The following is a 60948-nucleotide window of genomic DNA, read 5'->3' on the forward strand; positions in this document are numbered from 1 at the left end:
GAGCCAGTGAAGTGACTTAAGGTTACAGGTTCAGTATCCCTGTGTCCATCCCCTGAACCCTCTAGTCCTAGAGGTGACAGGCTCTGTTTCCCTGTGTCCATCCCCTGAACCCTCTAGTCCTAGAAATGACATGTATCTGATGATCTTAAGTGGCCAAACAGGTAGAAAAGGCGACAGGCAAAGCCAGAAGGATGCTTGGGTGCATAAAGAGAGGGATGACCAGCAGGAAAAAGGAGGTGATAGTGCCATTGTATAAGTCTCTGGTGAGGCCCCGTTTGGAGTACTGCATGCACTTCTGGAGACCGCACCTACGGAAAGATATAAACAGGATGGAGTCGGTCCAGAGGGCGACTACAAAATTGGTAAATGGTCCCGGTCATAAAACGCATAAGGACAGACTTGCTCACCACCACCTCTGAATACATAGGGCCCTGTTTACTAACTGTGCTGTAGGAACACTACTGTTTTTAGTGTGTGCTAAAAATTTGTGCACACTAACACTGGAGACATCCACATATTCCTATGGGTGTCTCCACCGTTACCGCACGCTAAAAACACTAGAACACCTTAGTAAACAGGGTCTATAACTTTAATTTCAAAACCAGGGATTCAGAGCCATCGGGGGGGGGGGGGGGGGGCAGGCTGAACCAGTGCTGATTGTTTGTTCCCTCTTCTCTCCTCCACCCCAGTTTCTCACGAAACACAGAGCTCTCTGTACACACCGAAACATATATATAGTCCATTCTTCAGTTGCACAAAAACATTTCTGCTATTGATATTCCATCTATATACTGTAAATTCAAAAAAATGGGAGCAAAAGGCTGAAAAAGATCCATGTCCAATTCAAGGAGCCCAAAATATAAAACCATTAAAAAAAACCTCCATTCAAAACCTTTACTGTCCTCAAATATAATATATAGAAAAAGAAAAATCTATATTTTAAAATTTGAATCTTACCTTAAACTGCTTGAGATTTCAGGCCAGCTTTAACATACCTTTTCCGTGTCTGACGACAGCCAGCGTTTTGCTCGGTTGCTTCAGGATATCATGAACTAGCAAGCCAAGCAAACCTCGTCCAATCACTGGAAGCAACCAAGATCAGAGGTCAAAACTGGAACCTTAACAGATATCCAGGCTTCGAAGTAAGACAGGGTCACTGAGCTGCAGCCAGACCCAGAGGCCTAATTCTTCTGTAGGTACAGAAGGAGTAGAAACCATTTGATAAACCAGCAAACAAGTTTTGTCTGCTCCTGCCGACCTCGGCATCAACACCAAGAAGCCCTTTTCATTTCCATTTCATTATCCACCAGCAGTAATTAGTCCAGTCCTGCCAAGGCCACCACTGCAAGAGCACAATAAGAATCATGGGTGGTCAGAAGCCCATGAAATAAAAAAAAGGAATTTAAAAAAAAGTGCTACAGATGTTTTCCTCGTATTTCCATCCTATATAATAATTCTCACCTCCAACGTTCTGACTTGCTGCCTGGGACCGTGACTCATTCCAAGTTGGTCTGCTAGGCTCCGTAGATCAGGATGACATCACCGTAGCCATTGTGATGTCAGCTTCAGAACACGGAGGAAAAAAAAAACATGCCTCACAGCTGATCCATGTCCAGAGGAGGGTCGCTGGACATGGGTGGCTGGAGGGGGGGGCAGGGGAGAGAAGAGGGTCGCTGGACATGGGTGGCTGCAGTGGGCACAGGGGGAGCGGAGGGTCACTGGACATGGGTGGCTGCAGGGGGAGAGGAGGGTCGCTGGACATTGGTGGCTGCAGGGGGGACAGGGGAGAGAGGAGGGTCACTGGACATGGGTGGCTGCAGGGGAGCTGAGGAAAACCTTGCTAGCGCCCATTTCATTTGTGTCAGGAACGGGCCTTTTTTACTAGTCTCTCTATATAAAAGGCAACCCCAATGTTCTGAAGCCTCCACGGAAGTTGAGGAGCCCGAGATATCCGGTGTGCCCTGGAGTGTCTGCACCGCCCTCGCGTCAAAACGTCATGACATCGAGGGCGGAGCTATAACACTCGAGGGCTGAAACGCGAGGCGAACGCGAACCCCGAACAAGTAACGCAAGTAGCTCCGAGGGACGGAGGGAGGGGGCCCCTTGCTAGTGTCCGTTTCATTGCACTCAGAAACGGGCATTTTTTCCTAGTATCTAATAAAGCATTTGGGTCTAAGCATGATTCCCACTTTCTTCGGGGTGCTTTTACTACAGCTTAGCATGTGCTAAATGCTACCCATCCTATTTCATACTTATGGGCCACATGGCAGGAAGTAAAAGGACCCCTTAATGAAATGGATGCTTCAGGCAAGTTTCAGAGGGGCAGACTGGATGGGCCCCTTGACTCTTATCTGCTGTCATGTTTCTATGTTTCTGCAGGAAAACTGGGACTCCTCTGGTCCTTCAGCATCCAGTTTCTTCTCTGTGATGCTGAGCTAATAAAACCTCTTCACCACTGAGGTGAGAAGGAGACATTTTGAACCCATAAATTAAATTCTTTAACATCTAGGAGTGATATACATAAGTATTGCCACACTGGGACAGGCCAAAGGTCCATCAAGCCCAGTGTCCTGTTTCCAACAGTGGCCAATCCAGGTCACAAATACCCGGCAAGATCTCAAAAAAGTTCAATACATTTTATGCTGTTTATCCCAGAAATAAATAAAGATGAAAATAGACTATATCAGTCCACGCTCATCTCAAAATAACTTTAGTAAGAGGGGGAGAAAAAGCCTCATAATTTCACAAAAGGAGTCTTGCGACAATTGAAGTCGGCAATCAATGGCTAGATAACTGCCCTTTTGTCATGGTTATAATCACAGGCAAAAAAAAACCTCCTCCAATTAAATACTCTTTTTGATATTTTTATAGATATTTTAATCTTCTACAGAACATTTTGTAATGAATACTTCTATCAAGTTCAGAGGCGGTAAATGAACAGTGAAATGAAATCACTTAGCTTTGGCAATCTAACGGTTCCTCAGACCTCGACAGGTACCTCTTTCGCTGGGGCTTTGTCAAGAGATCTGAGCCTGTATAGACACGTCAATGGTTAACTGTCAGTGTATTCCGCCTCTGAACTTGATAGAAATATTCATTACAAAATATTGTGTAGAAGATTAAAATATCTATAAAAATATCAAAATATTCTAAAAAAAAGTACACTCAAGAGTATTTAATTTGGGGGATTTTTGCCTAAGATTACAACCATCGCAAAAGGGCAGTTATCTAGCCATTGATTGCTGACTTCAATTGTCGCACGACTCCTTTTGTGAAATTATGAGGCTTTTTCTCCCCCTCTTACTAAATTTATTTTGAGACGAGCGTGGACTGATATTGTCTATTTTTATCTTTATTTGTTTATTCAGCAGCAAATAGACTTAGGTTGTGTTACTATCTGTTTAAGGTATCCCAGAAATAAGCAGTGGATTTTCCCCAAGTCCATTTAATAATGGTCTATGGACTTTTCCTTTAGGAAACCATTCGACCCTTTTCTAAACCCTGCTAAGCAAACCGCCTTTACCACGTTCTCTGGTAATGAATTCCAGAGTTTAATTACACGTTGAATGAAGAAACATTTTCTCCGATTCGTATTAAATCTACTACTTTGTAGCTTCATCGCATGCCCCCTAGTCCTAGTATTTTTGGAAAGAGTAAGCAAATGATTCACGTCTACCCATTCCACTCCACTCATTATTTTATAGACTTCTATCATATGTCCCCTCAGCCATCTTTTCTCCAAGCTGTAGATGCTTCAGCCTTTCCTCATAGGGAAGTCATCCCATCCCCTTTATCATGTTCATCACCCTTCTCTGTATGTTTGAATGAAGATGATAAGTTGAGCATTCTCCTGTCCCGCTGTGATTTGATTATTTGTTTATTTATAACCCGTACTTACCACAGCTCAAGGCGAGGAACAAATTAACATACACAGTTGTTACAATAAAAACCATACGATACAAAATACATAAAAACAAATAAAAAGAGGCACAATTCATTACAATAAGTTTTTATTAGTGCCAATTCCATTTTTTTTTGAGATGTGGCTGTCTCTTGGGATAGTTCAGTGTTTGATGGGACAGTCTCCAACTCCAGCTGAAATGCCTGCATCTCGGAGGCATTACAGTAATCTAGGAAAGTCACAGGTACGTCTGCCCTGCGCCCTCGGTGCTCCTCTGCTTCTCTGTCAGTGCCTGAGCAGCACTGGGGTGCTTTCTCACCCTCTCGGTAGGGTTTCTTGAGCAGATTACAGTGAGGAGTAACAAGGCTGCCACAGCTGCACAAATTGTACCAGTCATTGAAAACCAGTAGGAATAGCCAAGCTCGTACGTCACCCCAGGAACACCCAGTCCCACCTGTGATGACAAAGGTTGGTAAACCAGCATTAATCACTCAACAATATAATCATCAAATACAATGAATTCCTCTGAGACAAGCTTAGGGACAATGAGGAAAACATGCACTCAGGATATGTCACAGTTGCACACACGTGTAGGAGACAACTTTACAATCCTCTGTTGTGTGCAACACATTGATTTACACAAGTAAAAAGCCTCCTGTAAGGTCACACCTAACGGCACACGTGCGTGCTGCAAGCAGGCATGTATCTGTAGATTAAGCATGTGCAGGAGCAGAATCTGGGGGAGTAGCAGTTAGCTTAGCAGGGTTTAAAAAAAAGGTTTGGCTAACTTCCTAGAAGAAGAGGCCATAAGCCATTATTAAGATGGACTTGGGGAAATCCACTGCTTATTTCTAGGATAAGCAGCATAAAATCTATTTTAATGTTTTGGGATCTTGCCAAGTACTTGTACCCACTGTTGGAAACAGAATACTGGGCTTGATGGATCTTCACACTTATGTTCTTAACTTACTTATATAAAGTTAAACACACTCAGGGCTGGATTTACCTATAAGCTAGACAGGCTACAGCTGAGGACCTCACATTACCTTGCTTCACTGAAAAGGCAGCATGAAACCTTGCTACTAATTGGGTTTCTGCCAGGTACTTGTGACCTTGATTGGCCACTGTTGGAAACAGGATGCTGGGCTTGATGGACCTTTGGTCTGTCCCAGTGTGGCAACACTTACATGCTTGGGATTCTGAATGGAATCTTGCTACTCTTTGGGGTTCTACGTGGAATCTTGCTACTCTTTGGGGTTCTACACGGAATGTTGCTACTCTTTGGGTTTCTGCCAGGTACTTGTGACCTGGATTGGCCACTGTTGGAAACAGGATGCTGGGCTTGATGGACCTTCAGTCTGTCCCAGTGTGGCAACACTTATGTACTTAAGATTCTGAATGGAATCTTGCTACTCTTTGGGGTTCTACACGGAATGTTGCTACTCTTTGGGTTTCTGCCAGGTACTTGTGACCTGGATTGACCACTGCAGGAAGCAGGATACTGGGCCAGATGGACCTTTAGTCTGACCCAGTAGCAACACTTATGTACATTCATAATTACAAAATGTGCATGTACAAGCCCACTGCATGTGCTAATATTTAGGTGTGATCAGGGGCGTAGCCAGACAGTAGATTTTGGGTGGGCCTAGGCAAGAAGTGGGTGGGCACCAAGTGTTCTCCCCTTCCCCCAAAAAATATCTAAGCTGGTGAGGAAAATGCTTCTTTCCACCTTGGCAGTCTGCAGCAGGCATGCGCTGAAAACAGAGCATTCGCAGGTGCCAGTATCGTGGAGCACACCATTTTCATTACCATCAGGGGGAAGTCTTCAGCTGGTACAGCTTGGAATCCCCATCAGCTACTGTTAAACAAGTGCTACTGTTGGGTGGGCCTGAGCCCTAAGTGGGTGGGCCCCGGCCCACCTGTGGCTACGCCACTGGGTGTGATGTCTGAGCCTTCAGTCTAGCCTTTAGTCTAGATCAGTGGTGTAGGCAGAAGTTTTTAACAGGGATGTGTCCCCCGCGCACTCCCCCCCCCCCCCCCCCCAGTACCTTAAAATCACCTGCTCTGCTCCAATGTTTGCCTGGGCAGTGACAGCAGAATTCATAGGTTGCCTGCGTCCTGCACCGGGGCTCTCTCTATGAACTGTCCCGCCTTTTACAAAACAGGAAGCTGCATCAGAAGGGGCGGGACAGTTCACAGAGAAAGACCCAGTGCAGCCTATAAATGCTGCTGCCACTGCTAGGCAAGACTAGAGAGAGATGATTTTAAGGCATGGGCAGGGGGGGGGGGGGGGGGGGGGAGGGCGGTCTGACAGGAGGTGTGTACGCAAGACACGCACCAGTTTCTGTATTTTATAAAGACATAATATGCCAATAATAGGCACCTTCCTGCCCTCTTAACCCCAGATTCTACATATGGCGTCTAGAGTTGTCCACGCAAACGGCCAAATTGCACACGCAACTTAATTAGTTAACAAGCCAATCGGTGTTGATAATTAGCCAACAACAAGCAATTATTGGCACTAATTAGAATTTACACAGGCAACTTTCTAAGCGTGTTCTGTAAAGCGGTGTGCGTAAATTCTGACACGCGGATATCAAAAGGGGCCATGGGAGGGACATGAGTGGGTTGGAGAGGTTTCTAAAACTTATGTGCACTGTTATAGAATACGCCCAATCTGCGCCTAAGTTAGGTGCAGGTACTTACACCAGGTTTTAATTGGGGTAAGTGGTCACGCCTAAACGTTAGGTGAGGTTTATAGAATAGCATTAAACGCAGTTTTTTTGCCGCCGATTTATTTTTTTCTTTGGCGCCGTATATAAAATTCACCCCTTAGGGCAGTGGTTCCCAAACCTGGTCTTGGAGACACCCCAGCCAGGTCAGGTTTTTGGGATATCCACAATGAATCCACTGCATGCAAATCTCTCTTACGATTATTCACTGTGGATATCTCAAAACCCTGACTGACTGTGGACCCTCCAGAATCAGGTATTAGGGGTTCACATTTACATTCCTATAGCAAGGACAATGGATAGACACATTAACTGTACATTGAGTCAAGAGGATGGGGGACCAGTAGCTATTCAACCATATCAGAATAAAGATTTAAACAGGGCAGTGAGGCACATCCATTACTAAAAGAATAATGCACTAGAGGGAAGTTAAAACAGCCTTATCTACTAAAGAGGCTGAGGTACTGCATATGTCTTAAAATTAACACTTGTTAACCTCCAATGGTGAATTCAAGAACATAATAATGTGGACCCTAAGTCTAGCCACTAGATGTCGCCACAGAGCAATAACAAATTCCTAGCAAAAATCCAAAATGGAAGAAAGACTCCCCCCCCCCCACCTTTTACAAAGCCGCACAGCAATGCCGACACATCCCATTCACTTTGAATGGCAATACTGCGCCTGCACCGCTAACATGGCTTTTTTAAAGGGGGAGGTGGAGTCTCTGGTGGGTTCCTGGGTCCTGCCCACTGGCCCTTCTGGCTTATCACAGACAGGTATGAAGAAAAGCACCTCCCAGTTAGAAAGCAGTGGATTATTGGCACATAATCAGAGCTGGGATTGGTTGGCATAAATAAGAAAGGCAACTGGTAGAATATGGTGCTGGTGTTTGAACAGTGAAGAATGATTATTTTTAGCACTACTGAATGTATATAGCACTGTATATTGATAAGTATTCAGGTACAACACATCGCAGCTCCTTGTGACTCTGTCCAAGTCACTTAACCCTCCATTGCCCCTGGTACAAAATAAGTACCTGAATATATGTAAACCGCTTTGAATGTAGTTGCAAAAAACCTCAGAAAGGCGGTATATCAAGTCCCATTTCCCTTTCCCCTTCCCTGAAGGGTACCTGAGGCGCTGTGTGATTGCCCGTGGTCTGTCAGTGGCAGAGGTGGGATTTCTACCCTAGGTCCCTGGTTCTCAGCTCAATGCTCAAACCACTAGGCCACTGCTTATCCCTCTCCTTCTGAGTGGTACTGCAGAATAAGCGTTCCTACTCACCTCTAAGTGATACTTCTGTACAGTGTCCACGGCATAGAAGAGCAGTGCCACCCCACCTGCCAACCCTGCAACAGCATAGGGAGAATAGACTGAGGATCATTCAAAGCAGTTCACAAAATCAAAACGCATCATAACGGCAAAAGATAAAATACACAGCCATAAATACCGATGAAATCAATAAAATTAATTATCAGCTTGGGAATTAGGCTCAGAATTCATTAGAAAGGGATGACGGTTGTGGAAACATCCTACACATCTCTATCAACCTCCCCTAAGTCCCTACTGGTTACCAGCTGCTTTCATTAGAACAGTTGTGACTGCAGCGGGGTAAAACCTGGACTGCCTGGGCCGGCCCTGGTGACAACGAGGTGTCTGGGAATCCGTCTATAGCACCTGTTTCTACAGTGAGTCTACCTACAGACTCGGAACACATTTTCCAGCTGTCTTATAATATTAGGGGTGGATAGCCTGGAAATGTTCATATCATGTCAGTTCCCATGTCGTTTATGTGATTTTTGCTTTATTTGCATTACTTATTTTATTTAGTTAGTTTACATTTTGTTGTTTCAGCAAATGTACACACTTTTGAAAGAGTGAAGTGACATCAAATACCCTTAGGGACTGGCTCACACTATCCGGATGGTGCCACCGAATATCCTTCTGGGCTGCCTCACGCTATCCGGATGGTGCCACTGAATATCCTTAGGGACTGGCTCACACTATCCGGATGGTGCCACCAAATATCCTTAGGGACTGGCTCACATTATCCGAATGGTGCTACTGAATATCCTTCTGGGCTGCCTCACGTTATCCGGATGGTGCCACTGAATATCCTTCAGGACTGGCTCACACTATCCGGATGGTGCCATTGAATATCCTTAGGGATTGGCTCACACTATCCGGATGGTGCCACCGAATATCCTTCTGGGCTGCCTCACGCTATCCGGATGGTGCCACTGAATATCCTTCAGGACTGGCTCACACTATCCGGATGGTGCCACCAAATATCCTTAGGGACTGGCTCACACTATCCGGATGTTGCCACTGAATATCCTTCAGGACTGGCTCACACTATCCGGATGGTGCTACTGAATATCCTTCTGGGCTGCCTCACGTTATCCGGATGGTGCCACTGAATATCTTTAGGGACTGGCTCACACTATCCGGATGGTGCCACCGAATATCCTTCTGGGCTGCCTCACGCTATCCGGATGGTGCCACTGAATATCCTTCAGGACTGGCTCACACTATCCGGATGGTGCCATTGAATATCCTTAGGGACTGGCTCACACTATCCGGATGGTGCCACCGAATATCCTTAGGGACTGGCTCACATTATCCGGATGGTGCTACTGAATATCCTTCTGGGCTGCCTCACGTTATCCGGATGGTGCCACTGAATATCCTTAGGGACTGGCTCACACTATCCGAATGGTGCCACCGAATATCCTTAGGGACTGGCTCACGCCATCCAGATGGTGCTACCGAATATCCTTAGGGACTGGCTCACACTATCCGGATGGTGCCACTGAATATCCTTCCGGACTGGCTCACACTATCCGGATGGTGCCACCAAATATCCTTAGGGCCTGGCTCACATTATCCAGATGGTGCCACTGAATATCCTTCCGGACTGGCTCACACTATCCGGATGGTGCCATTGAATATCAGTAGGGATTGGCTCACACTATCCGGATGGTGCCACCGAATATCCTTCTGGGCTGCCTCACGCTATCCGGATGGTGCCACTGAATATCCTTCAGGACTGGCTCACACTATCCGGATGGTGCCACCGAATATCCTTAGGGACTGGCTCACATTATCCGGATGGTGCTACTAAATATCCTTCTGGGCTGCCTCACGTTATCCGGATGGTGCCACTGAATATCCTTCAGGACTGGCTCACACTATCCGGATGGTGCCATTGAATATCCTTAGGGATTGGCTCACACTATCCGGATGGTGCCACCGAATATCCTTCTGGGCTGCCTCACGCTATCCGGATGGTGCCACTGAATATCCTTCAGGACTGGCTCACACTATCCGGATGGTGCCACCGAATATCCTTAGGGACTGGCTCACACTATCCGGATGTTGCCACCAAATATCCTTAGGGACTGGCTCACATTATCCGGATGGTGCTACTGAATATCCTTCTGGGCTGCCTCACGTTATCCGGATGGTGCCACTGAATATCCTTAGGGACTGGCTCACACTATCCGGATGGTGCCACCGAATATCCTTAGGGACTAGCTCACACTATCCGGATGGTGCCACTGAATATCCTTCAGGACTGGCTCACACTATCCGGATGGTGCCATTGAATATCCTTCTGGGCTGCCTCATGCTATCCGGATGGTGCGACTGAATATCCTTAGGGACTGGCTCACACTATCCGGATGGTGCCACCGAATATCCTTCTGGGCTGCCTCACGCTATCCGGATGGTGCCACTGAATATCCTTCAGGACTGGCTCACACTATCCGGATGGTGCCATTGAATATCCTTAGGGACTGGCTCACACTATCCGGATGGCGCCACCGAATATCCTTAGGGACTGGCTCACATTATCCGGATGGTGCTACTGAATATCCTTCTGGGCTGCCTCACGTTATCCGGATGGTGCCACTGAATATCCTTAGGGACTGGCTCACACTATCCGAATGGTGCCACCGAATATCCTTAGGGACTGGCTCACGCCATCCAGATGGTGCTACCGAATATCCTTAGGGACTGGCTCACACTATCCGGATGGTGCCACTGAATATCCTTCCGGACTGGCTCACACTATCCGGATGGTGCCACCAAATATCCTTAGGGCCTGGCTCACATTATCCAGATGGTGCCACTGAATATCCTTCCGGACTGGCTCACACTATCCGGATGGTGCCACTGAATATCCTTCTGGGCTGCCTCACGCTATCCGGATGGTGCCACTGAATATCCTTAGGGACTGGCTCACACTATCCGGATGGTGCCACCAAATATCCTTAGGGCCTGGCTTACATTATCCAGATGGTGCCACTGAATGTCACTGTGCACTTTCACACCTTTATCTGGTTTTATATAACTTGTCACTTATCTTTTATATACATCTTTGAATATATATTTATGTCAATCATTTATTTTGCTTTTATTATATCAGTTGTCTTACTGTTTCATTATTTTTATTGTTGAAAGGACCCCTGAGGAAGGCTTCCATGCCGAAACACAGCCCGTGTTGGGTCTTTCTTTGGACTGAGGTGTAACCTATGTTGAATGAATAAACCCTGTGGATTTTAACATCTGCTGCTTTTAGAAGATGTTTTTCGTCTTTGAAACATTTCTTCCGCTACTTGTTGGTTGTTTCAGAGCAATATTCCACCCACTGTCCGGATAACTATTCAAATAACTAAGACAGCATAAAAGTTGTAGCATTATCCAGACAATGGCCGCTGGCTGTTCTATCCAGACAGTCTGTACTGCTTATGATCCGGATAGTGGTTCTGAATACCTAAAATATTTGTAAACGCTGGTGCAGGCATTTTAAAAACACCAGCTGTGGAGCTTCAATACTGGGCGGATCATTTTCAATCATAATGTTATGGCACCACTGTTTGTTTATTTACTAGTAGAAAAGGCCCGTTTCAGACACAAATTAAACGGGCGCTAGCAAGGTTTTCCTTGGAGGGTGTATGTTTGAGTGTGTGTGAGAGTGACTGTGTGAGAGAGTGAATTTGCGAGTGTGTGTGACAAACTGAGTGAGACTGTGTGCGAGTGTGTGTCTATGAGAGAGAGTGTGTGTGGCTGGGGCCCCTCCCTCCCACCCACTTCCAGTGTCCCCCCCCAACCAGTTCCAGTGCCCCCCCCCTTCGTCCGTGTTCCAGGGTCGTCGTCGTCCCCCCTCCCTCTATTCCTCCGAGTTCCAGGGACGTCCCCCCATTTTTGTTGTTTTTTTTAGTTTTAGGCTAATAGGACAGGGCCAAAGCAGACCCCCACCGCTCCCACCCTGTCGGCTCCAGCAACAAAATACGTTTATATGGAAGGCTACTCCTAACCTCTCCTGCCCACTTAGCCCCTTTTAAATATTGAGCTCAATGTTGTTTCCGTAGGTTTGCCTGATTGCTGGATTTTTTGGGCTCTCCAGCAGTGGTACAAGATAGGGCATGAGCTGGATGAAGGAGAGACCAGACAGTTTATCTTGGTAAAATCAGCATTTTCCCAGGTGAATGCTTTGAAAACTGCCCTTCAGGTATGAATTTAAGATACTATCTTCCCACGTAATTCATCTCACTATGGATCAATGGCCTCAACCTTATGACTTCTATAAATCATCATCTTCTTGCCTGAGAAAGAACAACCCCCCCCCCCCCTCCCTTTTTTTAAATCAATGAATTAGCAGGTTGTGAAGGTAGTTCTTGCAGCCTGACTGACTCACTGTATGGCCACGGTTTTCTGCCACGCTTGTGAGCACTTGTGAAAGCCTGGTAGATTCATTGGGCCTGGTTCACTGAGGCTCTTCCCTCCTCCTGCTTCTACATGGAAAGAACATGGTGAAATGGGTCCGTTGAATGGATATGACCTTCTGCTGGCCTCACTATGCGAGTGATTAACAATCTAAAATATTTCCATTACCTCCCAGGAGAAAGAGGATCCCAGCAGTGATGGAACATCTGAATTTTTGGTGGCTTTCATTACTGATGAACCTCGTGCATTTCATTCCCAGGATGAGAACAGGGACCGCAGTTAGACAAAGCAAACCTTTCACAACCATCAAGGCACGAGTTACAACCAGTGAAGCTGCCAGGAAAACAAAAAAACTGTTCATTACAAGAACCAAATTACCAACCTTCTAAATTATGTTATGATCACTGTTTCCCAGCAGATCCAACACTGTTACCTCCCGTCCTATTTCCTGCATTCCACTAAGGACTAGATCCAAAATAGCTCCTCCACTCGTTGGTTCCTGGACCAGTTGCTCCAAAAAGCAGTCATTTATTAAATCTACAAATTTTACCTGCCTTGCACTCCCCGATGTAACATTTATCCAGTCAATATTAGAATAAATGAAATCACCCATTATTATAATGTTGCCCAATTTGCCAGCTTTCCTAATTTCTGTAAACATATTTTCATCTGTCTGTTCATTCTAAGTACATAAGTAATGCCATACTGAGAAAAGACCAAGGGTCCATTGAGCCCAGCATCCTGTCCCCGACAGCGGCCAATCCAGGTCAAGGGCACCTGGCAAGCTACCCAAACGTACAAACATTTTATACAAGTTACAGTGGTGGAAATAAGTATTTGATCCCTTGCTGATTTTGTAAGTTTGCCCACTGACAAAGACATGAGCAGCCCATAATTGAAGGGTAGGTTATTGGTAACAGTGAGAGATAGCACATCACAAATTAAATCCGGAAAATCACATTGTGGAAAGTATATGAATTTATTTGCATTCTGCAGAGGGAAATAAGTATTTGATCCCCCACCAACCAGTAAGAGATCTGGCCCCTACAGACCAGGTAGATGCTCCAAATCAACTCGTTACCTGCATGACAGACAGCTGTCGGCAATGGTCACCTGTATGAAAGACACCTGTCCACAGACTCAGTGAATCAGTCAGACTCTAACCTCTACAAAATGGCCAAGAGCAAGGAGCTGTCTAAGGATGTCAGGGACAAGATCATACACCTGCACAAGGCTGGAATGGGCTACAAAACCATCAGTAAGACGCTGGGCGAGAAGGAGACAACTGTTGGTGCCATAGTAAGAAATGGAAGAAGTACAAAATGACTGTCAATCGACAAAGATCTGGGGCTCCACGCAAAATCTCACCTCGTGGGGTATCCTTGATCATGAGGAAGGTTAGAAATCAGCCTACAACTACAAGGGGGGAACTTGTCAATGATCTCAAGGCAGCTGGGACCACTGTCACCACGAAAACCATTGGTAACACATTACGACATAACGGATTGCAATCCTGCAGTGCCCGCAAGGTCCCCCTGCTCCGGAAGGCACATGTGACGGCCCGTCTGAAGTTTGCCAGTGAACACCTGGATGATGCCGAGAGTGATTGGGAGAAGGTGCTGTGGTCAGATGAGACAAAAATTGAGCTCTTTGGCATGAACTCAACTCGCCGTGTTTGGAGGAAGAGAAATGCTGCCTATGACCCAAAGAACACCGTCCCCACTGTCAAGCATGGAGGTGGAAATGTTATGTTTTGGGGGTGTTTCTCTGCTAAGGGCACAGGACTACTTCACCGCATCAATGGGAGAATGGATGGGGCCATGTACCGTACAATTCTGAGTGACAACCTCCTTCCCTCCGCCAGGGCCTTAAAAATGGGTCGTGGCTGGGTCTTCCAGCACGACAATGACCCAAAACATACAGCCAAGGCAACAAAGGAGTGGCTCAGGAAGAAGCACATTAGGGTCATGGAGTGGCCTAGCCAGTCACCAGACCTTAATCCCATTGAAAACTTATGGAGGGAGCTGAAGCTGCGAGTTGCCAAGCGACAGCCCAGAACTCTTAATGATTTAGAGATGATCTGCAAAGAGGAGTGGACCAAAATTCCTCCTGACATGTGTGCAAACCTCATCATCAACTACAGAAGACGTCTGACCGCTGTGCTTGCCAACAAGGGTTTTGCCACCAAGTATTAGGTCTTGTTTGCCAGAGGGATTAAATACTTATTTCCCTCTGCAGAATGCAAATAAATTCATATACTTTCCACAATGTGATTTTCCGGATTTAATTTGTGATGTGCTATCTCTCACTGTTACCAATAACCTACCCTTCAATTATGGGCTGCTCATGTCTTTGTCAGTGGGCAAACTTACAAAATCAGCAAGGGATCAAATACTTATTTCCACCACTGTATTCCCGAAATTGTGGATTTTTCCCATGTCCATTTCTGTCCTGGTGGATGGTAGTACAGCCCTACCAGTATACTCCTTCCCTTCACATCTGAAATTTCTATCCATAAAGATTCCATGCTGTTTCGTGTAGAATGTTCATTTTGTTTGACTCAATTCCTTCTTCGACATATAGCACAACCCCTTCTGAGAGAATTACATGGGCTGCAGGGTGAAGAGCAGAGCTACTGGCAAGAGAAGCAGCTGAAGGTCTGGGCCCCAAAGGGAACAATGAGGGAGAGAAGTGCATGGGAACATCCAGGAAGGACTTGTCCAGGGCATGGGGACTAGAGGATGGGGGAATTCAGGAGGAACTCTTCTGGAGTATGGGGGCATTCAAGAGGGACACTTCCAAGGCATGGGAACTAGAGGATGGGGGCATCCAGGAGGGACTCTTCCAGGACATGGGGGCATCCAGGAGCAACTCTTCCGGGGCATGGGGACTAGAGGATGGGGGCATCTCAGAGGAACTCTTCCAGGGCATGGGGTCTAAAGCATAGGGGGCATTCAGGAGCGACTCTTCCGGGGCATGGGCACTAGAAGATGGGGGCATCCAAAAGGGACTCTTCCAGGACAAGTTGTAGTGAGCATGTACCATTAGCCAGGGGCCTCCTCCAGTCAGCTGTGACATTTTAGGAGCACCCCCTGATGGGTCTTTGAGCTATACATATAGTATAGTTGCACGTAAATGATGTCAGATAAAGAGCAAATTAGCCTATCCTGTCTGACCAGCTGAGATTCTTCCACTAGAGGTAAATGCATAAATTGCCCTTCTAAGTCTTTTTATTTCCACTGCCTTCCAATATGTCCCAGACATGCCCAGAATCTGTTCAAAAGTGATGGCCTTCACCAGAAGCTTCCCAAGCCGGACTCACACCCTGTGTGACATGCCCCATAGTGCCCGCACCCACTGCACCGAGGCCAGCACATGAGAGACAGTAGTCAGGGAGTAATTTTGCACCCCCATCTCCCATGCATTCTGAGCAGCTGTACCACCAGCATATCCTCAGGACAGCCCTGGCAGCATTTATAAGTCGTCTCTTTGAGAAAAAGCTGATTCAAAGCAGCTTGTATCATTACAATAACATTACAAAGATTTAAAAAAAAATAACAATTCTTCAAATATACAATAACAAAATCACCAAGATAACAACATCACATACATCTAAGCCATAGGACATCTCTAGAAGCCCCAAAAGGAAACCCTCCCCCAACCTAGTTAAACTAGGGACAGTAAACTAGAAACATAACTATCATTCTACACTCTCACCAGGGTGCTTGCTGAGGTAAGAGACGGGAATATCACAGGTCCAGAGGTTCGCCATGTTATCAAAGACACACTCACTCCACAGGCCTCGACATCGGTTACTCAGACCCACTGATGAAAAAGGATCCTTTGCATCTTCCTAGGATAGTTAAGAAAAGAAAAGAAGCGTTATGTAGAAATGGGCTTGGAAGATGAATAAATTCTCTAGGGGCCCTGTCAAAAGCGTAACTTTGAAATGAATCTGTATCATGCATCCTGGGTTAGGGTCTTCCTGCCTTCAACGGTTCTCATCGTGGCATTATTTCTCCTCGTCTGGATGGGATTTGCACCTGCTCCCTATCATAGTTTGCCTTGCAGACAGCTGAACCATCTCCGCATCTGGAATCTACTAAGGCCGGCCTATCTCTGAATGCCATCTTCAGACTTTCCTCATATTCCCTACAGTCCTTTCTAATGATATGTCCATTGCTCTTGTTTTTTTAACGCTCTCTTACCCTTTTCCTATTTCTTCTTCCTCTGTTCCTTCCAGGGGCGTAGCCAGACACCCAATTTTGGGTGGGCCTGGGCCCAAGATGGGTGAGCAGAAGAACTCCGCCTTGTCCCACAAATGATTTGGTTTCTCCCTCTCTCGCCTGCATGTCATAGGTTCTCTCAAACATCCCCCCTCCCCCGCATACCTTTTAAATAGCAGCTTTTCACCGGCAGCGAGCAGCGACTAATACACACTGCTCATGTTGGCCCCACAGCCTTTCCTCTGATGCAACTTCCTGTTTCCGCATAGGCGGGAATACATCAGAGGGAAGGCTGTGGGGCTGGTGCGAGCAGTATTTATCAGTCGCTGCTCACTGCAGATGAAGATCTGTTATTTACAAGGTATGCAAGAGGGACAGTTGTTGGGAATTTTTGGCTGGTGGGGCTTGGGGATCCCTGCCAGCCACATCATAGATGTGCTGCTACTGGGTGGGCTTGAGGCCAAAATGGGTGGGCCTGGGCCCACCCGAGCCCACCCTTGGCTACACCACTGGTTCCTTCTATCCTATTTAATGAAATTGTAATTGTTTAATAACTGGTCTGGCTATAGCCTTTTCAGTACATTGTAAGCCACTTTGAGTCCACATACCTGTGGAAAAAAAGTGGGATATAAATGTGCAAATAAATAAAATAAAAATCAATAATGGGGGAGTGTGTCCAAGAAGCCAATAATAATTCTAATTTCTCCCAGCACTAGGACCATGAGAGGATAGGGCTAAGCAGGCAGGATACACACAGAGATGTCTTCATGCCCCTACATAGTGGTGGTGAGGGGTGAGGGGTGAGGGGTAAGGGGTGGGTGGGAGGGAGGGAGGCTACCCAGCCTTAATCTTTCCTGCAACTCCAGGGGGTTCATAACATAGGGAATCAAAGACCACGGGATGTAATTTTTCATACAGTACACAAACTTCAGTTTTGTTCCTTAGGGACTTTTGTCATTTATGCTTAGGTTGCTGGAAAGAAAGCACTGTTTGAAAGAATGATGTACAATTGGGCATTTTTACAGGACTGTTCAGGGAGAGGTTGGCTGGAGTGATTATGGTCTTATGGGACAGTTTTTTTTTTATTTTGTTAATTTTGTACCCCGCGCTTTCCCACTCATGGCAGGCTCAATGCGGCTTACATGGGGCAATGGAGGGTTAAGTGACTTGCCCAGAGTCACAAGGAGCTGCCTGTGCCTGAAGTGGGAATTGAACTCAGTTCCTCAGGACCAAAGTCCACCACCCTAACCACTAGGCCACTCCTCCACTGTTGCTACTATTCCACTAGCAACATTCCATGTAGAAGTCGGCCCTTGCAGATCACCAATGTGTTCTGCTTCTGTGAGTCTGACGTGCAGGACGTCAGACTCACAGAAACAGAAGCCTGCGCAGCCTTCTACATGGAATGTTGCTAGTGGAATAGCAACATTCCATGTAGAATCTCCAATAGTATCTATTTTATTTTTGTTACATTTGTACCCCGCGCTTTCCCACTCATGGCAGGCTCAATGCGGCTTACATGGGGCAATGGAGGGTTAAGTGACTTGCCCAGAGTCACAAGGAGCTGCCTGTGCCTGAAGTGGGAATCAAACTCAGTTCCTCAGGACCAAAGTCCACCACCCTAACCACTAGGCCACTCCTGGTGTTGGTGCCTGGTGTTGCTGTAATTATAATTTTTACACGACTGTTCTGAGAGAGGTGGTGGAGTGATTATGATTTTTACAGGTCAGGAGGATTGTGACCTTACGAGACTGGGAGATTGGGCATCTAAATAGCAGATGACGTTTAATATGAGCAAGTGCAAAGTGATGAATGTGGGAAAGAGGAACCCGAATTATAGCTACATCATGCAAGGTTCCACGTTAGGAGTCACAGACCAAGAAAGGGATCTAGGTGTAGTCGTTGATGATATGTTGAAACCTTCTGCTCAGTGTGCTGCGGTGGCTAAGAAAGCAAATAGAATGTGAGGTATTATTAGGAAAGGAATAGAAACCAAAAATGAGGATGTTATAATGCCTTTGTATTGCTCCATGGTGCGACCGCACCTCTAATATTGTGTTCAATTCTGGTCACCGTATCTCAAAAAAGATATAGTGGAATTAGAAAAGGTGCAGAGAAGAGTGATGAAAATGATAAAGGGGATCGGACGACTTCCCTATGAGGAAAGGCTGAAGCAGCTAGGGCTCTTCAGCTTGGAGAAAAGGCAGCTGAGGGGAGATATGATAGAGATCTATAAAATAATGAGTGGAGTTGAATGGGTAGATGTGAAGCGTCTGTTCACGCTTTCCAAAAATACTAGGACTAGGGGGCATGCGATGAAACTACAATGTAGTAAATTTAAAACGAATCGTAGAAAACTTTTCTTCACTCAACGTGTAATTAAACTCTGGAATTTGTTGCCAGAGAATGTGGTAAAGGCGGTTAGCTTAGCGGAGTTTTAAAAAGGTTTGGACGGCTTCCTAAAGGAAAAGTCCATAGACCGTTATTAAATGGACTTGGGGAAAATCCACTATTTCTGGGATAAGCAGTATAAAATGTTTTGTACTTTTTTGGGATCTTGCCAGGTATTTGTGACCTGGATTGGCCATTGTTGGAAACAGGATGCTGGGCTTGATGGACCTTTGGTCTTTCCCAATATGGTAATACTTATGTAAAGCTAATTGGATTTGATTATTTGCCTATCCAAATCTGAGTTTAAGGTGAGCTACAAATTCAGGTATGGTTGCCTGGCCCAAAGAGCATACACTATCTGTTTTTGATAGATTGCCAAATGGCCACCAGGCTTCAGCTGTACTAGCCTTTCGTTTACTACTGAGTTACCTAACATTAGGTACAACTAATACAGAGTTCAAATCCCACTGCAGCTACTTGATAATTTCTAGGTTCAACCTCACTCCACCCCTGGACTGCCTGAATAGTGCTAATAAAAATCTAGGTATGGCCCAGTCAGAAGGACTAATCCAAGCAGCAGCCTCTCCTGCTCAGATAGGTCCCACTGAATATTGACTGCAGGGTCTTCCCAATCCTCGCAGACCCATAGGAGAAATTGGAAGCGTATGCTGTAATTAGCACTTAATAGCTCGGCCCACTCAAAATATGGGAGACGTGGAGGGGCATAATCTAACAGGACAGCTCTGTGAAGGGGCGGGGAAACCCGTATTATCGAAACAAGGTGGGCGTCCATCTTTCATTTCAATAATACGGTCATGGACGCCCAAATCATGAAATTTAGGTCGATCTTAGAGATGGTTGTCCTTAGAGATGGTCATCCCCAATTTTTGATGATAATGGAACCCGCGGACGCCCATCTCAGAAACGACCAAATCCAAGCCATTTGGTCATGGGAGGAGCCAGCATTCATAGTGCACTCGTCCCCCTAACATGCCAAGACACCAACCGGGCACCCTAGGGGGCACTGCAGTGGACTTCATAAATTGCTCCCAGGTGCATAGCTCCCTTACCTTGGGTGCTGAGCCCCCCAAACCGCCCCCAAAACCCACTCCCCACAACTGTACATCACTACCATAGCCCTAAGGGGTGAAGGAGGGCACCTACATGTGGGTACAGTGGGTTTCTGGTGGGTTTTGAAGAGCTCACATTTACCACCACAAGTGTAACAGGTAGGGGGGATGGGCCTGGGTCCGCCTGGCTGAAGTGCACTGCACCCACTAAAACTGCTCCAGGGACCTGCATACTGCTGTCATGGAGCTGGGTAAGACATTTGAGGCTGGCAAAAAAAATGTTTTAATTTTTTTTTAGGGTGGGAGGGGGTTAGTGACCACTGGGGGAGTAAGAGGTGGTCATCTCCAATTCCCTCCAGTGGTCATCTGGTCAGTTCGGGCACCTTTTTGAGGCTTGGTTGTAAGAAAAAATGGACCAAGTAAAGTCGGCCAAGTGCTCGTCAGGGACGCCCTTCTTTTTTTTCCATTATCGCTCGAGGACGCCCATCTGTTAAGCACGCCCCAGTCCCGCCTTTGCTACGCCTCCGACATGCCCCTGGAAACTTTGATCATCCCGGTGACAGGAAGCAGTTGGGGACGCCCAAAATCAGCTTTCGATTATGCCGATTTGGGCAACCCTGAGAGAAGGATGCCCGTCTACCGATTTGTGTCGGAAGATGGGCGCCCTTCTCTTTCGAAAATAAGCCTGACAGTCTACAGGGCTGAACTGTTCAGACAAATGGAGAAAACAATATTTAGCTTTGTTTGAGGGATTTGAATATGCCAGCTTTGAAAATCTGAATGTGCAGCATCTTTAATATCTTTTTGTATTTGGCACAGGCAGGAGGAGACGTATTTGTTTCCATTTCTCTGGAGAGCATTTAGGAGACAAACCCAAACACAGCAAAGGTGACTAAAAACAATAGCCAACGTGTAATTAAACTCTGGAATTTGTTGCCAGAGAATGTTGAAAAGGCACTTAGCTTAGCGGGGTTTAAAAAAGGTTTGGACAGCTTTCTAAAGGAAAAGTCCTTAAGCCATTATTAAAATGACTTGGGGGGAAATCCACCGCTTATTTCTGGGATAAGCAGCATAAAATGTTTTGTACTTTTTTGTGATCTTGCCAGGTATTGGTGACCTGGATTGGCCACTGTTGGAAACAGGATGCTGGGCTTGGCGGACCTTTGGTCTGTCCCAGTGTGGCAATACTTATTAAGTACTTATGATATGATATTCTAAAAACCTGAGTTTGCTGGGTGTGTCCTGCGGACTGAGGTGAGAAGCCCTGCTCTGAGGTGCCAAAGAATCTCACTGAGGGACAAGCTATCAAAAATACAAGAGTCTGTCTAATTCTGAAGCCAACAGAGCAAGTGAACCAGAGCCAATATGGGAAATGTTATTTTCCAGAACTCTGCTGTATGCACAGGTGAGATTTGTGGGCTCTGCCCGGCCTTTGTACCCCTGTGGGGAGTCTGTGACATTTCAAACTCCTTCAACTCACTTAACAACTGAAGAATAGCTCTGACTGACTTCTTTTCTTTTTCAATATATTTGAAAAGTGGTTGTTATGACAACATTGCCCCTACCAGTTGTCAAAGAAAACCAGTCTCTGTGGTCCAGCCTCCCTTCTTCCTGGCATGAAACACATTCCTCACTCAGCAATTAAACCTTTGAGGGGATTTTCATGGCTAGGTTAGGATGAGGAGGAAGAAAAAGGGTCTTGGGTTGGGAGGAAGTGGAAACCCAGGCTCTTCTCCCATGCTTTGTGCTCTGGGAAGCCTTTCCTCCAATCGTGATTAGACCGAACAGCATCTGAAGAAAGGGATTCGGTAAATTTCTCTCTAATTCTGTATGAATCAAAGATCTTTTAAAAAATCTTTCTAAATATTAAGATGGCAAACTGATACATTCTAGTCTGCCCAAATGAAATTTATCCAGTTTTGGTAGACGCACATACAAATTCTCATATGCAATGCGGAATCCATTCCCTCCTCCATGTCTGGTAACCAACACCTCAGCCCCCTTCTCATATCAGTCCTAAGCATGTCCAGGGCCTGCATAAGTAAGTCATTTCAGGCCTTGCCATCTTCAACTTTACGTCTCGCAAAACCAATACCCAGGTCCCCTTTTTTCTAATAATTCCCTCAGCCACCACAGCGAATAAGGCTGAGCTTGTCCATGCTCTTTGAAGCCTGGGCTCTAGACATGATCCGTCCATGCGCATCACCCCAGCCTTCGTGGATCCCTGATGTACTTGGATCTGTTGCTCCACCCAGGTTACTTCAAGTGTATTCTTGCATATTTGATTCCGTCACATCACTACTGTTCAGGGTAGTAAACTTTGCAGCATACAGGTTTAAAGGGCAACGGAATCAGCATCTGAAATTTGCCGTTTGGTTTCGGGGAGGGGGTGGCCCTGGAGAACTTGCTCTGATGGTTGGTGGGGGGGGGGGGGGAGTTTCTGTTTCAGCTGAAAATTCACTGGCATGAAGCTTGACCAAACCTGGATTAGGGGCTGGTATTGGTGCCGAAGCTGAAACCAAAACCGAAATTTGGTCGGCCTCTACCCGGGCTACCGAAATGCTTCTTGGAAACCCAAGGCAGTCATATATCACTTCTTTTTATGTTACTGATACATTGCCATTCCCTCCTCTCTGATCAAATTTCAGTCAAATGTCTTGGGAACCACTGGAAATGTCTTATCTATTCAATGGTCCTATGGAGGTAATTCTACATAGGGTGCTAAAAGATAGTATTCTGTAACAGCATCCGAAGTCCATTACAGAATACAGCAGTGGTTCCCAATCCTGTTCCTGGAGGCCCCCCAGCCAGTCAGGTTTTTGGGATAGCCACAAGGAATATTCATAAGAGAGATCTGCATGAAATGGAGACCGTGCTTGCAAATCTCTCTCATTAATATTCATTGTGGATATCCCAAAAACCTGACTGGCTGGGGGGCCTCCAGGATTGGGTTTGGGAACCATTGGAATACAGCTTAAGTTGGCATTTGCACAACAACATTTAGATGTCATCGTCAGTGGTGTAGCTACGTAGGGCCAGGGGGTCCTGGGCCCCCGTAAATTTGGCCCTGGACCCCTGCCGACAACCCTCTCTCGCCGCCAACCCTCCCCGCCGTCGCCGTGGGCTACCTTTGCTGGCGGGGGAACCCCAATCCCCGCCAGCCGAGGAGGTCCTCTTCTTCCCGCGAAGGCTTCGTTGTACGTGCAGGACGTCAGAAACAGAACGAAGCCTTCGCGGGAAGAAGAGAACCTCCTCGGCTGGCGAGGATTGGGGTCCCCCGCCAGCAAAGGTAGGCGATGGCGGGGGAGGGTTGGCGGCAGGAGGGGGGTCGAGAGGGTCGTCGGCAGGAGTCATTAAAGTTGGAGTTGGAGGCGGCGGCGGTGGGGGTCGGCAATGGCGGTGGGGGGTCGATAATGACTGGGGGGGGGGGGTCGGCGATGCCAGGGGGGGCTAAAATGTGCCCCTTCACCTTGGGCTCTGGACCCCCCTCCCGCCGAAGTTTGGCTACGCCCCTGGTCATCGCACACACAATGTACAAGGGCAGGTATAAATGTTAGCACCTAAATGATGTTGTAAATTAGTGCACATCTTAAAGTATTGTTTAAGTTTTGTGCACCAGTGTCCCTCCCATGTGCATGTGCCCCACTTGCAGTTATGCGCTAAAGTACTTTTCCTCCAGGAACTTGCCCAAACCTTTTTTTTAAACTCAGCTACGCTAACTACTTTTACCACATCCTCTGGCAAAGAGTTCCAGAGCTTAACTATGTGATTAATGAAAAATTATTTTCTCCTTTTTGTTTTAAATGTGTAACTATGTAACTTCATGGAGTGTTTGTTCCTTGGTCTTTGTACTTTTTGAAAAGGAAACAATTGATTCATCTTTACCTGTTCCACTCCACTGAGGATTTTGTTCACCTCTATCTTAACCCCTCTCAGCCATCTCTTCTCGAAGCTGAAGACCTCTAACCTCTTAAGCCTTTCCTCATATGAGAGTCATTCCATCCCTTTCATCATTTTGGCTGCCATAAGAACATAGGAATAGCTCTACTGGGTCAGACCAATGGTCCAGTATCCTGTTTCCAACTGTAGCCAATCCGGGTCACAAGTACCTGGCAGAAACCCAGTTAGTAGCAACATTCCATGCTACCAATCCTGGAGCAAGCAGTGCCTTCTCCCATGTCCATTTCAATAACAAGCTGTCCTCTAGGAACTTGTCCAAACCTTTTTAAACCCAGATACACTAACCACCGTTACCACTACTAACCCTACTGAATCTGTAAGAATAAATTGTAAGGAAATATATAGATACACGCTGAATACCTTTTCACACAAGACATTTCCAGAAACCAGGAGGTCACATCCAGGGCTGAATTTCTGCGTATTGTGTCTTCTATGCCGTAACATTTAAGAGTTCTCCCCCGCCACCGATTAAGTAGGAAGTAAATTTTCAGTTGAATAGTTTTCCATACTTGTGAGAGTAGGCATAAATGCTACATGCAAACATTTTAATAAATTCTTATGACAGTAAATCATGAGGCCCCCTCATAATCTGAGGCCCTGAGCTATAGTTTGTCTAGCTCATACACAAATGCAGCCCCCCCCCCCCCCCGCCCCGGGCACTGCAGATCACAGTACCATTGGCTGGTTTGTAGCTGGCGCTTACCCTCCAGCAGTCGGTGGTGCTAGCCAGAGCGAAGAATACAAGACAGATGCCTCCCAGGAGAAGTCCCAGCACTTCAGCTGTGGTGGTTGCCATTCTGAGGCTTGCATGCCTGCTAATCCTTATTACAAAGGCTGAAGAGGAGGCAGCTGTGAAAGAGGCAGCTCCCACTGTGTCTGGCAGCTTTCTGTGCCCAGTAACTGCAGAAAGCTGGTCTCTCCTCTGCACTAGGGACTACAGATAAAGTGTAGAGCAATTAAGAGACTTCCAAATAGGGAGAGCCCAGACCAATGGTTTCCATCTGGTTCTGGACTTTATATTAAAAATGTCAACGGTTTTCCCTTTTGCAGATCTTTAACTCTTTTAGTGACCCTGCAATTTGAGTGATGCTTTAGCAATTTTAAAGGACAAGTTGCACTGAGGGACTGATACAATAAAGTGCACCGTGCTTCGCACTACGATAACCCACAGTGCAAAAACAAGGACACTGCGCAAATTTGTGTAAGGCACACCAAACAGCACATTTAAATCCATGGTAATGAAGCAATTAGCTATTCAGCACAGAGGCAGCGGACAGCATAGAAGACCAAAAGTCTGAGCTCAGTGCTGAGGCTTTAACACAAGGTATAAAAGGTTAGCTCATTCTTTTGCGGTCAGCATTAGTGAGGATTTCATGCCTCTTTCTTCTTTGTACTGCGAGCATACTGATCTGCAGCTTTTTTTCTGACTTCCATAAGACCATGGGTTAAAAAAGAATTTAAAAAAAACACCAAAACCAAGGGGACGATTGAACCACTGAGATTTATATACACGCGCAGGTCTGCACTCAAAAAGTACTTCCATAAGCCCATATCTACATATGTACTAGACTGTTATTCTGTGTAAATATTGGTATCACACAAATTTTATTCCAGCACATGCAAGTCCAGGCACCTGTCTGTGCGCTAGGCACAGCTGCTCTTGCGCAAACCACTTGCACACACAGCCAATGCACTTTTCCATTAGCCATTGGACCTGGGACCACCTTATCAGTGACGTCCTTATTACTCCCTCACCCTCCCCTATCTTCTTTACCCATTTTTCCCTTAACATGTTTTACCCCCTCCAACCCATAAGTCAACAGCCCCAACACTACTTGCCATAATTCAACAATACACATTGTAAGAAAACAGCAGGCCACAGATTTATTCACAACACTTACATTGGAAACTTTAACAGTAACTCCCCCGAGCTACACTTAAAATGTTCTGAAATCCCTTCACTCCATGGCTGATCACCTTGTCAGCTAAGTAGCCAGTCAATCACCAATCTATCACTGCCAATGCTCCGCATTGACAGCAAGAGCCCTGATGTCGGCATAGGCCTCTCAATCCAATCTTGTCACTTGCTTATAGTTATGACTCATTCCCCATGAGCAATGTAACCCCTGTAGCTTGGGTGCCCGCCACAGGGACCTTTGACATGAGTCAGAACAGAAACCCCACCCCTCAAATGGTCACAAAGCTGGCAAAAGTGCTCAGTAAATTTCTGCACATCATTGAGAGATCCATTCCTACATCCAATAAATGAATTTTATCCTTCCAAACAGCCCTACACACCATGTTGTCAACCCAATCATGTCTGAGCTGGCCTCCCCCCCCCCCCCCCCCCCCCAAGCCAGCAGCAGCCAGACTCTCGCCTGTACATTTTTGTCAAACCCTGAGTCCACTTCTTCGCTGACAGGCGAGCAGGCCTGGGAATTACATCAGACCAAACCACCCTGGAAGACGAGTACCAACAGAAAATTGTTCTTAATTGTAACAGTGAGTCTCTTTCTGGTCCAATCATTCACATCATTTCCTTCCAGGTGAATAATCCTCAGATGCATGTGCCGAGGTTTGGATCATAGGCGATACAGAAGTGGGAACTAGGACCATCTTATGCTCCGCTCCCCAAGTCAAGAAATATGAATCCCCTGCCATGCCATGCCAAGTGGATGAGGCCCAGTTGATGTGCAGCTCTGTGGCCCAGGGGCGTAGCCAGACCTCGATGGGAGGGGGGGCAGAGCCAAAAGTGGGGAGGGGCACATTTTGTCCCACCTCCCCGCCACCACACAAGGGTAGCTTGGCTAGTGAGGGTTCTCAAACCCCGCCAGCTGAGTGTTTGTCCCATGCTGGTCTCACATTACCTGTCCTGTTCTCAGTTACGCCATGCATGCTCGTTTTAATGAAACTGAGCATGCACGGTGGAAAAACGTAGAAAATCTAGGCAAGCTAAGGAAGAATCAACACATCAACTCCTTCGGACCACAGATCCTTCAGACAACTGAAGAACTGAGGAATCTGCGCATTGATGGATGTCAACTGAGATCCATTTCCGGTTTACCCCATGTCCAAACTATGTGCTAAAAGCTGTCTTGCCCAGGGCCCATTCCCTGGGATCCACAGCGTGTCTGCTCAGAAAATCCGCTTGGACATTGTCACATGCCATAGAGAGGTACCAAAGATGAACCTCTGACCATTGCACCAGCAACACCACTTCTTCCGTTATGGGTAGACTCTTTGTGCCTCCCTGCTGATTGACATAAGCCACGGTTGTGGCATTGTCAGACAGCACCCTGATCGTTCTGCCTTCTAGGAGTGGCCAGGAGTGCTCCAGAGCCAGATAAGTACCCGTTTCCAGCCCATTGATCGACCAGCACCCCTGTGTCACTTGACCAAGGCAATGGCCTCCCCCAGCCCAGAAGGCTGGTAGCCATTGTGATCATCAACCACTCTGGAGAGTCCAGAGCCATTCCTTTCTCTAAACTGGTGCTGCAGAGCCACCACTGCAGACTTGGCTGCCCCGGAAGGGAAAGCTTCACCTTCAAGTCCTGCTGCTGTGGAAACCAGCGGGAGAGAAGCGAGTGCTGCAATGGTCCCATATGAACCCTTGCCCAGGGCACTATCTCCAAAGTAGCTGCCATTGACCTCAGTACCTGGCGATAGTCCCGCGCCTTGTGAGTTCTCACCGAAAGAAGCGTGCATTTGACCCTGTAGCTTATCAATTCTCGCTGTAGGCAAAAAAACTCGACCCACTTAAGTGTCAAACTAGACCCCCAAATATTCTAGGGACGGCGCAAGCAGATGACTCTTGACCAGGTTCACAACCCAGAGACTCCAGAAGCCGCACCATGTGAAAGGTTACTCGCTCATTCTCTCAGAGACTTTGCCCAATGAACTGGGATGCCTTCCTTGTGAAGCACTGCTGCCACTACCATCACTTTTGAAAAAGTCTGAGGCGCAGTTGCGTGCCCGAACGGAAATGCACAAAACTGAAAATGCTTCCCCATGACATAAAAATGAAGGAAGCACTGGTGAGAATGTTGAATGTTAAGGTACACATCTGTGAATCTAGAAAAGTGAGAAATTCTCTGCGCCAAACCACAACAATCACAAGTCTCCGTGTGAAAGGAACTTTGACGAACCTGTTTACTAGAATGGGCCAAAAGGTACTTCCCTTTTTAGGGACTACAAAGTAAATGGAATAACACCTTGTTCTCCTTTTCTCCCTGGGCACTGGCACCATGACCCTCAATCGAATAAAAAGCTGCAGTGTCCTGTATTGCCCCCACCTTAAGGAAGGAGACAGGGAAAATCCAAAACAGATCTGGAAGAGGCTGACTGAACTCCAGCGCATAACCGTCTCAAAGTATCATCTTATACAACGACCTCCCTAAAAGGATTTTTGCTGGAAAAAAAAACAACCGCTCTGGGTTCCACTAGACCTGCCTCTGCCTCCCGCCCTCTATTCTGTGGGGTTCCATTCTTTCTCCCTTGGTTTTTAATCTTTTCTTAAGTCCTCTTGCTACCCTTATTCAGTACTTTGGGATTTCGTGTTGTCTATATGTGGATGATATTCTGTTGATTTGGCCTACTAACTCCTTTTCTCCATCCATAACTCCTCTTCAGTATTGAATTGGCTCAGGGACCCAAACTTGTTCTCAGTAAACAACACTGTAGCCTGCTGGTTCACAGGGCAACACTGTCTGGCATCCCTAAGCCTCCTGCATGCAGACAAGCCATGACCACCTACTTTAGGCTTGTCCTTAGGCAGACAGGGAACCTTAGCATCATCGAAACCTCATACTAGTTTATCCAATTCTCCCCTGAACAGCATAAATCCACACAAAAGGGAAGAAAACACAACTTGGATTTGGAAGCCACATCCACAGCCCATTTCTTTAGCCATAACGCTGTGCGGGCTGCAACCACCAGAGATATGCTCTTTGCAGATACTCGCAACAGATCATAAAGAGCATCGGCAAACAAGGATGCCTCTTCCCCCCCCCCCCCCCCCAATCTTGTCCATCTCCTGGACCATCCAAAGGAGGGCTAACAACTTTTCCACTCACCAAAAGCATGCCCTGGTGATCAGGCTGCCACAAATGGACACCTGTAAAGTCAGAACTGAAAGGTCAAAACTACACTTCAGAAGGGTCTCCAAGCGCCATACCATCGTCCACCAGAATGGTAGTCTTTTTGGTAACTGCCATCACCACATCCACAGTGGAACCTATCTTCTGTTGGGATACTATAAAGCTTGCCCAATGCCCTAGCAACCTTGCAAGGGGAATCAAGGGATGCCTATTGCCTGTACCATGCTGTCCATTGATCTAGCAACCTTGCACGGGAAAGCAGGGGATGTCCACTTGCCTGTACCATGTCCCACAGGTCCTGGTTCATGGGAAAGGACTTGGGTAGTTGTCTAATACTCTTCACCAGAGGATCCACCAGCTTGGAACTACCCTCAGAGGCCACCCTTGTTTCAAATTGTAGTGTGAAAGGACATGGGAAATTATCTCAGCCAGCTCATCCCTATGGAAAATACACACAACCTGAGGGATCTTCCCTAGGACGAAGGGTCTCCCCCTCAAGATCCCAGGCCACCACGTTCTCTACTTTCTGGTCACTAAGGTCCTCATCAAAGAAATGGACAACGCTCTCCTCCATGTCTGCTGTTGTCTAGCTGAGGCCTTTTTGCAGCTACTGGGGAAGGAATAGCCACAACTGCTTTCCCCTGGATTGTTCCCTCTGCCTTCCAGGCTTGAAATAGAGCCCAAATAAACTCTGGGAACAAATGTGGTGGCATAGCATTGTGGGTCAAACCTAAAATGTTGGTAGTTCCCATAGAAACTGGAACTGCTGCTAAAGATTGTGCCGCCACAGGAGTCTCAGAACCTCCTCCCATACAGAGCCCAAGGATGACTTCAGCTCCCGAGTGCTGGCATTGTACACATAGCTATTCCAGCCCGATGCCCGCCCACACACACAGAACCACAGGAACTCACAAGCACTCACACCGCACCACTAACGGAGCCATGAGAGAAACAGTAGGCACTGATGGTCAGGAGAGCAGCCACAAATCAGACAGGCAGACCTTGAATAGCACTGTACCCACAAATACAACCCTCTGTCCTCCCACAGCTTTTTGCCTTCACACCTTAGTTGTTATAGGTCCAAACCATAACCTCAATTACAAAATGCCAAACGGAAGATTTTCACCAGCCGCATTTCTAAAGCATTAAACCCTTCCACCTTGTTTTATTCTATTTATCGGAATTTGGTCTCCTCACCTCGTGAATCCTCACAAGGTCAAATGCCCTCAGCAGAGATTCTTTCATTATCTTTCACGACCAAGAGTTCAGATTTTATTACATTCCTCTCCTCTCCCTGATAGTCAACCCTTCCTCTACCTCAGCTTCAATTGATCCACACCCCCAATTACCCTCTGCTTCTTCTCCAGACTAGTTTCCCTTTCCAAAACCTGTAGTCTTGACCCCATTCCAGCAGCCACAATTACTAACTCTTATTAACAAGCCTTTCATCTGATCAATTCCCTTTGGAAATCAGCAATAGTCTGTCCAATCCTGAAAAAAACCCACTTAGATCCTCAGGTGCCTGTTTCTAATCTGTTTTCTTTCTAACCACCACCTTTTCTAGAGCAATCCCCTTGTTCTTCAGCCTAGACAATCTGGTTTCTGTCCCCATTTTAGTACAGGCAGTTCTCACAAGTCTTCTCCCATTTAGACAAACACTGTATTGTTCTGGCAATCTCTCTTGATCTTTCAGCAGCTTAAGGCTTCTTGCCACCCTTGCTGGTTCACAGGAGGCATTACTCCTCCAAATTTCCCATTATGCTTACTTGGAATTCAAATCCACCCCACAGTACCTCAGCATCCTTCTGGATGCCCAGTTGTCCTTCACAGCCCACATTTCACAACTCAGTAAATCCATTTAGTTTTGGTTTTTTAAACTCTCAGACAGCTAAGAATTCTCTGGAGATATTTAGATCACGATTCCTTACATGCTTATTCTTTCCGTATTCACCACAAAGCTAGACTATTGCAACATAGTCTATCTGGGCTACAGTCACCTCCAATTAAGAAAGATCCAAACTTTACACAACACTGCTATGACTCCTAATGCCGACCATCTCTATCCTCTTCTCAATTCTCATCATTGGCTTCCTGCAGAACAGCATATTACTTTTAAAGTTCTTCTTCTTGCCTTCAAAGCCCCCCTGTATAGGCTTACCACTTTATCCTATCCCATATTGTCTCCTTTGTACACTCCATTCTCTCAATGGCCATCATCTGGTCCTCCCAAACCAAAAACAAGTTACCCTAGAATCAACTAGATACCAGGCCTTTTTCTTTGCAGCCCTAGAACTTTGCAACTCCTTACCCCCCCCCCCCCCCCCCCCATCACAGCTGAATCATCACTGAAAAACTTCATCTCACTCTTAAATCCTGGGTTTTCCAACATCTTCTTAATTGATACTACTCTCAGCTCTCTCACTGTAACTAAAGACTGAAGACCTAGTACGTGTTTGTCTCTATCGTTATCTTGTCTTTCATTTCATTTGAATGCATGGCTTTCTTTCATTCTGAAAATTGTAGTTTATTATTTTTATTGTAAACCACTGTGAACTACTTGCTGGAAATGGCAGTATAGCAAATCTCAATAAAAATAAAGCTAAAACATTGTTTATAGAGTATTCAAGGCTCCCATGATGCACAGCAACCAAGTCACACTGCAGACCATGCCAAACAGGAGGGCAGAGGAAAGGGAGGGATCTGGCCACCCAAAAAAAAAAAGCAGAGGATGTGGCCCCATTGGACAAACACCTCTGAAAGCAGAGGCTCAAAATGTTGACTTTTTTTTTTTTTTTTTTTTAAACCAAACTGACTCAGAAGCCCCTCCCTGGGCCAGAGCAGCTCACACTGCATAGCCCTCTGCTGGGAGACTGAGAAATACAGACTGACCGAGAGCAGCACAGCAGGCAGGTATTCTCAGGCTCCCGCTGCTGGTACAGATGCATAACCTAAGTGAAAATCTGTTTTACACTTTAGGGATCTTGCCAGGTACTTGTGACCTGGATTAGCCAATGCCGGAAACAGGATATTGGACTTGATGGACCTTCAGTGTGTTCCACTATGGCAAAGCTTATGTCTCCATCTGCTGTGAGCAGGCATAAGCCCAGTTGTCTAGACAAGGAAAGGCTTTAATGCATATATACCCCCCCCCCCTCCCCAATAAAAAAAACACCATCATATTACACTATTTACACAAATAGTAATGTCACAAAGTTCACAACTTCAATCACCTGTAAATATTCTACGTGAATCAGACTTTAGAACTGGAATTTAATATCAGTTTTTAAGACCTTGCAAATATGGCATTTCATTCTCAATCAAAACTAATTTCATTAACTTCTGAAAGGACATGGAGATGCAACTTTGAATCAGCTGTCATTTAAATAAAGCTGGACAAACAGATTTAAGATCTTTATTAACAGATGCTTGCAGTTTGTTGACATTTGAAAAAAAAAAAAATCATCAGGTGTACGTTCCATACAAATTAAAAATGAGCTTCCCAAAAATCTCAGTTTGACCAGATATGAAACAATTTAAAAACCTTTAAAAGGTATATTGAGAAAAAATAGGCTTTTAAAAAAACATGTTGTCATTTGCAAAAGGAGACTTATTTAAGTAATAATAAAAAAACTCCAAGCTGCATAAGTTCTGCAGACAGTTGTTCTAGGTATCTGGTCAACAGCAAAAAGCAAGCACTTAAGATCTTCAGTTCCAATTCTTGGTTCATTTCTTATTGCTGGAATTTGTGTTTCATTGTCTTCTTTGATGACTAAACTGCAGAGGAGAGAAAAGAAATCTATCAAAAAACAAAACAAAAAAAACCCAACCTAAATAAACAGATCGATCATCCTATATAATAAAACGCACCTCCAACATTCTGAAGCCAAGAAAGTGAAGCCTTCAAGGCTTGAAGCATTCCTGCAACGTGTCGTCAATTGAGGAGATGGAGCCTTACAGAGCGCACGAATGCTTCAAGGCTTCACTTTCTCACATACACACTTCTCTCTCTCACACACAGACTCACACGCACACTGTCTCTCTCTGGCACAAACACACACACACTCTCTCACTCATTCTCTCTCACATACACACTATGAGAAAATGGGGGCATGGAACACACTGGAGAGGAGAGAGGGAGGGGGTCATAGAGCCCCACACACACACACACACTCACTCTCTCTGACACAAACACACACACACTGTCTCTCACTCATACAGTGGGCCATGACCCCTTTTATACAGCAACAGAAAGTGTGTGAGCCCCTGGAACTATAAGCCACTGCTATGCTTATGGAAGGCCCACCTAGGTCATGATTGCAAACATGGATTCCAAAACCTCATCACCCAGTTTAGGAAGCACTGCAAATACATCTTCTAATGAAGCAAGTGTATTACTTATTTGAACTAGTTACAGGCAAATCACCGTGCCAGCCAAGGACCCAAAGCCCCAATTTCTCTTCGAGTTACTAAAGGGAGCATTATATACACATACATACAAGCAGCATAGGCTAGGAGGGAAGAGGTCTATGGGACATTGCTAGGAAAAAGGAACTACTTGCTGAGAGAGGAGAAAGTAAGGAAAAGACTAAGCATAGATTACTGGGGGAAAGAAGGGGAGGAGAGACTGGGGATGTAAAAAATACTTTTGGAAACTATACACCATGGTGTACACCTTTCAAAACCTAGGCGCAGAAATGCATATTTACGTACTTTTAGATACATCGTTACATTTGTGAAATATCAAACCCCATCACTTATGGCTGGCATTCTTCTAGTAAAGCTTTATAAGAATAACCATACTGGGTTAGACCAATGGTTCTATCTAGCCCAGCATCCTGCTTCCAACAGTGGCCAATGCAGGTCGCAAGTACCTGGCAGCAACCCAAAAATACTAGCAACATTCCATGCTACCAATTCTAGGGCAAGCAGTGGCTTCCCCATGTCCGTCTCAAAAGCAGACTATGGACTTTTCCTCCAGGAACTTATCCAAACTTTTTTTTAAGCCCAGATACACAAACCACTGAGTGAAAAAAATATTTCCTCCCATTTCCCATGTATTTTCATTAAGTGTCCCCTGGTCAGTCTTTATACTGTTTGAAAGAGTTGAAAAATTAATCCACTTTTACTCGTTCTACTCCACTCAGGATTATATAGACCTCAATCATATCCCTCTTTAGCCATCTCTTTTCCAAGCTGAAAACCCAAAGCTCCATAGCCTTTCCTCATGAGAGTTCCATCCCCTTTTATCATTTAGGTTGCTTTTTTTTTTGCCTTCTCCAAATCCACTATATATTTGATATACAGTGACCAGAATTAAACACAATACTGAAGGTGAGGTCAGAGGTATAAGATTTACGGTCTTATTTTGCATCCCTTTCCTAATAATTCCTAGCATCCTGTTTGCTTTTTTGGTCTCTGCACACTGAACAGAAATTTCATTGTATTGTTTACACCTAGATATTATTTTGCGAGTGCTGACTCCCAAGGCCCCCAGCATCAAGCAACTATGGTGTGGATTATTCTTCCCAATGTGCATCACTTTGCATTTGTCCACATTAAAATTTCATCTACCATTTGGTTGGCCAGTCTTCCAGTTTCCTAAGATTTTCCTGCAACTTTTCACAATCCGCTTGTGTTTTGACAACTTTGAATAGTGTTGTCTCATCTATAAATTTAATCACTTCACCTGTTCTGATTTCCAGATCATTTGTAATTATGTTAAACAACAACATTCCCACTACAGACCCATATGACACTTCACTATTTACCTTCCTCCACTGAGAAAAATGGCCATTTAACAATACCCTCTTGTTTTCGGTCCAATAACCAATTCTTAATCCACAGAAGAACACTGCCTCCTATCCCATGACTTTTTAATTTTCTCAAGGTCTAAAGCTTTCTGAAAATGTAGATACACTACATCAACCAGCTCCTTTATCCACATGTTTATTCACGTCTTCAAAGAAATAAAGCAAATTGGCGAGGCAAGACTTCCCTTGGCTGAACCCATGCTGATGTCCCATTAAACCATCTTTGTGTTCTGGAACCCTTTTCAAAAATTGTCATTAGTAACCCTCCAAAGTTCAGGTACTATGGGTGATTTTAGACAGGTTATAGATCAACAGCAGACCAGCAATTTCATGTTAGAGTTCTTTCAGCACCCCGGGGTTTATACCATCTAGTCCAGGTCATTTATTTTAACTTGTTATTCTCCATGGACAGAATGCATCTTGCAGCCCCACAAATTGAAGTGACTCCCCGTGACGTCACAGTCCCGGAACTCTCAAAGCATTTATCTTTAAAAAGAGCATTAACGTATGAGCTCGTGGTAGCCCACACTCCCCCACACCATATAAATACCCAGCTACTCCGCCCCCTTGACGGTTTTTTCTTTTCCGCGACGATCCGTCCCGTATCAACCTCTTGTTACTTTTACTTTTCAAAAATTTCTCGTCAATTTAACTTCGCAGCGATTTGTTTCCCAACGATGCCACCCAAACAGGGATTTAAACGCTGCACCGTATGTAATGGGAAGATGTCAGCTACTGACCCCCACGACCGGTGTGTACATTGCCTCGGCAGGGCACACCTCAACATTAGTTGTTCGGCCTGTGCCAGCATGCTGCCCCGCACCAGGAAGCTCAGGGAGCTGAAAATGCGGGCCGTGCCTGATCCTCGGCAGCCTACGTCTCCCCACTCACAAGGGGAACAGGCTCAGTTAAAGCGATCACATCAGGACGTGGAACAGCCTCCCAAAACTGCCCTTCCCCAACTCCTTCAACAGCTCACCTCCAAAACAGCTAGTGCTGGGTCTTCCTGCAGCGAAGTGTCCCCTCCACGGCACAGGAAGCGCACGGAGCCGAGTCTGCACTCGAAGCACTCCTCTCATGCATCTCATCGGCACCGACGAAGTACTTCCACCTCTCGTCGGCACCGAAGCCCCTCCCATCGGCACCGTCATCAGGGCTCCACCCACTCCCATCGACGTCATCGCCAAAGCTCCTCCCACTCCTCTGATCAGCATTACAACTCCTCCCCCCAGCATCTGACAGCCTGTACTTCTTCGCCCATGCCAGCAAACAGGGCTATACAAGCACTCCCCTGTCTCTCACCTCAGGAAGACATAGTTGCACAGCCTCTGACAAGCTTTCAGCAGGATGCAGCAGTTTGCATGTCCGGGGAACATAAGGTTTCACCTTCGCACTCAAGCAACCAAGATCTCATGCATCTGCTTCGGGATTTTTTGCAGCAGCACCACACTCATCAGGGTCAAGATACGCGCCCACCGGCAACAGAATCGGCGCAGCCTTGCCGCAGTCACACCTCGTCCGTGTCTACCTCGGCGTCTATGGCAGCGGAGCTGTTCTCTGATTATGACTCCTCTTCACAGCATTCTACGGCAGGTCCCTCTGATCAAGGAGCGGACACGCCAGGTTTGCTATCTGACCCTTCACCAACGCAGCCGTCCAGGACGTCTCAACCCGAAGATGTCTCTTACCCGAATTTTCTCCATCGGCTAGCGGCAGCACTGGGCATACAGTCCACGACCCAGCCAGACCCTAGATCTAAAAAGTTACAGACGCTTCGCTACAAAGAAGCACCAAAGGAAATAATCGCTCTGCCATTGCACGAGGTCCTAGCGGAACAGCATAGAGCCATATGGTCCACACCTTACAGCGTAACACCTACAAAGAAGAGTCTCGACACTAAGTACAGGGTGCAGGAGGCGTTTGGCTTTGGAAAACCGCAATTATCGCATCAATCCATTGTGGTTTGCTCAGCTATGCGGAAGCACAGAAGCTCCAGGGATCATTCCAACTTCCCCCCCACTAAGGACATGAAGCTAATGGATTTGTTGGGCAAATGCATGTACCAAAATACGATGCTAAATGCGCGCATAGGCCTCCATATGTTTCATTACTCAGAGTATCAATTCACTGTCCTGGAAGCTCTGACCAAGGTTGTCAGTTCCTTGCCAGCTCCCATCCAGGCTCAGCTACAACCATCCTTACATCATCTGGAGTGTGCCACGAATCTGATCCGCGCCGCCCATGACTCGTACGACACATCTGTGAGAGGGGCCGCAGTCGGTATTTCCACACGACGGCTGGCTTGGTTGAAAGCATCTGGACTCCGTGAGGATGTCCACAACAGAGTGGCGGATGCCCCATGTTTAGGCGATAACCTTTTTGGAGACAAGGTCAAGGACATAATCGACAACATCAAGCAGGATTTTACCACGCTTGACACACTAGAAGACGACAGCTTTAATCAGTCTCGTTCTTCAGCTCAACGGCCCTTTTTTAGCCCTTCATATAGTCAATCAAGAAAGAGATTTGCTTACCGTAAACCATACAATACAAATAAGTATGGCTCATCCTCCAAATATAACAGCAAACCAAATAAGTATCAACAATACAAAAAAACTCAGATGGAACGGAGACCCCCAAAACAAGTCAATACTGGGGCTCCGAAGAGCCTACCTTCCCTTTGACCACCTGCCACAGGGTTGGCCGGTGGGGGGCCGTCTGCAGCACTTTGCCCCACAATGGTCCCTGGTCACTTCCGACAAGTGGGTCCTTTCAATTGTCAACAACGGCTATCGCCTAAATTTTGTAAAGACTCCACCTCATTCCCATATTGTCACCTCGCCAATTCAAGCAACCCATCAGCAATGGGTCCAGGAAGAAATTGCCCGTCTTCTCCAAATCAGGGCAATCGAGTCAGTTCCACAAACTCAAATCAACACGGGGTTTTATTCCAGATTTTTTGTAATCCCAAAGAAAAAATGTGGACTCAGGTCGATTCTAGACTTGAGACCCCTCAACACCTACATCAAGAAGGAGAAGTTTCGAATGACAACGTTACAAGTGATCCTTCCCCTACTAGATCAGCATGCCTGGATGGTTTCATTAGACCTTCAGGATGCATATCTGCACATCCCAATTCACCAGGCATACAGAAGATACCTTCGTTTCCAAATGCAAACAAGTCATTACCAGTTTCGGGTACTGCCTTTCGGCCTGTCCTCTTCTCCACGGGTTTTCACAAAATGTGTCATCACTGTCGTCTCTTATCTTCGCCAGAGAGGAATAGCAATTTTTCCTTACTTAGACGATTGGCTGATATCCTCTTCCTCAGTTCAAGAGACGACTCAAGCCCTTCAGGAAACTTTAACGTTACTACAAGTGTTGGGATTTCTGGTCAATTACAAGAAGTCGCAGCTGCAACCGGTGCAAACCCTTCAGTTTATAGGGGCAACGCTCCATACGCCACGGGCGTTGGCATATCTGCCTTTAGAGAGGGCCCTGCGTATCCAGAAGCTCATACACCTGCTGTCCGGGCACACTCATGTCACAGCCCGAGAGGTGTTGGTTCTTCTGGGCCACATGGCAGCCGCAATACCGGTGGTATGTTATGCCAGGTTGCATATGCGGTCGCTGCAGTGGCAGCTGAGAGACCACTGGGTTCAAGCCCTGCATCCACTGTCAATGCTAATACCGTGGCCAGGCAGCCTGCAAGTGTCTCTTCAGTGGTGGACTTTTCCACCGAATCTTTTACAGGGTATGCCGTTCCGCCGCAAACAACCCACCTGTTGTCTTACGACAGATGCCTCCAAGCTGGGCTGGGGTGCGCATTACGGACCGCACAAAACACAGGGCCTCTGGACCCCGGAGGAGGCCCAGTGCAGCATCAATCTTCTGGAGCTCCGAGCAGCAAGACTCGCTCTCAAAGCTTTCCAGCAACACCTCAGTCATCAACATATTCAAATATACACAGACAACCAAGTGGCAATGTTTTATATCAACAAGCAAGGAGGCATGGGCTCATGGCAGCTGTGCAAGGAGGCCATGCGGATTTGGAAGCATGTTCTGGCTCTACAATCCACGGTAACAGCAGCTTATATACCGGGGAAGCAGAACTTACTGGCCGATTCGCTCAGCAGACAGCTCCTGCCGCACGAGTGGTCACTGAAGAACACTGTTACGCAAGAACTATTCAACAGGTGGGGACACCCTCTAGTCGACCTCTTTGCGTCCCCACAGAACGCCAAATGTCCCAAATTCTGCTCCAGGTTTCCCAGTCGGAGAAGAATAGCGGAAGATGCGTTCCAGATCCCTTGGACGGAAGGTCTCTTTTACGCCTTCCCTCCGCTACCGCTCATTTCAAAAGTTTTACAGAAGGCAAAGTGCGACGGCACTTCTCTCATTCTAGTGGCACCGCATTGGCCTCGTCAGCCCTGGTTTCCAGTTCTACTGCGGATGCTACAACAACCTCCAATTCCGTTGCTTCTGGTTCCAGATTTGCTCACGCAGAACCAAGGCACGCTGCTACATCCGGACCCCCAGTCACTCAAACTTATGGCGTGCTTACTGGGTCCGCAACGTCTTTGATTTTTTCGCAGGAAGTGCTTCAGGTTTTAATTGCTTCCAGGAAGAAATCTACATTGAAGTCCTATGAATCAAAGTGGCGACGATTCACTCTGTGGTGCTCCTCTCGCCACTTCATTCCACAAACAGTATCCATTTCGCATGTTTTAGAATATCTTCTGCATCTTGCAAAATCTGGTCTGTCTTACACATCCATTAGGGTTCATTTGGCAGCTCTATCAGTGATGCATGATACTATTGACAACTGCACGCTTATGCAGCATCCACTGTCTAAGCGGTTTCTAAAAGGAGTCCTGCACTTGTACCCCCCGCTTCGTCCACCAGCGCCAGCATGGGATCTTAACTTGGTGCTTACTGCACTCATGAGACCACCTTTTGAACCATTGGACAGTGCAGAAATGAAATATGTTGCGTGGAAAACTCTATTTCTTATAACACTAACATCCGCACGTCGCATTGGAGAAGTTCAAGCACTAGTGCATTACCCCCCGTACACACAGCTGCTACATGATAAGGTTATCCTGCGTACGCATCCTAAATTTCAACCAAAGATCGTCTCGCCCTATCATTTGAATCAGATGATTGTGTTACCGTCTTTCTATCCTCCACCGCATGAAGCTGAGGAACACAGACAACTTCACACTTTGGATTGTCTGAGAGTTCTTGGTATCTATCTTAGGCGAACAAAGTGTATAAATCGTCCGTCTCAGTTGTTCCTGTCCTGGAGGTCTACTGTGCATCCGAAACCAATTAACAAAAACACCTTGTCGCAATGGATCGCAAAGTGCATTGCTTTGTGTTATCAACAAGCCCAATCTCACTCAACAGGAGTTTTCAAAGACATTCCACATGTCACTGCTCATCGTCTGAGGGCCAAGGCGGCCACAATGGCTCATTTGCAAAGGACACCTTTATTGGATATATGTAGGGCTGCCACATGGTCAACTATGCATGTGTTTACAAAGCACTACTGTATTGATGCTGCCTCGTCTACTGAAACAGAATTTGGACAGGCAGTGTTATCGGCCGGTGTTTGAGGCGTCAACTTCCACCTCCTCCTGCCACAGGTATCAGTTTATTTCACTTTTTAATTGATGTGTTGGCTGTTTATACTGTTACCTGTGTAGCTGGGGAGTCTTCAATTTGTGGGGCTGCAAGATGCATTCTGTCCATGGAGAAATATAAGTTGCTTACCTGTAACGGTAGTTCTCCTTGGACAGATCATCTTGCAGCCACACAAACCCACCCTACCCACCCTGCAGTTGACGCCAGCTTTTAAAAGAACCGTCAAGGGGGCGGAGTAGCTGGGTATTTATATGGTGTGGGGGAGCGTGGGCTACCACGAGCTCATACGTTAATGCTCTTTTTAAAGATAAATGCTTTGAGAGTTCCGGGACTGTGACGTCACGGGGAGTCACTTCAATTTGTGTGGCTGCAAGATGATCTGTCCAAGGAGAACTACCGTTACAGGTAAGCAACTTATATTTTTGGCTCAATACGTCTTCCAGATTCATCAATTTCAGTTCCTCCACACTATCACCCATGAAAACCATTTCTTGTAGAGGCAGCTGTTACATCTTCTGTAAAGACCAAAAAAGAATTCACTCTCTCTCCACTCTGGCTTTGTCCTCCGAGTGCCCTTTTTGCTCCTTCATGATCTAATGGTGCCACAGATTCCCTCGCAGGCTGTTTCTGATGTACTTGAAAAAGGTGTTACTATGAATTTTTGTGTCTATGGCCAGTTTTTCTTCACATTCTCTTTTAGCCTTCTTTATCAGTTTGCCAGTGCTTATGTTGTTTCTTATTTTTCTGTAACAGGAGTTTGAGGACCGCAGGGGAAAACAGCCACATAAGTAGACCTTGGTGGAGCTGCTCTGAAGTCATTTTAGAAGTGTGAGCCTGCGTGGCGGTTCCTGTGCTTCCCCTACTGTCCTTCCCTCCTTAGTCTATTCCTTAGCTAAACAAAAGAAGTGGCACATCCAGAGCTAGCATCTTGGGTGGGCCTTTCCCAAAGGTAGGACGTGGTAGCCAACACTGGCAACAGAAGTGTGTCGATGCTGCGCTGGTGATGCAGAGGTAGACCACTGAGGAAAGGGGAGCTGCCAGGCCCACAGGAGGGGAATGCCAGATACAGTCATTTAAGATTTGGTATAAGCAGTGCACACTGGCTGACCTTGGCGTCCTTAATGACGTACATTGTAATACATTTTGCAGATAAGAGGAGTCCTGATGTAATTTAATTCTTTGAGCAAGTGGAAGTCCAATGCAGATGCTTGAGCTATCAGCTAAAACTCCTTGATTACTTTCTTGTACAGCTCCTTCTACCATTCTCCCAGAGTGCCCCACTCCACTTCCAAGAAATAAGCAGCAATATCATTGAATGTGACTGATGCCTGGCTCCTCCCCAGGGTGTGGACCTGTTTGGAATATAGAGACAATAGAGGAGGAGTGTGGCAATGTTCCCCACGAACCTGAAACTGCTTCAGGTCATGCTGTTCTGGAAGCAGTGGGAAGTTGGCAGGCTACAGCACAAGACCCAACACCTGCAGGTAACTTGGGGAAGGTGGGAGGCAGTCCATTAAGGCCATAGTAGGCACAAAAGTCATGCTTGCATTAAAAATTGTGGCACATTAGTTTTCACTCACTTCAGCAACTCCAGGAATCTTCAATGCTTGAAAACAGATGACAAGAGAGAAAAAAGTCCTAGTAATATACAAATTTTAGGTATCTCCTCAGCAAACTAGTCAAAAGATCTTTTTTTCCTTCTCAAAATATAGAGCAGTCTGTTAGCATATCTGGATTAATCAGAACTCCTCTTATCTGCAAAATCTTAAACAGCTGCATCCGAAAATCACAAGAACCAGGACCTTTTCTGTAACTGGTCCATTGGAGTGTAATAAGCTGCTTTTAGTACTGAAGTCACAACAGAATGTTGCATCCTTTAAAGCAATGCCGAAAAGTTATCTGCTGGGCTTACCAGCGCACAACACTCACTCAAGCTTTCTCTCACAAAAACTTAGTTGCTCCACTATCTGTATTTATCATTTGTATGTTGATTTAACTTTAAATTATGTACATTATTTTGTTACCTGCCTTGGATAAAAATTTGAGTTCAAAGTACCTGGAAGTTGTCTTGGCAGAAACTGAGCTGAAGATCCTGCAGAGTTCAGTACACAGAGAAGGCAATACTGCAGAATGGCTTGAAAGTTACATTTACTGCGCAGTGCTTTAAAAATCTTCTGCAGAAAACATTAGTAAGTAGTCGTCCTTTGCCCGCTCTTCCTGGACTGGGTCTTGAGGGAAGCTCACTGCGCCTCTGATCCTCCTTCCAAGAAACTCTTAAGAACCCTCAGGCAACTGTTCCACCAATCAGAACAGCCTCTGGCCACACATCTCCCACATACTGCCACCTGTAGGACAAGGGCTGCCATCTCAAAGGATCGCCCAGCAGTACTTCCATCCAACCATTCCTGCAGATCTTTCAAAACTGCCAGAATGGTCTTTTTGTTACTTCCAATTCTCTGTATCCTTACCAACATAATGCAGGTACACCAAGATGATGTCAGTCAGAGAAAGAGCTGCATTTCCTTATCATCCACAAAGAACTTATTACAGGAAAGCAACTTCGCTAACTGGCGTGACCATCTTTGGGAGGTGCAAAATGTTTTTTCCTCCTCTACCAGAACCAGACTAGTTGACTTCCATCTTGAGCCTCATACCTTCCAGAAAGGAAATCTTCAGACTTCGCATTCTCCAACGGATGATCATCAAATTGATACATCCCTACGAAAGATGTTAACTACAGAGGCATTTTTCTCTACACCCCCCCCCCCCCCAGTCCTCCTTAGGCTCTAGCAAACCAGTTTCCCCCTCAAAGGACTCAGACTCTAATGGCCCCTCCTTTACATGTGGACTAGGATCACAGCAGCTACAGATCCTCCCAATACCAAGCCCTCTTCAAACAAAAGGCCTGGGGCATCATCAGAAATTCTGGACTTAACTGCTGCTCTCTGACTCAACCCCTTATTAATAAGGTCCCTAAGCTGCCTTGCCTTCTGAGGGATCAGACCTCACAAAAATAGAGGGGGAGGGAAGAGAGGGAAACAACCCCGAGAAGGTGGGGGATCTATGCAGGCTGCACAATCCTGCTCAGCGCTTTGTACTTCACCAGTGTCTTCCTCGCACTCACAGCACCTGTCCTGCCACCCCACGTGCAGCCTTGGATTCTGGTTAGGGCTCTCAAGGGCCCCCTACCAAAGGTAAAGGAGAAGGAATGCACACATGAGGTCCTTCTCCAAAGAAAGGGGGGGAGGGGAAGAGTTCCCAGTCCATGGTTATATAGAGCAACCCAGCCAGTCCCCAAATCTTTACAGCTTTAACCCATTTAACCAGAAGCCCTTCCACAATTATAAACGTATCAGGTTCTCCTATATGGTCCTACTGTACCAGATCCAGGCTACACAAGCTCTCGTCCATCAGCTGCTGGAGAAAAAATACCAGCTGGCTGTGGTCTACACAAAACCTGTTATAAGGTGACATAATTAAACCAGTGGTTCTCAGACTCCATCTGCTGGCAGAAGTATACCCACATGTATGACAGACTGTGAATACCCCTTTACCCCCACACACTGTAAACTGTCCACTGGAGTTGGTGAAAGAGGGAGAACACACATGAACAGGTGCACACCAACTTTCTATTGGAAACAGGACAAAAAGCAAAGATTAGGTGAAGACTATTTTCTTGACTCTTGAATGTTTTCTTCTCAGAAAGAGCAAAAAAATGCAGCTTCCAGGTAAATAAAGCTTCCTCAGTGAACGGAGACATGTAGCATTATATGATAAAGCAAAGTACATAAGTACATAAGTACATAAGTAGTGCCATACTGGGAAAGACCAAAGGTCCATCTAGCCCAGCATCCTGTCACCGACAGTGGCCAATCCAGGTCAAGGGCACCTGGCACGCTCCCCAAACGTAAAAACATTCCAGACAAGTTGTACCTAAAAATGAGGAATTTTTCCAGTCCATTTAATAGCGGTCTATGGACTTGTCCTTTAGGAATCTATCTAACCCCTTTTTAAACTCCGTCAAGCTAACCGCCCGTACCACGTTCTCCGGCAATGAATTCCAGAGTCTAATTACACGTTGGGTGAAGAAAAATTTTCTCCGATTCGTTTTAAATTTACCACACTGTAGCTTCAACTCATGCCCTCTAGTCCTAGTATTTTTGGATAGCGTGAACAGTCGCTTCACATCCACCCGATCCATTCCACTCATTATTTTATACACTTCTATCATATCTCCCCTCAGCCGTCTCTTCTCCAAGCTGAAAAGCCCTAGCCTTCTCAGCCTCTCTTCATAGGAAAGTCGTCCCATCCCCACTATCATTTTCGTCGCCCTTCGCTGTACCTTTTCCAATTCTACTATATCTTTTTTGAGATACGGAGACCAGTACTGAACACAATACTCCAGGTGCGGTCGCACCATGGAGCGATACAACGGCATTATAACATCCGCACACCTGGACTCCATACCCTTCTTAATAACACCCAACATTCTATTCGCTTTCCTAGCCGCAGCAGCACACTGAGCAGAAGGTTTCAGCGTATCATCGACGACGACACCCAGATCCCTTTCTTGATCCGTAACTCCTAACGCGGAACCTTGCAAGACGTAGCTATAATTCGGGTTCCTCTTACCCACATGCATCACTTTGCACTTGTCAACATTGAACTTCATCTGCCACTTGCACGCCCATTCTCCCAGTCTCGCAAGGTCCTCCTGTAATCGTTCACATTCCTCCTGCGACTTGACGACCCTGAATAATTTTGTGTCATCGGCGAATTTAATTACCTCACTAGTTATTCCCATCTCTAGGTCATTTATAAATACATTAAAAAGCAACGGACCCAGCACAGACCCCTGCGGGACCCCACTAACTACCCTCCTCCACTGAGAATACTGGCCACGCAATCCTACTCTCTGCTTCCTATCTTTCAACCAGTTCTTAATCCATAATAATACCCTACCTCCGATTCCATGACTCTGCAATTTCTTCAGGAGTCTTTCGTGCGGCACTTTGTCAAACGCCTTCTGAAAATCCAGATATACAATATCAACCGGCTCCCCATTGTCCACATGTTTGCTTACCCCCTCAAAAAAATGCATTAGATTGGTGAGGCAAGACTTCCCTTCACTAAATCCGTGCTGACTTTGTCTCATCAGTCCATGTTTTTGTATATGCTCTGCAATTTTATTCTTAATAATAGCCTCCACCATCTTGCCCGGCACCGACGTCAGACTCACCGGTCTATAATTTCCCGGATCTCCTCTGGAACCCTTCTTAAAAATCGGAGTAACATTGGCTACCCTCCAGTCTTCCGGTATTACACTCGATTTTAGGGACAGATTGCATATTTCTAACAGTAGCTCCGCAAGTTCATTTTTTAGTTCTATTAATACTCTGGGATGAATACCATCAGGTCCCGGTGATTTACTACTCTTCAGCTTGCTGAACTGACCCATTACATCCTCCAAGGTTACAGAGAATTTGTTTAGTTTCTCCGATTCCCCCGCTTCAAATATTCTTTCCGGCACCGGTGTCCCCCCAAATCCTCCTCGGTGAAGACCGAAGCAAAGAATTCGTTTAATTTCTCCGCTACGGCTTTGTCCTCCTTGATCGCCCCTTTAACACCATTTTCGTCCAGCGGCCCAACCGACTCTTTGGCCGGTTTCCTGCTTTTAATGTATCTAAAAAAGTTTTTACTATGTATTTTTGCTTCCAACGCTAATTTCTTCTCAAAGTCCTTTTTTGCCCTCCTTATCTCCGCTTTGCATTTGGCTTGGCATTCCTTATGATCTATCCTGTTACTTTCAGTTGGTTCTCTTCTCCACTTTCTGAAGGATTGTTTTTTGGCTCTAATGATTTCCTTTATCTTACTGTTTAGCCACGCCGGCTGACGTTTAGTCTTTTTTCCCTTTTTTCTAATACGTGGAATATATTTGTCCTGAACCTCCAGGATGGCGTTTTTAAACAGCATCCACGCCTGATGCAAGTTTTTTACTCTGCGAGCTGCTCCTTTCAGTCTTATTTTCACCATTTTTCTCATTTTGTCGTAATCACCTTTTCTATAGTTAAACGCTAGCGTACTTGATTTCCTAGTTTCACTTCCTTCAATGCCAATATCAAAACCGATCATATTATGATCACTGTTATCAAGCGGCCCTCGTATCGTTACCCCCTGCACTAGATCATGAGCACCACTAAGGACTAAGTCTAGTATTTTTCCTTCTCTTGTCGGCTCCTGAACTAGCTGTTCCATGAAGCTGTCCTTGATTTCATCAAGAAATCTTATGTCCCTTGCGTGTACAGATGTTACATTACCCCAGTCTATATGCGGGTAATTGAAATCCCCCATTATTATTGTGTTGCCCAGTTTGTTTGCGTCCCTGATTTCCTTTAACATTTCCGCATCCGTCTGTTCGTCCTGGCCAGGCGGACGGTAGTACACTCCTATCACTATCCTTTTCCCCTTTGCACATGGAATTTCAATCCACAGTGATTCCAAGGAGTGTTTTGCTTCCTGCAGAATTTTCAATCTATTTGATTCAAGGCTCTCGTTAATATACAATGCTACCCCTCCACCAATCCGATTCACCCTATCACTACGATATAATTTGTACCCCGGTATGACAGTGTCCCACTGGTTATCCTCCTTCCACCAGGTCTCAGAGATGCCTATTATATCTAATTTTTCATTTAGTGCAATATATTCTAACTCAAGACACATCAAATGAAAAAAATTAAACCTAAACTGATCCTTCAATTTGTACAGCAAACATTTAAATAGTAAAAAAAAAAAAAAAAATGCAGCTGAAAACAGCAAAAAAATCCAAACGAAAGCTCCTAAAAACAGGATTACAGGTCATACAACTTGCTGCAAACTATCGCACAAGCCCTTCGAGAACTCTGCCCAATACCAGCTGTTCATATCAACTAACATTTTCAATAGAGGTGGACTCTTACCTCTTCAAGGGCCATCAAAAGGTCTGTTTCTGAGTAAATCAAGCCAGTCTGATGTACATTACAGGCATCCGTTCAAAGCCCTTACCAAAGATCCCCTGATCTAAAGGCAACATAGTATAACTCCTGACGCAGATGGAAGACTATAAATCCACAAAAATACTACCTTCTCAATATTGCATAAATTTGTGAATGCCGCGGACATAAGGAACCTAGATGCTTTACTTGCTATGAAGAACATTAATGAATCTGACTGCAGAACCCACTATAGTATGCTTGGCTGCAAGACTCGGCTACTGCATACCACAAAAGAAAAATTCACAAGCAAACTGATACAAACCCGGATGATGGTAGAGATGGAAAGCCGGTATTTACTCAGCCCCGCCCTGCTCGGCCTCGGGAGCGGACGTAGTCTCAGCTGGTGGTTCGGCTGCCTTGGTCTCTTTGCCATCTTGTGGTTTAGGGTTCTCTGGGCGTCTACGTCGGTAATTGAAGTTACGACGGTATCGACGCTGAGGTGGCTGCTGACTCTGGGTCCCATCCCCCTGGTTTTCTTTATCTTCTTCATTCCCTTCCTCTCTTGGTTGTCTTTGTCGGGGTGGTCCCCTGAAAGAATTCATTTTTTTTAAAGCAGCTTTTCTCACGTGAAAATTCATATCAAGAAACCACCGTAGGCTGCCATCATGACATACCTGCGGAATCGTGGTCTGTAACCCCGGTACATATTCTGTCTCACAGGTCTGCCTTGCTCTCCTGCACCTTGACTGTCAGCACCCTGAAAGCGATTTGACAACAAAAAAAAAAAAAAAAAAGGTTAACCTATGTTTCTCCAGCTCTATTGATAAAGCCCTCAAAAATATTTCTACATGAACTAAAAGTATCCGTTAAGAGGGATGTAGGCACAAAACATCTGGCCTTGAATTATCATACTGAATTTGTGTCAAAGATTAGAGAAATCCCTGTCCCAGAACAAAAAAAAAAAAAAAAAAAAAAAAAAGATGCTAAGAAAAAAATAATTTGCTAGTTCAATAGGAATGAATCTTATTAAAAAATGACGAACATGGAGAACATTCTACCATAGACAACAGAGTAAACACATTTTTGGTGATAAATAAATAACACCCCACAGTAATATATGCTGTGTACTATACTTGGTCACTATATTATACAAATGCCTCCACATTGTTTTTCTCTGGTACTTAGGACGTGGGTAAAACAAAAGCAATAAAGGCTATTTTTATCCAGTGTTATTAACCCAGTATGTGCACAGCAAGGATCCAATAAGCAGCATGAACTGAGCTCGACACCTGACTTGGAACTAACAGGGAAGAGTAGAAGAATGGAGGGCAGAGCCTGTTCACCGCTCTGCTCTATTAAAATGTACTGTACTGCTCAACCAAAACAAACCACCATGAGCAATAGGAGAGTGTGCACCAAGCTAAATTCATTTAAAGAGTGCAATAAACTTTGCCCCGCATTAGTTGCCCTTTGCATACCTCTATGACTTCTCCCTGTACAGGAGGATTAGAATACTGTGGTCTCCGCCCATAGGGTCGGCGCATGTAGTAAGATGGATAACGCCGCCTGCGGTAGGGACGTTGCTGAGAAGCACCTTCCCCTTCCGGTGCACTCTCTGTACCCTCACTCTTCTCGCCACTCTCACTGTTCTGGTAATTCTGCTGGTAATTGCGCGGAGGACCCCGACGACGTGGATAGCGCCTGTAATGGTTCCGGTCTGCTGCATACTTGCTCCCTTGCACTGGAATTCCACCAGGACCTGTGACATTAGCTGCCTCTGCACCCTACAAAGATGACAGGTTTGTAAGTTCATTAAAATGTCAGGTTTTCAATGACGTTAGTGTAACAAAGAGAGGGAACGGAGTACAATCAAAGTCCAACCAATGACGAGAAGGCTCCAACATACAAATTCAGAATATCTGATGGTTTTCAAGGTTGTCCAAAATATATTTCTCCATATATCATACAATATAGAGCTCACGCATACCTTCAGTGTGAGTATCAAATAGACAAAAAGCCTTCTCGTCATTGGTGTGACCCCCTGATGCAGGTGTGGTAGCACCAAAACACAGCCCGTGTCGGGTCTCTCTTCAATCAAATTTCATTAAAGGATTTTTTAAAATATAAGAACGGTGTCCCTTTTGTTTTTAAAGGCCCTTTGTGCTGTTTGTTTTGGTAGATTTTCAATGACACAATTTTGGGACCTAGCATGATCTCACATTGTCTGATATTTAAAGAACTAAATGTTGCTAATGTACACCAAGAGGCGTATTTTCAAAGCACTTAGACTTACAAAGTTCATAGTAACCTATGGAACTTTGTAAGTCTAAGTGCTTTGAAAATGAGCCCCAAAGTGTTCAAGCTCGTGTACACTTTTTCCAATCTAATACCAAAGATGAGGAATGTCATGTCCTGAAGTTTGCCTCTCCTCAAAAAAATATAAGTGTTATTGTGATACATGTACTAATGTGTAAAGAAAAACCTATAAAAAGCATGTTCCCTACACAGAACAGTCAGCAAACTACACAATAAAAAAAAAAAAAAAAACAGATCTCACCTTTTCTCCTTCAACCACATCAAACTCCACGGTCTCACCATCTCCTACACTGCGAAGGTATTTCCTTGGGTTGTTCTTCTTTATGGCAGTCTATAAAAGAAGCAGAATGCCTAAACAAGCTGCATCCATTGCTTTGTATAGAGCGGTACATCAAGTCTTTTACTACAAACGTCAGAAACTTTTCCCTACCAAAGGTAATACTTGAACCTCAGAATGGAGACCTAAATCTCTACCTCTAAAGTCCAAGGTTTCCTGCATCTGGCAGATCCCTCCCTACTGCTTTGTCTATGAAGAAACTCTGGCCCCAAACATTTAGTATCCACAACATGGATATTCAGGATACCTGACTGACAAACCCATCATAGTAAAGCCTCACATCTTAAACAAGAAGTCAGCAGCTTTGCGCAAGTTTGAATCGTTATGGATAAACTAAAACTAGTCAAAAGAAAGATTTTGGGCCCCTACTCGTGTCAACATCCCCCACTTAAAAAGCTCCTTTATCAATCCCACTTATTTGCACTTGGTAGAACAGGGTCAGACTACCTGAAGACAAATAACAGAAATCAATCACATTTAGTTAATTCTGCTCTCCAATCAAATTTCCCTACTCAAACTACTAAAAGACAAAAGACCATAGAGCAAATGGATAGATGGGGAGCTCTATCTTTCTCAACCCACTGCTCTAACATCAAAGACTGTTTACCAAAACCTCTGTATACCACAGAGTTTGGTGCTACACGGCGGGGGGGGGGGGGGGGGGACTTGAATATTTTAAACCATGTGTGAATGACTGCTGGAAGGACAAATAGAATTCGCAATATATGATCAGGACAGAAAAGGAAAAAAAAAACCATCTTTATGAATAAAGCTTTACCTGGTGTACAAATACATCTTCCTTGGTGTCATTCCTGTTTAAAATACCAGAAAAAAACAAAACAAAAGCCACAGTATGTAAGATAGTAGTAACAACAGTTATCAGGCATAACATGTTGCCAATTGGACACACATCACAATCACTCTCGTTCCATTAACATAGCACCTCAATTTACATGACCGTTGCACACGTAATTTACAAAATATCAACATTTAAGTGTACACTTAGACACCTAAGTGCTAGCTAAGCATTCAGCACTATTCTATAAGTGATGTGTGCAATTCACTTAGCATATAAAAGAGAAGCATTCACAGGGGAGAGGCATGGGCAAAACCAACATTTATGTATTTAACTTGCTTCTTTTAAGCACCCCCACTTATGTCTGGCAATTCTCCAACAATAGAGCCTAAAGGATCTCACTTCTCCAGAACCCCCTAGCACCCCCACCTCTGATTTGAGCATGGAGAATACTAACTGCAAGTCCCTGTCTCGTTGGGGTTCCTAATGCAGTCTCATCTGGACCTAGGAAATGCCCACAATGGAGGCATGGAAGCGATTTGTACAAGATCCTGCTTCAAACAATAAACCCCATGCGATAAGAGAACACAGCTGACTCGCTCCACTTAACATCCCCTCCAAAACCGAAGCAGGAAGTCAGGGCATTTGTGCCTAATAGCAAGACAAGATGGACACCTTTCCTGTGATGTCATCAGTTGTCCTATTGGCTGCCCTCATTTTAACAGCCTCGAAGCTGGGAATCCACTCGAGCCTCTCTTCTGTGGCTCACTGGCTGCAAATCACCACCCCTTACATAAGACCCCCTTCAAATTTTTACCTACCAAGGTGGCATGAAGGAGCAGCAAGGTGGCAGTGGGGGAGCACTATAGAATATTATAAAATTTTCTGTTACATTAGATGGGTCGAATATCTATTCAAAAGGTCCTAGAAAGAACATGGCAAACTTAATTTTCCTCTACAGCCAACATATTAATGTGTCAGGGATGAACCTTCAGGCAATATAGAAGGTGAAAAAAAAATACAAATTAGGCTAGGAGTTAAATGACAACCCCAACCCTAGGCAGATAAAGTATCCACCTAGGGTGGCAACATCTTAATGCTGTCAACATGACACAGGGCTTCCTGCGCTAGACTGTGCTCAAGCTATGCCACATCTGACAAGTCTGGATCAGAGGGGGTAAGATGCAGCTCTTGAGCTTGTGATCGAGCCACCCCCCCACAGGTTTTGCTGAGCCTCAAACCCAAGTGAAGGTAGGGAGGCAGTGGCAGCAACAAAAGAAGAAGGGACATTGTGAACATGGATAAAGGGGAACATGAGATACTGTATATCCAGAGTACCTGAATGTAACTCACCTTGAGCTAATACTGAAAAAGGTGTGAGCAAAATCTAAATAAATAAGAGTGGGAAAAAGGAGATCTACTGTACATGGTTAAGGTGGAAGGTAGCTCAGTGGTGTAGCTAAGTGGGGCCATGAGGGCCTGGGCCCCCCCAAATTTGCTCTGGGCCCTTGGTTGGTGGCGGAAGTCCCCAACCCCTGCTAACCAAGATGTACAGCAGCGGAAGTGGGTGGGAAGCGGCAGGGTGACGACAAAAATGTGTGTCCCCACCTTAAGGTCTGTCTACGCCCCTGGCTAGGACTTCATGTACTCTTGGGCTAGCCCTATTCCTTTTCAATGTCTCCTCTGGCAATTTACTTTTCTTTGCCACTTATATAGAAAAGCCTTGAGACGACCGTCCTTTTTGTTTCCAAAAAGGGACTTGATACCGCCTTTGTGTGGTTTTTGCAATTACATTCAAAGCAGTTCGCTGGTATATATAGATACTTATTTGTACCCGGGGCAATGGAGCATTAAGTGACTTGCCTAGAGCCACAAGGCACTACATTACTCTTCCCCAGGATCAAAGATCACTAAGCTGCTCCTCCCCTCTTTATGCTAATTCCACCACCACATCTCACATGCACTCTTCACCACTCACCTGTTGATGAAACCATACCCGTTCCGTACATTAAACCATTTCACTGTCCCCAAAACCTTGGTTGCTGCAAAACAAAATCACATTTCCAACAGTTATTAGACAGAAACGCTGAAGCACGTGGGTGCGCGGTCGAACAAGGTGATGGCGGCGAGGGACGAACTGACGCGCGTCACGAGCCACGTGGCGTCACCGAAAACAAACGCGCACCAACTACCTCAACAACAGCACTGCCTGCACTCTACAACAGGGGAGCCAGCCTTTCCGTGGCAGGCAGCGTCAGCGACGCGCGCACGGACGTCACACGTTCGAAAACTTCATAGGCGCGTCTCATCTGACGTCACTATTTAAAACCCCAAAGCCAGGCGATGTGACGAGAGAAGGGGGGGGGCGGTACTACCCGTCTGTTAAAAGGGGGAACGGAGCAGGAAAGGGAAAATGACCGCGGAATGACGACGACTTATCGCACCCTTTTCAGAACGTCACGTGCCCAAGTCACGCTCTTTGGAGGCGGGCCGATGGCACGTTGCGGGGGAAATGGGCGGGGCCTGGCGTCACATGAGGAGGAGGAGGAGTAACCAAGGGAGGCGCGCGCGCGCCGTACACTGCCGCGAGCGCCTCCATTCCATCGCCAACGGTTAAAAGGTCCGCGCGCGCGCGCCGCCAACGTCTCCCCCCCCCTCCTCCTCCCATAGGCGGATTTCTTCCCGCGCCCACTTACCGATGACCTTCTTTTCCCCCCCGGTAGCCGCCGAGCCCAGCTTGCTGTCGGCGGCGGCGGGCTGCGGCTGCTGCTGTGTCTCGGCCTCGCTGCTCATGTTGCTTGTTGGTTTCACTTCACAGGTGGTGGTGGTTGTTTCGGGCCGGCGGTGGCTCGCTGTTCCCCGGGTGTTGATGGTAACTTAGGCCGGCGGTGGGGCTGCTGCCTTCGGGCTCTCTGCTGTCCGCTCTCCGCTCCCGCTACCGATCGAACTGCCCACAAGTGAGCTCGGGACAGGCTAAGCATCGGAGACAGCCCGCCCTCTGCCAAGCGATTGGTGCGGCCGCAGATCAATCCGCAGAGGGCTTCCAAAGATGCGCTCGTGGATTGGCTGAAACGACATTCCATCAAACAGTGAGGCAATCTCATTGGCTGCCGGATTCCTTACACGCCTTTACTGGCGTTGCGTTTTCTTGGAGCCTGATTCGTCAGGGCTGAGCGGGGGTTAGAACGTGAGGGTGGGGCTATCGGGTAAGCCATAGAGAGCGCCGAATCAGGGCTAGAGGGGAGATGCCGCTCTGCAGCGCCTTCGCTCTTTGATTGGCCTCCGAGTCCCAGAGGTACCTGGCAGGGCTGCAGTGGGGAGATTTGGCGCCTCAGGCGACCTTTCAGCCTTTTCTGGCCCTGAGATTTTAGTAATTAAAACTCATAATCATCCCAGCAGCACCCAGTACAAATGCATAAGTGGATGGACCTAAGAATGCAAGAGTTGCACTGTGGGTCAGACCAAGGCAGTATCCTGCTTCCAACAGTGGTCAGTCCAAGGCAGCGTCCCAAAGAGTAACAAGGTTCCCTCCTGCTTTCCCCAGGTCTACCTTAATCATAGTGCTGTCACCACTTGCTCTGACAGCCAGTTCCACAGCTAAATACTTCTCCTATTTGTTTTAAATGTGCTACAATGTAACTGCAGGGAGTGTCTCTTTTATATTTCTGTGTACTCCCTGCAGAGAAAAGTTTGTGCTAATGGTTCTTTTTAACTTTATGTGGTTCTTGGGACCTATTTTGTTTGGACTGACTGTAACCTCCTAATAACTGAGCTGGCCCTGATGCGTCATTCTTCTACCTATCGCAATCCATTCCATGCACTGGAGCATCCTGCAATACTCAATGCTGAAAGCGATGTGCTCATAGCTGGCTTTTCCCCATTGCTCCTTCAGCCACTCAGCAATCCCTCAAGGAGGGGACTCTGTCCCAAAGCTCCAATTATCCTTGAACCCAATGCACACGAGTTTAGAACATAAGTGCTAGGTTACCATATTTGCAGATAACAGAAATGCATTTTATTATTATTTATTAAATTTGTATCCCACATTCCCTCACCTATTTGCAGGCTCAATGTGGCTTACATAGATTTGTTAACATTTTCTTCTATCACTGCTAAATACAACATTAGAAATGATGTACATTTCCAAAAAAGCAAACATCAAACATGTCCCCCTTTCTTTTCCCTCCCACCATGAGCAATATGTCTCCCTCCTCCTATGTACCCTTCTATGTGCTTTATTTCCCCCTTTTCCCTCCCTTTCCATATACACCCCCTCACCAATCTTTTTTCCAGCCCTCGTCCCTAAACCCACAATCCATCCACCTTTTTTTACAGCCCCCTCCTTCCACCCACCCACATGACTCCAGCCATCCACCTCCCCTCCAGCCCTCAGTCAGGGTGCCCTCCCTGAACATACCTTAATGCGCCCTGCTGGTCTAGTGGTTTCTTTGGGGCAGGAAACAACTCCACTCTTTCCTGCCTGCATCTTGCTGCTTCTGACCTACTCGTTGCAGTCGCTTCTTCATAAAAAGGCCACTGAAACTTTAAGCGGTGGCCTCGTAAGACTTCCATGGAAGTCTTGGCAACTATTTTGAAAGAGCAGCTGCAGTGAACAGGTCAGTAGCAGCAGGCAGGAAAGAGCCGGGTTCTTTCCTGCCCCAAAGAGATCACTAGACCACCAAGGCGCATAAAAGGTACATTTGGTACAGGAAGTATTTTTTCACGGAAAGGGCGGTAGAATGGGAAATGCCCTCCTGCGGGAGGTGGTGGAGATGAAAACGGTAATGGAATTCAAACATGCATAGGATAAAGACAAAGGAATCCTGCTTAGAAGGAATGGAACTATGGAAGCAGAGACTGGATGGCAATACCGGTAATTGGGAAGCAAACCCAGTGCAGGGCAGACTTCTACGGTCTATGCCCTGATCGTAACTGAATAGATATGGATGGGCTGGAGTGTAAATTTTAAGGGGCTTCGATGTTAACTTCAGAACATTTAGTACAAGAAGAGTGCTGGGCAGAGTTCTACAGTCTGTGCCCTGAGAATGGCAAGGACAAATCAAACTCGGGTATACGTAGAAACTATCACATACCATGTAAAATGAGTTTATCGTATTGGGCAGACTGGATGGACCGTTCAGGTCTTTATCTGCCATCATTTACTATGTTATTAGCAAATTTAAGACATCCTGGCTGGCAATGGGGCAACACTTTACAAAAACAGAACACTGTACTAGTGAATTCATAGTAAGAATCCTGAAAGGTAACTTTAAAACAATACAGGAACGTAAGACCTTGAAGTCAGAATGATTACATATTTTGACACCCACCAGACAGGACTTAACAGAGATCTGGGCTTTCTAGCCCATTATAAGCCATAAAATTGTAAATTGTACTGCTTTGTTTGTCACTCTCCTGTCATATCCCCCTGTCTCACCCATCTACCTCCATCCCCACCCTGTTAGATTGTCACTGAAATGCTTTGATGTCTCACTTATATATACTGTTATCTACCAAGATTTGCTTATTTCCGATCTGACAAAGAAGGGCAACCTTCGAAAGCTAATCAAGAAATGTACTAAGTTATATCCAATAAAAAAGGTATCATCTTATTTTCTTTTTCATGTTTTATTTTGTTTTATTTCTATTCATTACCTTAAAAAGTGGACTAACACGGCTACCACACCTCTCTACCCTATTTATGGTGTGAAGGGGGAATTCTGTTGGTCTCAAATATTTGAACTGTACTTTATCAAATTTGGCTTTGGCAAGGCAGCGTAACTGCTCACTATGATGGGAAAGTGGGCTTTCTGATGGGAAAGATACTAGTCATTCTTAGAACTTAGCAAGAATTACATTTATACTTGTTTTACCAGCTACCTCAAATCTCCTTTCCATCAGACATAAGTCACGGTATATAGATCACGTATTCATTCAAAATTATGTGAGTTCATTGGACTCACAATTAGACTGAGGGAACCTTGGAAGAACTGTACTGAGCTGCTGGTAGGAGAGGAAAAGCTTCTGTCTATGCTGGTGGGTAAAGGAGCATCCTGCAGGGAGAAGGAAGTAAGAAACAGAATTGGATGCTGCGCACTATGGCAGGGACAAAAGAGCAAATTGGGGGAGATAATGGTGTGGGACAGAAGATGGGGGGGGGGGGGGGCAGCGCTAGCTCATTGATTTCTGGCCCTCTCCTGGAGGCATTCTTAGTCACCTATTTTACAAGAAGTATGCGTTGTGGTAATCCTGACATCTCCATTCATTGATAAGTATTGTTTGCAAATATAATGCATATTTATTCTGGGGAAACTGGCTAGGTGTGCTTCAGGAGAGAACTAGGAAACACTTGTAGGTGGTAGGGGGCACTTCTACCAGTGAAGAAGGGATACTGTTCCAGAACTGATGCCCAAAAGGAGGTGGAGAGGCATCCACCCAGCCAGTCTGCTTTTCAGGATAGCCACAATGATTATGCTTGAGATATTTGCATACAGTGGGGTTAATACACATCTGATGTATTTTCAAGTGCATAATGCAAGTTAAGATGGTGATTAGAATTTGATAATGGAGTATCTTCACTGAGGTACCAATGGAGAAGTGATAAAGTGACTGGAGGAGCAAATCTAGTGTGGACCAAAGGAGAACAGTCCTAACACCTTTTCAAAGATTGTTTATAGAATAACTTTGATTGAAGCACATTACGCTTGAGTGCATTGTAAGTAGCTCTTCAGCGTGGAAAGAACTGAAGTTAACAGCTGGACTCAATACACAGTGTATTTAATAGCAATAACGAGGGTCACATATGTTGTGATGATATTAATTGTTTTACACTGGTATATTGATGTAAATGTATCGTATTGTCTCCAAATTGAAAAATGTATGCAAATAAGCAGGCAGTAAGGATGATAGAGTGTGAATTAGCCCTATGAAAGAAGTGATATAGAGTGGATGGATGGAATGCATGAGAACTAGAAGGACCTGGCACAATTGAGGAGTGAATATGAATAAAGAATTCAAAGTAAATACATGGTAGTTCTATATATTGCTATTATTTAGATTTGTAACTAGAGTGAAATAAAGAGATCTCATTATAAGGAGTAGTATATATGCATATTCATTAACGGTATCCTGAAAACCTGATTGTCTGGGTATGAGAATTACTGGCCTAAAGACAGGACTGTCTGTGTGGTCTTCCAAGTTCCCATTTCTCATCATTTCAGGTAATTCTCGTGTTATTTCAATACCTGACATCACAGCTGCAAAAAATCTGTATTTTGTTCTTATGCAAACCTAAAAACTTCAGATCAAACAAGTTACTCTTCAGTTAAGAGATGTGAATCTGCCATTCTGTGGATTATTTAGTTTCATGATCTGTGACCTCCCAAATAAGCTGTACGTGTGCCAGTATTGGATGGTTAGAAAAGCAGGCTAGGGTTTTTTTTTTAATTGAAAATTGTAAAAAATAAAAAAAAAAGCACATTCTTCAAAATTCTATGTATTTATTTGGATTTTTGCTCACACCTTTTCAGTAGTAGCTCAAAGTGAGTTACATTCAGGTTCTCTGGGTATTTCCCTGTCCCTGGAGGGCTTTCAATCTAAGAACAAAGGTATTAGCCAGGCTTCCAAGAAAATAGACAAAAAGAAAACATAAGGATGGAAAAGGTACAAGGAAGGGAGCTGACATGATTAAGGGGATGAACAAATCATATGAGGAAAGGGCTCTTCAGCTTGGAAAAGAGATAGCTGAGGGGAGATATGATAGATGGAGTGGAACAGGTAACTGCAAATCAATTGTTTACTTTTTCAAAAAGTATCCAGACTAGGGGGACACTCTATGAAGTTACACACTTGCACATTTAAAACAAATAATATTTTTTCACTCAACATATCATTAATTTCTGGAGCCAAGTGATAAAAGCATTTACTGTACCATTAAGTAAACCTGGGGAAGCCATTGTTTATTCCTGACTTTAAGTAGCATGGAATCTTGTTACTCTTTGGGATTCTGCCAGATACTCGTGACCTTGACTGACCACTGTTGGAAACAGGAGATTGGGTAGATGGACCCTTTGTCTGACCCAGTAAGGCAACTCGTAGGTTCTTCTGTTAATATAAGGGAACTCAGCAATATAGTCGACATCACAGAAGCAAGAAAATTAAAAAAAAAAATACACAATTTGTATTAAAAGCAATAAATGGAACATTATCCCACTTACAAAACCACCTTTCAAAAACAAAACAAAACTACATTTCTTCCTACAAGGTGAAATCATATGGAAGGTAAACTCTTGTAATAGATACATTTGTCAAGATGGGCAGAATCAGCAAATACTGAGCCAGTAACTATTTAAAAAAATTTTTTTTAACTAGTTATAAGGGCGAATGACCCATTCAGAGCCCACCCTTAACAAGGGGGGGGGGGTGTCACCTGATGCTGGCCTAGGTGACCGTGTTGGGCCTCGGACGAGGCCTTGCTCGCCTAGGCCATGGTGGGGAAGCGGGAGGGATAAACCCCATGTGGGTTTGTGCCTGCCAACTGGGAAGTTTTGAAAATGCTGTTTGGCGGGAAGTTCTGTCCAATTGCGCTTCTTCTTTCAAGCAGCTGGGCGGGGGACACATGGAAGATATTTAAATTAGGCAGTCTTGTATATTGTTTGCTTTGTGTATTGCTCAGGTTCCTGTTTGTTATCACCATTAAAGCAAAGCTGTGGCCTTTTGTTTATACCAATAAAAGGTTGTGTATGTGGGTTCTGATTTATACTGAGGAGGGTGAAAATGTCTTACATCCCCCTTATTCAAAATGGAATTATTAGGTCCAAAACACTTTACATACTGTTATGGTTGTTTTTTTTAATTAATTAAAGAATTTAAAAAAAGATAGCCTACTGGCTCAATATTTGTTGCTCTGTGTTTTTGATATAATTGGACTGCTGCATTTGGACCTTTTGTCTGTTTGTGCCAGGATCATAAAAAAATAGCATTGATTTATCACCTTTATAGGAAAATGAGCTTTTGTATGGAAGGCATCAAAAGAAAGCTGCCCTAATGCTAGAACCATGGATTTCAAAATCAGAAAACTGTTCTTGCAAAGTTGTGTACTACGCGAAATGTCAGGGAGCACAAAAAGGAGGAATCCCTTTTTCAAAAATGCAACTTTATCACAAACATTGAGGGGCCCCTTTATTAAGACATACTGAGGGGGTCTTTTACAACGCTGTACTAGCATTTTTAGCTTGTGGTAAATGCTGAGACGCCATCATATTCTAGGCACCGATTATAGAATACGTTTAGTCAGCACTGATTTTGTAGGCACCATATATAGAATCTCTCCTATAATAGGTGTCATCATTTAGTGCATGCTAAATCCATTAGCACTCCTTACTAAAAGGACCCCTTAATCTACTGTGCAAGAAAAGTGACTAAGACAGTGGGTCTCAAACCCGGTCCTGGAGGCACCCCAGCCAGTCAGGTTTTCAGGATATTCATGAGAGAGATTTGCATGCATGGCCTCCACTGCGTGCAAATCTCTCTCATGAATATTCATTGTGGATATCTTGAAAACCTGACTGGCTGGGTTGTCTCCAGGATCAGATTTGGGAACCACAGGACTAAGAGAATGGCTCTGGATGGAAGGTTAAGGAGTTCCCCAAAAATGCAGTAATCTCCACCAAACCAGTTGGCATCACCACCTATATGCCACTCTCTGTCTCGCTCTGCAGTGTAGTCTGATTTGTCACATAATACATTTTAGGTAAGGGGATTTATAATGAGTAATATTCAACATGTCTTCGAAATATTTTCTTTAAAGAATTTCAGAAGAAAGTAAAGCAGTGGTTCCCATACCTGGTCCTGGAGGCACCCCAGCTAGCCTGGTTTTCAGGATATTCACAATGAGTATTAATGAAAGAGATTTGCATGCACTTCCTCCACTACACGCAAATCTCTCTCATGAAAACCTGACT

General features: G+C 45.5%; 2 protein-coding genes across 3 annotated transcripts; both read right to left on the reverse strand.

Annotated features, from left to right (window-relative positions):
- Window positions 1–4139: 4139 nt before the first annotated feature.
- LOC115482428 (claudin-16-like) lies at window positions 4140–29681 on the reverse strand. Its single transcript, XM_030222175.1, has 7 exons — window positions 29567–29681; window positions 29084–29124; window positions 24715–24945; window positions 16082–16217; window positions 12533–12697; window positions 7919–7983; window positions 4140–4355 (listed from the first exon to the last, which is right to left on the reverse strand). The coding sequence occupies exons 1-7, from the start codon at window positions 29679–29681 to the stop codon at window positions 4140–4142; spliced, it is 969 nt and encodes a 322-aa protein (XP_030078035.1).
- A 2810-nt stretch (window positions 29682–32491) lies between these two features.
- YBX1 (Y-box binding protein 1) lies at window positions 32492–53951 on the reverse strand. Of its 2 annotated transcripts, none has more exons than XM_030222109.1 (8): window positions 53683–53951; window positions 52965–53028; window positions 50969–51002; window positions 50095–50184; window positions 49016–49321; window positions 48212–48294; window positions 47860–48125; window positions 32492–32903 (listed from the first exon to the last, which is right to left on the reverse strand). In XM_030222109.1, exons 1-7 carry the CDS (start codon window positions 53777–53779, stop codon window positions 47891–47893), a joined length of 909 nt encoding a protein of 302 aa, XP_030077969.1. In that variant the 5' UTR covers window positions 53780–53951; the 3' UTR covers window positions 32492–32903; window positions 47860–47890. The 2 variants fall into 2 exon arrangements, with proteins under 2 accessions (XP_030077969.1, XP_030077968.1); XM_030222108.1 differs by having other exon boundaries at window positions 32492–32881; window positions 53683–53950.
- Window positions 53952–60948: the final 6997 nt, after the last annotated feature.

This window comes from Microcaecilia unicolor, chromosome 13 (assembly GCF_901765095.1).
Source record: "Microcaecilia unicolor chromosome 13, aMicUni1.1, whole genome shotgun sequence".
Lineage (NCBI taxonomy): Eukaryota > Metazoa > Chordata > Amphibia > Gymnophiona > Siphonopidae > Microcaecilia > Microcaecilia unicolor.

Bases quoted from the DNA above. Each gene is read 5' to 3' on its own strand.
- LOC115482428 (XM_030222175.1), bottom strand. From the start codon at position 29,681: ATGGAGGAGAGCGTTGTCCATTTCTTTGATGAGGACCTTAGTGACCAG. The intron at 16,218-24,714 runs GTAAGCGCCAGC...TAACTATCCTAG, and splicing joins GCACCACCGACTGCTGGAGG to GAAGATGCAAAGGATCCTTT. The intron at 4,356-7,918 runs GTGAGTAGGAAC...TTGTCATCACAG, and splicing joins TACAGAAGTATCACTTAGAG to GTGGGACTGGGTGTTCCTGG.
- YBX1 (XM_030222109.1), bottom strand. From the start codon at position 53,779: ATGAGCAGCGAGGCCGAGACACAGCAGCAGCCGCAGCCCGCCGCCGCC. The intron at 51,003-52,964 runs GTGAGTGGTGAA...TATTTTAAACAG, and splicing joins GGGTATGGTTTCATCAACAG to GAATGACACCAAGGAAGATG. The intron at 49,322-50,094 runs GTGAGATCTGTT...TCATCTTTGTAG, and splicing joins ATGTGGTTGAAGGAGAAAAG to GGTGCAGAGGCAGCTAATGT.